General features: G+C 39.3%; 4 protein-coding genes across 8 annotated transcripts in view; 1 reads left to right on the top strand and 3 right to left on the bottom strand.

Annotated features, from left to right (window-relative positions):
* Positions 1–3,127: 3,127 nt before the first annotated feature.
* On the bottom strand, positions 3,128–26,204 carry PUM3 (pumilio RNA binding family member 3). 2 transcript variants are annotated; one of them, XM_027883508.1, is made up of 18 exons: positions 26,173–26,204; positions 25,828–25,934; positions 24,678–24,860; positions 22,660–22,795; positions 21,829–21,904; positions 20,957–21,050; positions 20,669–20,735; positions 19,936–20,110; positions 18,173–18,276; positions 17,575–17,653; positions 16,221–16,319; positions 15,082–15,135; positions 13,459–13,539; positions 11,440–11,582; positions 10,452–10,674; positions 9,309–9,396; positions 7,704–7,794; positions 3,128–3,370 (listed from the first exon to the last, which is right to left on the bottom strand). In XM_027883508.1, exons 2-18 carry the CDS (start codon positions 25,922–25,924, stop codon positions 3,241–3,243), a joined length of 1,920 nt encoding a protein of 639 aa, XP_027739309.1. In that variant the 5' UTR covers positions 25,925–25,934; positions 26,173–26,204; the 3' UTR covers positions 3,128–3,240. The 2 variants fall into 2 exon arrangements, with proteins under 2 accessions (XP_027739309.1, XP_027739310.1); XM_027883509.1 differs by lacking the exon at positions 26,173–26,204 and adding an exon at positions 26,023–26,040.
* Positions 26,205–32,633: 6,429 nt separating this feature from the next.
* LOC114057344 (acrosin-like) lies at positions 32,634–36,116 on the top strand. Of its 2 annotated transcripts, none has more exons than XM_027883510.1 (5): positions 32,634–32,840; positions 33,852–34,094; positions 34,434–34,699; positions 34,977–35,122; positions 35,589–36,116. In XM_027883510.1, exons 1-5 carry the CDS (start codon positions 32,728–32,730, stop codon positions 35,952–35,954), a joined length of 1,134 nt encoding a protein of 377 aa, XP_027739311.1. In that variant the 5' UTR covers positions 32,634–32,727; the 3' UTR covers positions 35,955–36,116. The 2 variants fall into 2 exon arrangements, with proteins under 2 accessions (XP_027739311.1, XP_027739312.1); XM_027883511.1 differs by lacking the exon at positions 32,634–32,840 and adding an exon at positions 33,406–33,543 and having other exon boundaries at positions 33,849–34,094.
* A 5,323-nt stretch (positions 36,117–41,439) lies between these two features.
* On the bottom strand, positions 41,440–42,845 carry LOC114057352 (heat shock factor protein 5-like). The gene is made up of 3 exons (XM_027883519.1): positions 42,202–42,845; positions 41,786–41,875; positions 41,440–41,629 (listed from the first exon to the last, which is right to left on the bottom strand). The coding sequence occupies exons 1-2, from the start codon at positions 42,789–42,791 to the stop codon at positions 41,812–41,814; spliced, it is 654 nt and encodes a 217-aa protein (XP_027739320.1). The 5' UTR covers positions 42,792–42,845; the 3' UTR covers positions 41,440–41,629; positions 41,786–41,811.
* Positions 42,846–63,914: 21,069 nt separating this feature from the next.
* Positions 63,915–71,411, bottom strand: part of RFX3 (regulatory factor X3) — a 97,808-nt gene continuing 90,311 nt past the window's right edge. For all 3 annotated transcript variants that reach the window (XM_027883502.1, XM_027883500.1, XM_027883501.1), the window contains 6 exons: positions 70,468–70,565; positions 70,021–70,170; positions 68,368–68,576; positions 67,224–67,377; positions 65,144–65,186; positions 63,915–64,222 (listed from right to left, as the gene is read on the bottom strand). In XM_027883502.1, the coding sequence (XP_027739303.1) occupies positions 63,984–64,222; positions 65,144–65,186; positions 67,224–67,377; positions 68,368–68,576; positions 70,021–70,170; positions 70,468–70,565 (893 nt within the window). In that variant the 3' untranslated portion in view covers positions 63,915–63,983. The remainder of the gene's footprint in view (positions 64,223–65,143; positions 65,187–67,223; positions 67,378–68,367; positions 68,577–70,020; positions 70,171–70,467; positions 70,566–71,411) is intronic.

The raw sequence follows: 71,411 nt of genomic DNA on the forward strand, positions 1-71,411 counted from the left end.
CTGAATGGCCACAGGGGACAGTCACTTCATCTCTAGACAACGGCCTTAAAACAAATGCCCCATAATTGCTGGCACAGCCTTTCTTCTGAGTGAGTAGCCAACACAAGAACTTACTTGCTGCATGTACACTTCTGTTGTCTTCCTGGCAATAAAACTACTACCTATATTACGATGTGGGCAATAATTTGAGCAGTTTGGATAATCTAAAGTAGGCAGAAGTCCTTGTCAAGTTACATTAAAAAAAAAAAAAAGGACATTTTAAAAAAAAATCAAACCATTTCTGTTTAATAATCTTTAAAGAATTTACTTCTCAACCTTCACACAGCCACAGAGTTAGACCAGGACAGAAATGGCACTGCATTCAACCAGCTTCTTCAGTGCAAAAAATCAGACACACCTTAAGCCACCTAATCTTTTGTACTCACATAATCTCTCCTTCTATTAAGGCCATTTCAGAATTTGGTTTCAACTGACATTAAAGACACAACTTAACAGAAAAATTTATTATTTTCCTGGTAGGAAAATAATGCTGTCTACAGCATAACCATCACTGATATCTACTGAAGTGAGAGTGGCATTTCTCAGTATCTGGTAAGGAAGATTAGCAGTCATCACTCCAAATTACTACAAAACTTAAATTACTTACTTACATAACTTAAAATAAACTATATATGCAGACTCAAAAATGCAAATTAACTGCCCAGTGCACATCCAGTTAAAGCAATCATAATTAAAGAACACAATCAAAGCATGACACCAAATCCATGTAAGCAGACATTTGCAAGGATTTTTGCTTTCAGTTTTTTAACACCTTCTCTAGCTACAACTTAATTTCACTGCTCCCTGTAATCTTTGATTGGAAGTATGTCTGTATCAGATTCTAAGCATTAGTTTATTCCTCTCAATATAACCCAAAAATTGAGAGGGGCTGTCCCAGATTTTTTTTTTTTGCTGTTTTAGTCTGCCACTAATTATTCAGTCACAAATCAGTTGCATATTTTTTCAGGATGGGTTTTTTGGCAGTAACTGAGACTTCTTAAGAAGCAGCTCACTACAGTTTAAATTCATTATCTGTTGCTAATTAAAACAATAGTTTATTGTCACCAAAAAAAAATCCTGTTACAGAAACTAATGAGCTGCAATCTTCAGTAACTGAGAGGATGTGTTTACAAGCAGGAACACTTAATGCCAGTGCCAATCAGGTCTAATTGGGATTAACCTTTCAGTACTTACAATTACTTGTAAGATTAGGTGGAATTAGAGGAGAGCACAGTCAGCAAAGTTTCAGTAAATCAAGATACAAACAATGTTAGAAACTCTTTTTCCTAATATAACACTTATATACTGGTCAAACTAACCAAAGTTAACAATTGGGTTTATGATTATTTCCACAAATCTGCTTATTTGAGTATCTTGTAAATTTTTTGTACTAAGAAATGCTGCCCCCAGACAAGACCAGAGTGGGTTATCTGGTGCAACCTCCCTGTCCAACCAGAGTCATCCTAGAGCACATGGCACAGATTGCACCCAGATGGTTCTTGGAGATCTCCAGTGAGGAAGACTCCACAACTTCTCTGGGCAATCTGTTCCAGTGCTCAGTCACCCACACAGTAATGAAGTTCCTCCTCATGTTGAGGCTGCATCAGTTTCTGCTCTTTTCTTCCCATGCATCAGTTTCTGCTCTTTGATGCTTCTCCTATGGCTTGGCATCACTGAGAAGAGCCTTGATCCATCCTCTTGACACCCTCCCTTCAGATACTGATAGACATTGGTGAGATCTCCTCTCAGGTGTTTCTTCTTGAGGCTGAACAGCCCTCAGCTTCTTCAGCCTTTCCTTTTAACATCAACTTTGTAGCTTTAATTAGTGGTAGAACTAAATAGCGAGCAGAAAAAATTATAAAGCTCTTTTCAATTTTTGGCTTATTGAGGGAAATAATCTAATCCTTAGAATATGGCACAGACATATTTCCAATCCAGAAGATTTCAGGGAGCAATGAAAATATCATAGTTATAGAGCATGCTAACAAACTGAATAGCAAAAAGCCATGTTAAGAATGTCTGCTTAAAATGATCTGATGTGATGCTTTGACTGTGTGCTTTAATGTCAGGGCCATACAGGTGTTCCCTAGGGAATGAGAGTATTTTACCTCATGCTAAGCATGCAAGTCTGAGTCTCAAACTGGGTAATCTGATTGTGACATGTGCTAAGCACTGCACTTCCCGAGGGACTGCACCAGTAGTGGTGGATCATCACGAACTCTGTTCATTAACACAGTAATTGAGGAGACTGATTTCAAGTATGGAACTTAAACCAGTTTACCTAAGTACTGGCAACCTTCAGGCAGTTGTATTGTACTTTATCTTGTGAAAGCTGTATAGTGGGAGAAGTAATGGCTAACTATCTGCTATTAAAAATGAAGCCACATCTTATCAAGCTCAGCAACAGTGAAGACTGCCTCCTGCTGTTGGAGATTTATTTAACTGGGCTCTCTGTGTGGATTAGTCTATCACCATGGCACTGTACACCAGCAGGGTGGGTATTCTATTAAAGCCCTAACGAGAAAGTTTTGGATTTTTTTCTGAAAGAAAATACAGGATATTTATTTGATGTCATGCAGAAGTAAATTCATCCCTCCCCCATCACAACGAAGAAACTTGGGTTTTTTAGGGCTTAAAAGTCTGTATTTCTTAGAAGATTTGAGTAAAACAAAACCAAACTGCAGTCCATTGAAATAGTCAGCTGCTCCTTCAAGACCTTCTCTGAAAAAGGTCAGACACTGTTTTCATTCTATTCTTGTAAGTTCTTAAGGATGATGGCCTCCATCACAGGGTAAGAATGGAACCTGAACTGTTTCCCTGTTTGGTTTTTTTGAGGAAACCAGGAGGGAAGGGGATTAAGAACAAGTGTATTTGCCTGTACACAATGTCTCCAGAACAGATGCTTGTGTTTCTATGGTAACATATGTGCAATTTTTAACAAGACTCAAAATATTTTTGAGCAAGTTATCAGAAAAGATTTAACTTCCTGAGTATGTGTTCGGAAGTTTTCACTAGCGCTTAAATCTTGAGATTTCAGTCTCTGAGAACAACCTTTTACTGTGCACAACAGAATGAAAACAATGACAAGTTGTTTTAGAAATTATTTAATATACACTGCTTCTTATAAAGACCACGGTGCAAAATCTTACCAAATCTCAGTGGATTGCATTGATGTAAATAATCTTTTTATCCCCATTTACATTAGGAAGTCAATTTCTCCAGTAATACTTCTATTCCTTTTACGTTTTTATTCTGCTTCAGCTTTGGGATGAGCTTTTTCAGTCCTTTTTTGACTGTATTTGCCACTTTTTCATCGGTGCTCCGGAGAAGGCTACAAGAAACAGGAAAAATTGCAGGATGTCAAACATCAGCATATAGGTCCTAGGAAAAGCAGCTATCCATGTAAGGAAACAATTACAATTTAGGAATAATATAGTTCAAGCCAGATTCTGTCACTTCCTCTTATAAAAAGACGTAAAATATTCCAGAAAGTATGAAACAACAAGTGAGAACAAAACCAACAAATGATAAATCAGTCTGCAGGGAACTGCTGATCACTATTCAAAGCATGTTCAAAGACTGTCAGACCAGGCTGTCCACAGCTTCATCCACTCTTGGCTTGAAACCTGCCAGGCTGCAGACAGCCCAAACCCCCTGGGCCCCAGTCCTACTACTGGACCATCCTCACCAGGAAAAGGTTTCTCCTTTATCTTCAGCCTGAGCCTCTTGTGTTTCAGCTTGTGCCACTGCCTCTTGACCTCTATGACTGCAAAGGGACCAGCTCTCCTCCATCCCCTCCCATGGGTGCCAGGGATGCTGCTGGATGCCCACAAGCTGCCCTTCTCCCAGATGAAACAGCCTTGGCCCCACAGCCATCTCCTATCAGGCCAAGGGATTCAGCCCATGACTGTGCTGGTCACCCTTCATTAAACTCAGTCCAGTTGTTGATACCTTTCCTGTAACAGGAGTTCCAGAACTGGATACAGTGCCATACATCTAATACACTCAAGTACCTTCACTATTATACTTCCATGGTGCATTTAGTGCAGGTCTACAGACCCTTACCAGTTCTGTTTTTCTTTCATATACTACTTTTAGAAAACAAACCAGATTTCCCAGATAACTTTCTTCCTCAGAAACAAGGAAATTCATCATAAGATGTAAAAGAAAGAAGAAAAGAAAAAGCTTCTCCACTATGCAGATCAACATAGGTTTGACTGTCCTTCTCCCCTCCTTTCGTTAACAGTGAAATGTTTTTGGACTGTAATACAAAATCAATAAAGGTAATGGCACACCTAATTTGCTACTTCAAAATGATGAGTGAACACTGCCTATAAAAAGTGTCTTCCACAACCAATATGTGCAAACCATGTGTGTGAATCAGAACTACAAGTTTGACATACAAATAAACTAAGACTGGAAAAAAACTTAACACCCATGTGCTGGTGTGAAGCAGGTTGTATGATACTACAAGTCCTTACAATCCCTAGCACTCTTCCAAGTGGCTCTCAAATTTGCAGCTACCTAAAAGCTGCCTACTTTTTAAAAAAGCATTGGATGTGGCACACTGAACTGAGTAAGACATAAAGAAATTAACATAGCTTAAGATAAGATTTAAATTTTGACTTCTCCAGAACTCCAAAGTTCGTGCCAGATGGCAACACTACAGGCAGTATAGCATGGGACATTCAACATGGGTGAGAGTGACACTTTCTCATCTTTTCTGTGAGTTATGTACCCCTGATAACACCAAGAAAGTCAAGAGCACTGACAAAGGATGCGCTGATCACATTGTTAATTAACACAGAGAAGTACACGTGGTTCACTCACTACAGGGGACAAAGAGCACACAAAATAGCAAGGCACTTTGGACTTCATCTGATGTATTTCTAAACATGAATTTCATCTGCTATATATGTACAGCTGCTTTCAAATTCCTAGTATCCACAGGTATTTTAAGACAGGTATTCTTAATATAGAATGTCTGCATGTCTGATAGACCAACAAAGTGAACATAGTGGGGAGTTTTAAAACCATTCTTCTGAAAGTTTTTATAAGATCTGGAAAGTTGGCACTTAGGTAAGATATAAAATGTAACTTCTACAGGTTACAGGAGTAACTCATGGAGGTCAATAAGACATTTGGTGAAGTAAGTTCTTGTCCCTTTTCTACTCTGATGTAATATATCATTTACATATTAAAAAATACCCAGAAGAGTCATATATAGGAATGTAAATAGACCTGCCTCCATGATATTCAAGTACTTACAAGACTATATATACTGGGTTGGACTGTAAGCTTGCAGAGGGTCCTCTCATTACCTTAGGACTCCTCAGGCTAGTATTAGGTCAGAATCAGGGCCCCGAATTTTTTTATAAAAATCAAATTAAAAGCAAGTAGGACAAGGAAATGTGAAGGTCTAGACTATAGCAGGTAACTAAGAAGTCAAGCACTGCAATGACTGCTTGGAACTGGCAAATAATAACTAGATAGCCAAAAACCTTCAAATGGACTTGCTGAGTAATTCTGAGCTTCTGATTTGCATGTATGTGACAGATGGCTTCTGAAAGCCAACAAAACAAAAATCAATCATGGCTTCAGGGAGAACTGGCATCGTCTGAAAATCACTTTTGTGTGAGGGATCTGAGCTCCCTTATGACAAAAGAAGTATCTGGGTTTTTTAAATGAGAAGGTTTTTAAAAACTCAACAGTTATTTCATGTAAAAAAATGCCTGCAGTTACTATCTATACCAGACTAAATTCAATTTATTACTGCTGTATGATTTAGATAATCTCTTGACTTCAGTGCATGCATTTAAACAAAAATGCAATTAATTACTATATGTTTTTGAGGTAACCAGGTGTCACATGAAATGGAAAAAAAAAAGCTGGTTCTGTGTTCTCAGCTGCCTAAACAAAAGGACTTCATGCCTAAAGCATCATCAAGAGAACTTTAATCTGCTAAAGATTCAGATATCAGCGAAATAAACAAAAAACTTAAGAATAAAATTCCAGCAAACAAAGAACCAATATACTTTTTTCTCTCTTTTCTCTAAGTTTCAATATTGGTGAAAATACTGCCAGTTTGGGAGATAAGCTCCCCTGCTTGGTAACAAAGGACATTTGTCCAAGTCCCATCCTGTAGTGACATGAGTAATAGCAGAGAGGGAGAAAGACTGCCATTCCTCACAGGCCTTTCCATAAAATACAACACTACTGTTTTTCTAATAAGTAATTAATAGTTTCCTGTTTTATCTGTAAGTCTTCAAAGCCTATTCAAAGACTATTGTCACAGTGATAGCCAGTTGCTGAAGTGCTAAATATGGAAAAAAAAATCTGTTAATTTACTTTGCAACTTTATTTGGATAATCTAAACAGCTTACTGCATGCTAAATGAATCTCTTCAGCCTTGAGTTAAAGCAAAAAAACTCCAAGAATTAATATAGTGTCAGTAAAATAAGCCTTTCTAAGAAAACTCCACTGAAGATCTGTGTGCAGGATCCGACATTAGATGCATTTATTGAATTCTAAAGGCCTGTTATGAGAGGCAAATAAAGAGTGTTATCATTTTGGCAGCTGAACAATCTTAACAGCCAGGTCCAGATGACTATTTAGATGTTGTGTAAACTGGCTTTGTATCTGGATTGCAACTACTCCTCAACTATCAATTCTTCTCACTAGTGATCTGAATGATAATACCTAAACAAAGTCAGAATTGAATTCAGATTAACTAACAGAAGCGAAAACAGCTTTTGATTTCACCTTGCAAAAGAGCAAGTGCATCAAAGTAGCAGAGAACTAAAGCAAACAGTGAGGGGAAGAAAAGCAGAGCAGCAAAAAGAGAGCAGAGGATTTATTTTTCAAAATTGCATTGTCTGTTTGAATCGCTTGCTGACTTTGGTTCAGTGAAAGTCTTTACAAGGAGCCAGAAGTGCAAGGCTGACAGAAAAGTTCCAGAACACAGACCACACACTTTGGGTTAAAGGCAAAAACCTCGGGTTTCTACGACCTGATACTGACAGGAAGATAAAAGCAAAAGCAGTGATGATTAACACAGCTGTTCACACTCGATAAAACAAAATGCTATTATTAATCTGATCCTGTGGAGTATTTTTGATCTCACTAGTTGCATGGTTCACTGCTTCAAACTCATGAGCCAGTTAGCTCATCCTAAGCCTTTGCATGGTCTCTTCCAAACATTCCTTTTCTTCAGTGTCAGAAATTTTTAGGCTTTGTAATTAAGGCATCAACACAAAGCATAATTTACCAAAACAAAACAATTTCCAGATTCTCGTATGCTGCCACCAGTCCCAGATATTTAATTAATTTCATTAATTATTTTTATGTAGGTATTTGTGGACTGATCTTTTGAAAATTTTGTGCTTGTGAAACAAGATATGGTAGGTACAACTTGAAAAATAAATTTGATTTTTAATCTTCAGATTTTCCAGTACTGAGCTACTTCCTAGTACTACAAAAGAGAGAGTTCAAGGAACAACCTACAGAATCTCTGGCTTGAATTCCTTTATTTCCCTGTTCCACTGAAGCTTTGCCAGTTGCATGAAATACAGTACATTTTGTTGGTAGAAATTTAAACTGATGTTCTCTTAGCTGCTGAAGAAATTAACACTGTAATCTAATAAGTGGCCAAGTGCTTTACATACCAACACAGAATAATGGCACCTCTATTTACTTCCGCCCAGGTCTTCAGATTCTCAATACCAACATGTTCCACCAGTGTTCTTCCAAAGCAAACTGTAAAATGTGGGAAAGAGGAAGGGAGAAGAAAAAAATCGACACATTATCTTTACTCAAAAATCCTGTTGAACGGTCTCTCTAGTTGCAATTTAATCAAATAGTTTTTAGTTACCAACTATGCACAAAGTTCTGTTCCCTCTAAATAACTGACTGTTCAATGCAATGTATAATCTTTATAGATGTTAGACTACTTCCAAGTACTGCTTGAAATCTGTTAGACAACAGCAGTACTAGTTTCGTATTACACTAATGACATATGCAAAACAAAGAACCTAGGCTGACCTCAGGTCAGCTGAATTTGAAGAACTGAACCCCATGAAAACTGCTCTTACAACTTGTATGCTAAGCAAATTTAGCAGTAAATAATGCCAAAAAACCCCAGCGAACTCCAACCTCCAAACAAACACTGAAGCTATTTTTCATATCACTTTAGATCCCAATTCCACCTGAAGACAGGTCAGTTTTTATACAACTTGTTCCCCATAAAATAATAATTGCTTGGTTTTTAATGCCAATTCAATAAACTCAGAGCAACAATTTTGCATGGCACTTTTTGGAGCAAACCAAAGGGAAAAACATGTGCTTAGACTGGGAATTGCACGATGCTAGCAGACATAAATGCAGATTACTATCGTCATCTCAGGCTAGTCTCTGAAAGACACTCATAAAACTTTCCCTTTGCACATTTTTAGTCATCTACTTGAGAAGCAGGAAAAGAGCCTCCTCTGAGAAACATTTAATAAAGCACAACTAACATATTTTACAGGAAATGGTCACTACTTGAATGTAGCTAGAAGAAAAGAAATAAAGAGTTTAACAAGGTCTGATAATTTTACATAGAAAGAAACCCAGTGCAAAAAGTTCCTTCAGATTATACTTTGCCACTCAGGCCCTTTCATTTTTTGAGGTTTTTGTACGAGAAAAAGAAATTACTATTAGGATAGGGTGAGTCACCCAACAAGATTTTAGTTATGTAATAAAGTAAGTTTAAAAGCTAAACTGAGAACATCTGTGCCCTTTATCTGCCTTATGGAACATAAACTAGCAAAGTTGTCCTATTTTTGTGCACGAATTATTGTAATAACAGTCACAAAGCATTAATCCACCAGCATTAACGAACACAGTCAAGATTACAGTTTCGCTCATGAGCACTAATGAAACAGGGGTTCCTGTTAGAAAGACTTCACTGTTTCTATTATTATACTTCAAACTGCCATGCAATTTAGCAAAGCTATCAACACATTTTAAGAACAGGAATGAACTCTGTCCCAAATACACAGTAAACCCCTGAGAAAAAATTCCAACCACTACTTGTGTTGCAGAAAAAGCAAACATATCCTTGGCATTCTGTTTGTATAGCAGCTCACAACAGCAAAAAGATAGAAGCATTAATGTTAATTTTTGCATCTACTAGTATACTCAAAGAAATAAATGCAATCATCTTATTTTTGGTCAGATAACCAATTAGTCTGAAGTCAATTTGATCAAATAAAGCTGAATTTCCAACATACCTTCTTTTCCACTCTCTCTCATTTTTTCATCTTGTTCTATTAACCATTTCAAAACTAGATGTCCTGCTGGATGTTCTGCAATGTGAAGCTTTAAGGGGAATAGAAAAATCAAAACCAAACAAATTATATAGTGGTGATGTTTCAAAATGCAGTTACATGTCTGGCCATAAATACTTCTGCTTGATTTATTCACTCTACCTTCAGACACTACATCACACTGATTCATTTAGTTATCACCTACACAAATATCAAGAAGTTTGATGCTAGTTTCTGAATACTCATTCAAACTGACCAGTTTAATTTTTACCATCTTTCCTGCAAAATTTAACTTTCAGTAATATAAACCATACTAACCAACATTTCAACCACTCCTCCTAATTAAGACTTAATTCTTACATAGCAGAATTTCTTGCTCTACCTGCTTCTGCAAGAACTTCCAGACCTTTCTCATTTTCATGGACTTGAAAGTTCACTATGCTATGGTTCACAGAAAAGTCACTGAAAACATGATTAGTTCATGTAAAATTCTGTACAATGTGTATCTTAAAGAAGGGGGAAGACAGAGCAAATCCAGCACAACTATGGATATCTGGAGGACATCTATCTTAAATATAGTGAACACTGTATTTTTTTGTTTTGTAGTCTATGGACACATATCTGACTGAGCTTAACTCAAAACAGGGGAGGGGCACAACTTTGAAGAGAAGGTCATACTGTAAAGACAGTCATTATCTAAGATCTTTCCTTACATGGAGATATGCATACTTGAAAGCTAAGAGACCCTGTCATTCTCAGTGTAAAACTTTGCTAAGTGCTTGATTGCACATTAAAAGAGAGACTGAGTAACATGCTTGTCAGCCACCTTCCCACAAAATGTTTAAAGCAGTTCTAAAGATTCAAGATCGTGAAGTAACTTGCTCTAAAACTCATATAAAGTACTGGCTCAAGCCATCATGATCCAGCCAGATGCAGTAACAAAAATAACAAAATATGAAATCCAAATGTCAGAAAACAGAATCAGTCTAATGTATGAATGCTACTAGGGCAGTACGCTGAGGTCTTCCATACAGGAACAAGAGAGGACTTCATTCTAGTAATATCAAAGACCTGCAAGATCTCAGCACCTTGTCCTCTGTACAATACCTGTCCATCACGGCCACCTGGAACCAGCTCTTCTGCTGCTAAATTAGCAATTGCATCTAGTGCAGGCTGGATGTCACCAAGAGCTGTTCGAAGGATGTCAGCAACCAAGACAAAGGTAGCTTTGTCTATCACTACTTCCTGGGTATGTTCTTGCAAATATTCAAGCAAAGGAGAGGAAACGGCTTCCAGGAGTTCACGGCGACGGAGCTCAGTATTCTTCTTACTGAGGAGAAGGACAGCAAAATAATGTAGAAGACTTGTTCTGTATGCACATTAAGCAACAAGAAATTCATAATATATATGCTATTTGAGACAGATAAAAATCACTGGAAGACTGAAATATAAGCATTACTGTTCCCTCTGTTTCACACACAATTAAACACTAGTTGCTCGCACATGCAGTGAGAAAGTGCTTAAAGCTGCCTTTAAACCTCGCAGTTTTTTGCTAATCATAATTCACCCTGTTTATTTTCTTTTCTTTTTGTTATCTCAACTACCAAGATGTATTTCTTACGCAGCTCACTAGTCATCTAAAACTGCTTCTTCTTCAAAGCTGATAAACACTAATGTCAATACAAGAGACTGGAATTAAACTACCAATTTTAATTTTTATTGCTAGATTCTGAGATATGCTTTTATCCAACTCAAAGCACCAGTAACACATATTATGAATTTTCTTCTATGTCAAATCTGATATATGAGTTTACATACAGAATATATCACAGTATTTGCCCTTTAGAAAAGGGGTAAACTACTGATCACCAATACCTTGCTGGTTACTAACCAGAGTATGCAAACTGTAAACAAAAAAAAGGAGGAAAAAGTGAAAAAAATGACAGAATAATGTATCTAATAATACTTATCAGTATGATTTCTATGTATTTACTTAGATATACTATGAAGAAAACTGAAATTAAATTATGACAGAAAGTTGTGTGATCTCTTCTGGACTCTAACAAAAATAACTTAACTTTCATATCTGAATTACCTATAGGCATTTCCATCTCCTTGTTGCAGAAGTGTGATGATTTCTGGAACAAAATGTGCAGGATCTCTAGGACTTAGCAAGTATAACAAGACCTTCTTTCCATATTTGTTGTTTATAAAATTGGGCAAAGAAGCATTTATTTCCTGTAAGAGTAAACAAACAACAAGGAAACATTAATGAAATAACAGTTCTTGGCCGCTTTCAGTATCAAAACTGTGAGAAAGTTTATCAGGAAAAACTCTAAATGACACAGACATGCTATCTCTCATTGGTGGTGTCTCCCTAGCTATGCATTTTTGGAGTCCTCATGAAAGAGAGGGACATGTTAAAATCTGCATGAATCCTTACACATACCAAGCTCACAATGTACAGTTCCAATCACATGTGAAACTTCAAAGCACTGCACATATTCTTTGGTCCTGAATTAAGATTCTGTGGAGCTGAGAGATGATGAGAAGAAAAGACCTTCAAAGGACTTAAAGAGCTTAAGAGCTTCCCTTACCTGCAAATTCCCAGCTGTGCTGCCAGTCCACAAAAATGATGAGTTTTGTAAAACTACCAAAAAAAAACCCCAAACAGCAAAATAACTCACAAAACAACAGAAAAACCCTTTCCTTTTTCTCCCCTTCAAATCTTACTAATTTCATTACCTTGCTAAACTAAATTTTATTATGGATAGAATGATAAACAGTATAAGGTATTTTAGAAAAAAACTGCTCTTTGAGACAATTTTAAGGCTTGGCTTCTTCTAAAGAATATGCTTCAATGCTTGATTTTAAGATGCCCCCACCTCACCATCAGCTATTAGTTTTCATTCACTATCAGAAGAGCTGGTTTTATTTTTTTTTTTTTTTAATTTTCCCTGCCATCCTTTCCCTATTCTTGACCTCATATAAACCCTGACAGGCCAATTCTGTATGTGTGAAGGCTACTTCTTGTTCTCTTTTACTCTTTTGTCCAGATTGATGTGGTAGGATGAATAAACAGTAAACATTCTATTATCCTTTATGATGGATTAATTACTGATCTCAGATGATTCAGTAATTAAATGACATCTTGGAAGCTTAGCTAAAGACAATCAAGAATATCTGAACTAATAAACTCTTCAGAAAGCAGAGTGCTTGTAACACAGCACAGGAACACCTCAATGATCTCACAACAAGACAGCTCTGGTAAGCCAGGACTTATTTGCTTGGACCTTCTCCAGAAGTTGTTACATTGCAGATTGCGATCTGGAAACAAAACCCAACTGCAATTACAGCTAAAATACTTGAGAAACAAAAGTCATCTCAATACTAAGATGCTTTCATCTCTCCAGATCCATCAAAAAGGCACAACCAAATCTCTAGCTAGGGTGCAAAATCCCAACTCCTCACTATACAAAGTTGCTTAAGGGAAGAACTGCTCCTATTTTTCAAAGCAAGCCTCATCAGAACCACTTTCTTCTCATATTCCTCCTCCAATGCAAAACACTTGCCTTATATCTTTATTTCCCTGCCACTGTCTCTAAACCTGTCAGTCCCTAAAGCTACAGCACGAGTACTACTATAAGCTGTTTTCAACATTTACATCAGTGTTAATTACTCTGGTTACAGGATGCATATATTTTTGCCTGTAAATTGGATAAGGTTACATCCTCATTCTAAAATCTTCCACAAATTTAATCTCTTGCAACTTGCAGAGTTCAAACCTCTATGACAAAAGACACAAACTTTAAAGAGACTCCAGTAACCCATTAGCCAGAATGAACATGTACAAAAAAGGCAAATTTAAGCAAGCACTGAATCTAGCTTTAAAACTATTTCAAATAAATAACTAAAAAACATGCGAAGAAAATGCTAAGGTCTGCTATGAAAAGAAAAAACTAATCATGATACACAAATATAATGAAACAGAAAAGATGGAAAGTATTTAAATAGTTTAAAAAAGCAGGTGGATTTCTACTCTTATCCTCCTATACACTGGCAAACACACTGACTCTATGTAATGTACTAATTTAAGAAAAATTCTATTACTTACCGATATAATTAATTGCTTCACAAGTTTTGTGTCATCAATGCAATCAAATGCTGCCAGCAAGACCAGATGAGAAAATTCACCCTGCAAAGATGAGATATCAGACACGCAGCTAAGTTTTATGAATATAATGACTTAGAATTGCTATTTCTGAGAGTTTGTCTCAGCCATAACACAACATGAACCACAAACAAATTCTGACTACTTTTGTTGAAGGAGAGAAGCCCAACATTTAGGCGCTCTCTAAAAGCAAGGCTTGTTAACAGAAATACGTTGTTGAAACAAAGGTAGATCTGCCATTTGAAGTGGATACACTGTTTTATTACATCCAAGCTATTAACCTATTCCTACTGTATAATCATCATTTGAAATCACAGGATTTTCCTGCAGGAACATAACATACAGACTTTATTTCTATGTTGGATTTGTTTAAAACTGAACTAATTCACACACTGTATTTTAGGAGAACGTGTCTGCAATGATATACAGTCTCCACTGCATTGCTGAAGTGCAAGTCCCAGCATACTCAAAAGGGCACAACCCAATTCAGTTGGATGTCAGTGAGACTGTACCTCACTGGACCATACCTCCAATGCTCCCAGTGTTGTGTTAGCTATTATTCACCCACTCTCTTATACTTTTATATAATATTTAATTTATAAAATATAACAACTCATTTATTCTCATTTATTCTGCTATTAGGAAATTATGGAGAGAAACATTAGCTAGACCAGTGGGCCCCAAAACAGGTTGCACAAGACAATCCATTGCGGTGCCATTAATAAATAAATAAAGATAACCTCTGGTTATCTTTATCTCGATTTAAATTTTCTATTTCTGTGCATGTTTTATAATGTATACTAGTACAGTAATACAGGTGCATAATTTATACACACATATTGAGGACACAAACTCATGATGTGATCAAAAAAGTTTGAAGGTCACTGATGGAGAACACATCAACTATTAGCAAACAGAAAAAACACAGCAACCAGGAAGGGAAGAAGTATAAAAAGCTCTTCACAGTCCCAGTTTTGCCCAACTCTATGAAAATCTGGTTGCAATTGTTACTCTACTGGTCCTGCAGTCTCCAAGCACACATGTTATTCAGAAAAAAATAAAACAGACTTCTTCTTCTTCCATTGTATGTCACTCTCGCATTAATTCATTTTGAAGCTTCCTGACTTGAAAAAAATATTGAGCATCTTATAAGAAATAAGCATGTTCAAACAGCCTTTCTAACGATGTCTCCAACACATCTTTATTTTTTTTCCTCTTCTTTATACATATTGTTTTATTCCCAACCAAGGAGAATTAACCAACAGGCCACATGAAGATAAAATGTAAATTTGGGTTCCAAAAAAGAAAAAGCAGAAAGAAAACTTAGGACTAATAATGAACTCAGATGCTTTAAAGAAGCATAGTACTATATGTAGTGCCCACAATGATATGTCTCTAAATATTCCATAAAGTTCAACTATTTCATATTATCTAACACATCACCACTGTTTTAAGACTAGATTGAGACCTCACGGTGGTTTCCAGTACCAAAGTACATTCAACTCAGCCTTTATCAAAGTACTTCTGTTTCAGAGACTATGAAATAAATGGTTAATGAACACTCACCGTTGCTATTTTTTCAATATATGTCTTCATAGTTTTCACAATGACTTTTCTGTCCTATTCAAAATGAAACAGGAAACTCAAATCAGCCTTGAATATCAGTGATCCTGAGTAATTAAACTGTTATTTACACCTTTCAAAACTATAACCTTCAATCAGCTTACTACAGCAAAGGCTATTTACTAAAGACTCACATTTGTATTATTAGTCTACACCCAGAATCAGTGTGGAAACTTAAACCTGAATTCTGACTCAATCCAAGAGAGGTGCTGTGGTATGTTTGTAAGTCCAGCCCATCAACAGTAGATGCCAAAAAAACTTGGAAAAAACCACAACCAACAAACAAACAAACAAAAAACCCAAACCACCACATTTGTTCACACATATTTTTTTATTACTTTAAGAAGAATAAATTTCATCTCTTTATTTGGAAAGAAATCTATTCAACAGAACATGAAACTTAAGCTTGTTGCAAAACCCTATTACTAGCAAGAAATTTTGTCAGAAAGTTCCCTCAGTGCTTGTTCTTTTGGCTCTTGCAATAACTGCTCAGTCTTTCTTAGATCCATTATCACCCCTAGATTCTAGGAACTTTATATTTTTTCTGTACTCTTTAACAAGGAGTTAATACTGCTTTTTTACTTTTTAATACAGAAAAACATAGGAGACATTACAGTATTTCCAAGAGGTGATGCCATACATTACACCTAATGTATTTCAGGATACTGTATCAGAAGATGAAACTGAAACACAGTTCCTATAACATTTTTTTAAGTCTTAGCATTCCAAAGGCGAACATGTTTTCACATTACGACTTTTTTACTATCCTCTTTCTCCTGTCGTTTCACTTGTACTAAGAAATCTGTGGGACAAATGAAAGGACAATAATCTTAAAATGGAAAAGCTTTATAGAAAAGCTTTAAAATCTCTGCTAAAAACAAAAGGAGATGCTTTCACTATAGAAGTTCTAATGAAAACATTTGATCCACAAAGAAAAAATTACTGCTTGTGCTTGTCAATAGATAAGGAGGGGCCAGTTTTAAACCTTGCTCTCAAATTCTTAACTGCAAGAAAATGTGCACTAGCAGAAGGCCCATTATGGGTAATCAAAGAGGACTAAGTAGAGGGAAACCAAACATTACCTTGGGAGTGCCATGCCATAAACAGTGCATCGCTACTCGGGCTCCATCATGAGTGTGTGCCAGGTAGATGACAGCCTCTCTGATAGCTTCTATCATTTCCTGGGCAAGAAAAAGGGATAAAGCAAAAAGGTGAAAGAGAAGGTGTGAGAAATCTCAAGGCAGGTGGATGAGAGCCTGAAAGGATCTTTTTGTCCGCCCACAACAATACAGAGAACATCACTGGCTCTACAGAAACACTTTCATTGCCAAATCAAACAATCCCCTCACGGCTTACTAGATACTACTTCAACTACTATGCAATGATTTCTTTTACATGAAGCTCCCACCTATCCCTAGCTCCTTCTTGCTGTCTAGCTGAAGGCTCCAAGCATCTGACCAATTATTTATAAACTGCTCAGTCACAACATGGTTGGTGTCACGAGCTGTATGTACAGGAAGGAAGAGATCTGCAGAAGGGGTTTCCAAACCCAAAGGGGATGTCCATATACTAGCGCATCTGCACAGAAGGCCAAGCAAGAAGTAGGAGATACGCCTTATTCCCGATTCACATAAGCTCATGAATTCAGAAGCATTCTGAGACAATGCATTACGTGAAACCATGCATAGGAATGTTTAACTAGGCAAGATCCAGACTCAGAATAGGTCACAAATAGGCCAGTCCACTACCCTCTAATTTGGGTTTATTAACAGTAACAAAGCAGAATTCAGGAGACCAGACTGGCAGAAGTAGGTAAGAGACAGAAAGTTTAGAAGGCTCTGCCTGGCTTGAGATGAGATTGTTCTGAACTGAAGAACCAGGACAAGGCTGGTGAAATCAAGCAGGATACCAGCCTAAAGGATGTCACTTCACACAATGGATTTAGGCCTTGTTTTTGCAAGAATGCCTGAGGTAATATTAAAACTGGAATGCCATACGGACATAGCAGATAAGGCTTTGGCTGCTGACAGAAGGGCCCAATCTCACTGTATTTTGATCAAGAGATTTTTGGGCAATTACTGTAAATGGCTAAGAAACTACACACTGGAAAGCTAAACTACTGGAAGATATGGCCCTGGCTTTAATTATTCCCCAGCTACCGAGAAGGACTATTTAGCATGAAGAAAGGAAACATCAAGTCATTTCACTAGATCTTTTTTTTTAAATTCAAATATTGCAAGCACTAATGTGGAAATTCACTGTGACTGTAAATACAACACTACTCCCTGGTCATCCATCTAGAACCACCAGATTTGTAAAACTCAATAAATGAAAGATACATATTTTTTTCTAGTTGACTTACTACACTTTCACAAGATAAAAAACATTCCACTGAAAAGGCAAAAGAAGACAAAAAACCAAAATAAACATACTTACAGATCTTTGTTTTGGAAGAGCATGAATGAAAAAGTCCAAAAATACTTTATGTACCAGTGAGTGCTTTATCACCGCCTCTCTGTATTTGGACAGATAAATATAAACAACAAGTTCCTCACAAATAATCATTTCAACATATGCTAGCAATACCCCATTTGTATTTAAAAAAGTTAGGCAGGGTGGTGTACAAAAAACACAGAGTCAGTCTGGATTAGATATTTAGCATTGAGAATATGTGAACGATTCTACCAAAACTTATAAGTTATAAAACCTATTTTCTCATAAAGACCATTGGAGAAGCTTATCTAGAAATGGATTATGGAAACACATTACAGTGTGGGATTTCTACCAGTGGTTTGGTTGGGGTAGGGGACAGTTTAGTTTATATAAGTGGAGTTCAATATTAAGATAAGTTATTCATTATAACACCTGGGACAAAAGCACAATTACTTACTATACAAGACAGCAACGTTACAGCTTAAAACAATCAGTATCACCGTCACATGAGCTTCTAAGAATATCCATGTCATTGTTTGTATGTCAGAAACAAATGGGTTTAGGCTAGATTGCCACACCTTAAATCAATTTTTTTCCTTACTTTTGTGCCATTGGTGTCAGAATCTGTTTCATTTCATCCAAGATGGCCTCTCTCTTTTCAGGTTGAGCTTCTAACACTTTATCCAGCGTTGGGACAACTGGTGTCTGAAATGAATGCACAATCAAAGAGGTTTAGTTGTTCCCAATGAGTATCAGAGTTTATAAAAATCAAAGTGTTTAGCCTCTTTTTAATAAAAAATCAGGAACAATATCAAAACCAAAATAATTTGCTGCAAAACTAACCATTTTTACAATTTTAAAAATAAAAAGCTACCTTTTTTAGTATGTCAGATGCTGTAAACTTAAGGTTTTACAAATCAAATATTCATCACCAGCAAACAAAAAACTACTTCCATGGTCTGAGCTGCTTTTTGCCAATCATGTTAGCTCTTCATGAGACTGTTGGATACAAGGTAAAATACACAAAACTGGCATTATTAACATAATGCTCCTCAGCCAAACAGAAATCCTGCATGACATGTACACATACATCAGAGGGCAACACGTCAGTGAACTGAGAAGATGACAAATGCCCAGGAAATTCCAGTTCAAGAACAGCAGAGAGGAGGAATATTTACTGTATACCTTCCATACAGAAGTAATTCCTAGTATCTCAGCTAAAGAATTACACTGGTACCTCTTGTATAATAATCTGTTACTGAAAGAATTGTCTGACTAGATAGAAAATTAGAGTATTTCTTTAACTGTCCCTCCTGGAGAGGTCTTTTTAAAGACTACATTGTCATTTTTATTAATCCTACATTGTGCTGAGTTTCAGGTTTGCACCAAAATGTATGGCTACTTAAAGCACTCATGCCAAGAATGCTGGAATGACAGAAGGTATCACTGCACTAAGATTTTTCGGGTTGTTTTACTTCCCAGCACAAATTGCAGCTCACAATCACAGCGCCCACACCTTTCTATTACAATGTTGCAAAATGCTTACCTAAAACTTATAATAACCTCTTATTAAGAAACAAACAGGAATACGGTTCAGAAATGAGTGGTTAATTTCTTACTCAGTTTTAACAGAAATCTTGGGTAAAAGTATGCTGTGTTGTACAAGAGGGTGCAAAAGTCACTCCTCCGTAGTTAATAACTGTGTAAAACCATTTTGTACTTTGTAGCAAAATTCCTGACTATAATGGAAACCAACTTTTCAAGTCAGCAAGACAGAAAGAAAAACAGAATTCTAAAGAAAGAAGGTTGTACTTTTTGAAAAGGTTCTTGCTGCATGGTGAGGATCTACATGTAAATGGTTTCAAGGGAGTTGGGACTCAAGTCCTGGAGTCTCCATAGGACAAGAAAACAAAAACAAAAATTAAGCCTAAGTGGCATACTCTATATGGATACAGGCCCATTCTGCCCACACTCTGTTCTCAGGAAACCTAAGGCAGTTCTGACACAAGAGTCATCTATAGCGTTAATGGGGAATTATACCTAGATCTTATCTCAGTAAGGATGACTGCAGGCTAGACACAATGACACTATGACAACTGAACTACATGGTAACAGACTGTCTTGGATGAGCATTGCAAGCTCACACATGAACATAAAATATTTTACATAGTTCAAACTGAGAAAAACCACAATAATTTCATCCAGACTAGAAATATGCAATAATTACATTAAACATGCTAAAGTGGACTACCTTTGGACAGCTGACAGAAAGAAGTTTGATCAAAATAAATAGTAGGTAAGGTATTACTAACACAATACCTTAGGTACTAAAACACCTTAAACTACGAAATATTGAGACACCACCTTGTAAACCTGGAAAGTGTTTCCATATAGTTCTTCTGTCAGCATATTCCTCTGCTCCAGGATGGCTTTGTCATTATATGCATATTCCACCACAGCAGATGCCTCGGCATGACGGAGCATTTTTTTCACATGGCCTTTAAAACTTTTGATTATTTCTGCAACTTGTAGTTTTGTTCTGTTTCATGGAGAAAGATAAATAGCAAGAGTTAAAACTTTCAGAGGTAAGCTTACCTGTCAATAATTTTATTTTTGGAAACACACTTAGGTCATAAGTTTTAGCACAGAAACCATGAAATATATGCATCTGGATCAGCCTCATGGCACTTAAAAAACCTGGCACTTAAAAAGCTGGTATTATGGAGAAATGATAAGGCATTTTGAAGGAAAGAAAAGAAACCAATGGACAAATTCTACAGAATAAAGGATACCATTCCGAATTACTATGCAGAGAGAATTTATAAAAGCCAGGGTCATTTTAAGGCAAAGATCAACTTTAAGCATACATCTGACCTTTTTTTGGCATGTTTTCCCTGATGGCTACAGCTTTAGCTTTACTTTTGGCAAAAAGAAAAATACTGTTAGCAATACCACACACTCCAGTCTCATTCCTATTATAAAGACATTTTCAGAGACTTATTTTTTATTCATGATCGATGCACTATAAATTAAGAGCAGCATTCACACTAGAAATGAAACATCCCAACACAGATGAGCAAATTCACTTCATACTCACCCATACATAAGAAACTTCTTCACAATATTTCTGGAATATTTTGACTTGCTCAACTCTACTAGGCTGTCTAGAAGAAGGGAGAAGCATTTAGATGGTTTATTTTTCACTACATTAACTTCATAAAACAAGATGTCATTACTCACATAAGGATGAACAGCTCACTAGAAATGATGCACTAGTTCAGAAGAAAAATCAAAAATATTAAAGAGAAAACAATATGGCTTGTTCAAATGCTTCCTAACAACAATACAGAAATAGACAGGTAAAATGTAAATGGGAAGAAAGTACCTTTCAATTCTTCAAATATCTCCTGCCTTTGCTTCTCATTGCCATACTGAATAAAGCACTGGATCACTCGAGTTGAATCATGTGCAAATGCCAGCTGAAGGACAGAGATATTTCATTACCCTGGGCCATTCAATAGCCATTAGGCACTATATTTATTTAATGCATATGCTCTCTGGTACAGTTTCATGCCATGTGTAGCATGTAATGCCAATTATAAAAGCAGTTACCTGTTTATAACAAATTAAGATTTCAGGTCTTTTCCCCCTTTACAAGTACTCTGTCAAACAAAATACAGACAATACTTGCAGCTGCTGACAATTGAAGACATGCATAAAGGTTTTTCATACTGAAATAAAATCATTAAATAGTATCTCATTTTTTTTCCACATCCTTCTTCATTTCAGAGTGAGGTCCACTTCAGCATGGACTATCAAGAACCACTTTAAGATCCAATATGTATTCTACTACAAATTTATACATTCCAAGAACAAAGCAGAGACTCTTTAGTATAGTTAAGCATCAGGACACTATCTTCTCTACAAAGCTGCAAAGCAATGTTTGTAATTGATCAAAACTTTGAGTTCCTGAACCTCAGTTAACATCAAATTTCACTACAGTAAAGCTGCTTGGCAAAACAGTCTTTGAATAGCTAGCTGACAGACAGAGCATCCCAGGACTACTGTCCTGAAATACAGATGCCAAATGTAGTCTTTCAGCTCTGTTTTTGTTCTTTTTACTCACAGTTTAATAAAATTCCCTGTAGCTTTAGGAAGAACAAGTACACTACTATACTATTAAAAGTTCTTATATAGTACACAATTCTTTAAAGAAGCTTTACTGAACTTGTGCACTACACCATCAGTTTTTCCTACATTTTTAATTTTCCCATGAAGAAGTTTCTGTAGTTCATTCATTAGCTTTTCTCGTTTCTCCTTATCGCATTTCTTCCTATAAGCAAAAAAAAAAAAAAAAAAAGGTAAAACAATTTTAATTGAGGAAGCAGCTTTTTTTTAGTCTGATTCAATTATATCTATAAATTAAGAAGCAAGATAGTACAAAATAAAACTAGCCTTGCTTCTACTAATCTAAATTTACATTGTCATTAATTAAGCCTCTAAATAAATGTAATTAAGCTGCTTCAGTTCCTGGAAACCAAACCAGATATCCACACTTTAATCTTACTCCTTTTTCGAGTAACAACATTATTTGAAACATAAACTCAAATTTGCAGTCAGAGTTGTTTACAGATCCAAAGATCTGTAACCATCTTACAGCCAAAATTGCAAAGCAAGGATACTTAGAGCAAGCAAAATTAACTTGGCTTGCTGATATGAGGCCAGAAGTCTAGAATTATATCCCCAGGGTAGACAAACCTTCACAAAAAATTCATGCAGTAATCCCACTGCAGGATCAGGGAGAATCACTACATGCTCTGTGTATCAGGATTCAAAAAGAAGACAACTCCTTAAGCCCCTCTTACTCACAAATTTTAGCCTAGAATACAAGTTCAATCCAGACATTTCTAGCACCATGGGTCACCATACTCTGAACAACCTACAAAACTGCACGCAACATTATCATTCACTCATGGAGTTTCAGTGTGAAAATGCAGTTTTATATAATTACAAGAGGAGAAAGAAAGTATTTGGGAAATTTCTGACTAGAAGTCAATGCAATGAAAGGAAAAAATAAATCCTTATTACCTTCTCACATTTTCCCATATTTGCTTTGACTTTACAATTATATCATAATTACTTTTATCATTAATTTGTCTGGTTTGCTTTAACTCCTTCCTTCTCTTTTTGAAGTCGCTCCATTTTGGCTTCTTAAAATCTGATCCTTAAGACAAAAAAAAATACATTTTCTACAGTCAAAAAAAGAGGAGCAAGGGAATTCTTTATCAGTATAAACTGTGGTAGACCTGTGACGAATTGCTACCAATTCAGGACCTTCGCCTGCAGTTGCCCAGCTAGCTAACAAGAAAGCATAAATAATGAGTAAGTATGCTAAGCTAGCAATTGCTACTTCCAGAATACTGGAAGAACAAGACAAACAATGAGTTTTCCTCAAAGCTGTCAGAGGATGCATCATTAATCTCTTACTACCTTGAAAATTGACAAAAGGTGTACCTAGCAGGCTATAGCAGGCTATAGCACCCCAAGTAGTGCTCCCTTTTTAGTTCACCCTACATACATATCTACACATATGTACACACATACCTTTTCCCTCTCCTAAAAGAAGACCCCTAACCCAAAAATACATATCTGAAAACTCAGAAAAAGAAAAAAAAACTACAGCATTTTTACAAGCTTAACCATTTTATTCAGTCAAATTCCTTAAGTGTGGGATTTTGCTACACAACAGCTGCACACCTCCACACAACAAACTCAGGTAAAGTAGCATTACAGAAGTGCCAAAATTTAATTATGGAAGAACTTCAAGAATTTGATTTTAGCTTTATTCATACCTTGATAAAACCCATTATCTTGTATTACATGGCTTCACAGAAGCAAGTCATGCTAACTATTAGCTCTAAAGAAACATTAAAGACACAGCTTTAAATTTTTAGACCTTAAGGCACCACTTACTGGTATGCAGCACCTTGCACTTAAATGTCTTTCCCATTCAAAAAAACATGCAGTCCTTTTACAATTGCATATTATTGATTTTTATATCACTCTCTTTTTCCTTACAAGCAAAACTTGTAAGGCTTTGAAAGCAGTGTCACTGTGCGAAACACAGCAGCTTTCAGTTACTCTTATAAACAACATTTTTCCCTGGGATTCAGGTGTTTTTAAAGCAGATTAATATGAACACTCTCTTGCTGTTAAGATTTCCACACATCCAACGCATATTTCACACAAAACCATTCTGCAAATCTGCAATTATATCAACAGTAAAATACCTAACATCATCTACTGTCCTACAAACAAGAAACATTTTTCTGCAGAACTTCAGATCCCCTCACATAAAATTCCACTTCTCATTTTACAATTCTGTTTAATTGTCCCAGCAGAGCTTTGACTCACAGCAAGAAAAGGGATAATACGAAGATCTCATGCGGAAGAAACAAATTTAAATAACGAATTTAATTAAACAGTGATAAAACGAGAAAATTATTTAGTTTTTCTACATAAACAAACAAAAAAAAGCTGTAAAATATAAAAGCAGTGGTAGCACCCACGATAACCTTTTTCTTTTTTTTTTGAGGAGGTGATCAGATAGTTTGGACCACAGAAATTAAATATGTGAAGGATAATCAACTTTGTGTCATGAATTTCTATTCCAAAATTTATAGCAAGTACTTTAAGAACAGTCGATTACATTTCAAAAATGGTCTATGAAAAGCTCTGTATTTTCCAAACACGTCAAAATTGCAAGTTACAAGCCAACCACTTAGCACTGACATTAAAATAAACAGAGCTTTAGGATGGCATGCCAGTTATTTAAATTTCCTACTGCATCTTTAATTTTAATTTCCAAGAAAATCCGTAACTTGATTCTCACAACTTCAACCTCAAGCTTAGTCAAAGGAAGTAATTTTTCCCACAGCAAAGATCAAACAGGAAGTAAATCTGGAGTTATTCAGCCAATTTGGAAAGGAGATAACAAGGCGGGCGAAAAAGGAAGATCTAAACGAACAAGGCAGAGGGAAAAACAAAGATCTAAATGAAGTCAAAACCTGGCTTCCACTGATATCCAGGCTTAAAAATCTGCTCACCTCCCTGTTCACCATCCTGTAGTTTCCTCTTCTTTGCAAACTTTTCTGGTTGCTGTTTATTCTTGAATTGTTTAACAGCAGCTCTTCCAGGTGTTAACTGTCCTTTAACAAATTTCTTGGAAATGGATTTAGGCTTTCCCTCTTCATCTCCTTTGTTAAAGAGCTTCTTTGGTGGACCTGCATCTACTAATCAACAAATCAGAAATTAAAATGCTAGAGCTAATGTTGCTTAAAAATAAAAAATTACTGTAACAAGAATTAAACTTGTCTGTAATAACAGTTCTATATTTAACGGTAATTCTTACATGCTTCTCAAAGCCAGTGTTTTCATTGCAGTCCCCAGGTGTGGCAGTTTTCTCTGGGGAAGTTTAGCCCAGGCATTATTTTCTGGGCAGCAGGCATAAAAACGATTATTCTACATCAAGAATTTCACTATCTCTGACATCAAAGTCATCAATCCCCAAATCATCTTTTCACAATTTATGCTCAGAGTTGTTCTCAGATCATCTGTTCTAAACAGAAGAGAGCAAATGTTCCTGAAAGGCATCTTCCCAATCCTAACCCACTTCCACACAACCTAGCTTCACCTCTCAAATATTCTTCTTAATGTGGGACAACAAATCTAGAATCAAGAGGTTATCAACTCCAAATATTTGATTGAGAGTATCTTAGATGAATCAGAGACAAAGGGCTTTCAATGCAACCTGTTTAAAGCATTTCAGCTTTACTTTTCCAACTTAGTTGCCCATACAGTTGGTGTAATCTTGAATGCAAGACATCCACGAGGCTGCTGAACAGAACCGGACCTCGTGCTGACTCCTGGGGATCCCTGCAAACAAATGGCCTCCCACCAGAGTATCCCACGCTCTGGACCTAGCCCTTCAGACAGATTTCAGTCTACCTCACCAGCTGCTCGTCCAGCCTGTAATTCACCAGGACCTCTTGGAGGATATTACAGGAGGGCAAACACTGCCAAAGCCTCACTGAAGTTCCGGAAGACAAGACCCCCTTCTCTTCGCTCATCGCCCAAACCAGTCGTTTCGTGCGTCATTCACCAAGGGGAAAAAAACCCAAAAGACCTCCAAGCATGCCAGTGCGCAACCACAATCCCTGGGCCAGGGCTCCTGTGAGCGAGGCTTTGACTTCTTACCATTATCCTTCTTAAACTTCCTCTTCCCGCGTGGCACTTTCCCACGCGGTGCTTTTCCACTCTTCCCCGCGAACTTCTTTTTACCCTTGTTCTCCATGGCGGCCACGCTGCACACAGAGCGGGGGATGGGATCACTGGGCCGCCGGGGCTCCCTCGTGACGAAGGGACAGCCCGCGCCTCGCGGTGAACGCGCACGGCGGAGCCAGACCCTGCCCAGCGGACAGTGCGGGGTCAGCTCCGGGCGGCACAGCGGCTCGTTCCCGGTGCCCAGGGGCGCCCAGCCCGGCCGGCTGTCCCGAGAGCCGCAGGGATTTGGGCCCTCCGTGCGGGCCCCGCCGCCCTCACCAACACGTGCGGCCCCGTCTGCGCCCGGCGGCTCCCGCACTGCCCGCCGCAGCGCGACAGTGCCGCGCGCGGTGCCGTACGGCGCGGGGCTCCGCGGGTGTGTGTGGGGCGGCACACGTGACACCCGCGGCAAAACGAGAAGTAAATACGGAAAAGAGTTAAAATCTGGCAGTAAAACTGAAAACAGGGTTCCCCTTCCGCCACTGGAGAGGTGCTGGCCAGCGAAGGAGTGCCAGACTGAAGACTGCGTGGGGATTTCCCCACTAATGCTTCACGGGTGTTCGTTGCAGACCAAATGAGAGGCAGTGGCTTGAAGTGAACACTGAGCGCTGGCTTTTGCTGAGGCCATTAGGTGTAGGATTTGTTATCACACGTTCTAGTGCTGTTGAACAGTGCTTTGTGCACAGTAGTTTGGAATCGTTATCCATTGCATATCTGGCTACAGACTGAACCAGTTAGGTGAGGGACATCTAAAACCACGTGGAAAATAAGCCTGAAGTCCCGGCAAAATCAGGCTGAAGTCTCAGTTCAGTGTTACAAGATGACATGCTTGAGAAATGGCCAATCTGGGGAGGGACAACCACTTCCAAGAAGGACATTTTTATAATTCCCACTCCTTTTCCCTTGGTTTTCTTGACTTTTGTTTCTTTTTCTTGCGTTTTTATGTGCATCTGAGTGTCACTGAAGTCATCATGGGTCAAACCTGGTGAGCTGAACCTCAACAGTTAATGTCAGGTATTTTGATACTTGTTGGATGCTTCCAACAAGAAAGTAATTTTCCTGCCTGGTGTCTCTGATGGAACTGCTGTCCTCCAGCCTGCTGACTCTCCATCTGCATCCTGACATTGCATCTTTCCTCAGTTTTAGCTCTCAGTGCCCACTTGTAACTACGTGTGTTTGCTAATCATGGTGAAAAGCTCTATACCACATGCCAGACATAGGAGGAATAAAGTGCACACTGTCTGGAGACTTATATCTCCAACTTCTAAATACCTTTTTTTTTTCCCCTCCTTTTTTTTCCCCTTTTTTCTTTTTTTTTTTTTTTTTTTAATTTTTGGGGGGGGGGGAAAGCAAATCATGTAGAAATTTATTTAAGAACATTAATACCAATTTTATTTTTTCAGATGCAGATTCGTTGATTCAGGTTCATCTCAGATCCAGATGCATCAACGTTGGTTTTGAATATTATAGCTGTCATAAGTATTACAAAAAATTCTGTGGGTCTAGTGCAAAGAATATGCAGTAAATCACTATTTCTCTTATCAACCACTACAGTCGTAGTAACCACATTGATTTCCTATACTATTTCTAAGGACAGAATATTCTAAAACCAGTTCGGATGGGAGACCCTATATAGATAGACATTCAAAATTAAAGTAATTGCTACTGAAAATGCAATTTATGGTGAATTGCTAGGTATATCTCTGCTTACAAAAATCTAAATGTGTCTCTCTGGAGTGAAGGTAAAAAAATCCGACCATATGCAACTGTTGTTTATAAACCTTTAAAAGCATTTCTTACTACTGTAATTTTTTGAAGATGAACTTTCTAAAGAACTGTGGATCCAACAAATCATGGAAATTTATAGCTCCTTTATATGATATTCAGTGTCTTTTCTATTGTGTTTTTCAAGTCTATGGGATGCAAGACAGTCTCTCATTTTTCAACAGGATTAACTATATTAACCATTTAATTACATATGAGGAAATACTGTATTTCATAATGTGGTCAAATCTGTTCAAGACTCTTACATTGTAAAACCACACCATCACAGTTGTCTCCATTGTCCCCACAGTTCTTTGTACATGTTAGTGTGTAAGGAAACGATCTTTTCTATACATATTGGAGGTGCAGTTGTTAGATACATAGACCTTTTGCTCTGGAATTAAATAAAGAGACACAATCTGACACTGCTTCTGCTGCCGTTGTTTTCCTAACCTTTCTTTGCTTTCTTCCTTAAAAAAGATTGAAATTGTCACATGAAATTGACAAGTGAGGTTTTTTTCCCCTAGAGAAAAGAGAAGTGTACAGATATAATATATAATTATATTGTATATATAATTTTCTGACAGTAACTTCAATGGTTTTATGACCTAACTTATGAAGTTCCAGCCAAGTTTCTTTTACAAGTTTCATGATTTTAGGGCCTACTTTCCATAATTTCATAAACTATCTTTAAATATCTGCAAGTGGATGTTGACTTGGAGAAAACCTCTGATACTGCAGGTGTTTCTTAGATATTTTGAGCAGGAATCCTTTGCTGGCCTTTTGATCAGCTTCACAGAGGAGGGTCCATTTTCCTGGGGCTTGTCATTCAAACCAGCCTTCCAACAGTGTGTGGAAGGGTAAAGTTGATTATATCATGCTAGAGGTATCACTGCAGTTATGTTTTTGGTAGTAAAATGATACCTACATTTCTGATTTGACTCCAGCTCATTAATTCAGCCTGAGGCAAATACTTTGAATGACAGAAACAAACTCTATAAAGTCACAATGTGCTTGTTATGGATGACATTTCATGGAGAGAAATCTCATTAAAATCTCTCCTATAACTCTGTAGTCTTCTTCATTTGCTAGGTACACAAACAAAAAATACATCTTTATGCAGCACTATCAATATCTCTCACAAAGCTACAGAAAAGGTGAAGGTCATGCATATCCTATCATATGGTTTTATATCATGCTACACTGGCAGTAATTTACAAATGTATTCCATTAGACTTCTGTAGGCATTGAGAAATTTCAGACCATGTGCAAAGTGTATGCAAGGTGACTTTAGGTCTCAAAATGAACGAAATTAATGAGAGAAAACTGAAGTATTTAACAGACTGGGGTGGTGAGCTAGATGATCATCTTCACACATGGAAATATGTGGAAATAAGTGCTGAATGTTTGAAGCATGGATGCTACATACTGCTCAAAGATCTTTTGATTTGTTACATGCATAAACATGAGGTAGGTTTTGTTCAGTAGCCTAGAAGACTGGCAAGGATATTAAAAAAAGAAAGACCAGTGAACCAATGTAAGTTTACTGTAAAACAATAAACAAATACTCTGTACCAAATGAACTTTCTGGAATAAAATTGAGCCTGCTGCAGTTCAAGTCTAAATGCAAGTGCAGACTAAACGTCAATTAAAAAAAAAAAAAAAGAGGTGGAAGGACAGTATTCCCTTCTCATGTGACTTGCATACAGTTATGTGCAGTTACAAATTGATTTTACACACTGCCAGTAGGTTCTAGGAACTTTTGTTTTCAGATGCTATATTACAATGTATTCTAGACATACCTGAAGATGGATGAAAGAATAAAAAACTTCTAATAAAAATATACAATTCTACAGCTTACAACACTGGCTGAACTAAGCAAACTTAGTAAATTCCAAAATAGCTTTTATTTTACTCTGTAAAATAGTAGAAATTATTGACAGCTTTTTGGTATTAAATAAAGAGTTTTATGAAAGTGTAAGCATAACATTCAGCCAGTGTATGTCAGAAAAATATTACTGGAATAAAGCCAGGAAATCAGTCTCCTGTGATACGACTGGATTTATTAAATGCAGCATGATTTCAAATTTTAATTGAAAGTCTTTTTATTTAGATTTGCAACTGTGCAAGCAAATGTAAAATGCTGCCAAATACACTGTCATTTTTTTTCAAAGGCAGTGGCTTTCTTCTGCTCTTAGGTATAGCATGTCAGGCCATTGCCCTCACAGAAGTGAAAGGCTTCCCAGTACAGACTTTTATTTTTACCTTATGCTACAGACTTAGTATGGAGTTGTTTTAAATGAGCAAAACTGTCCAAAATTGTCCCTTCCCTGCTATTCATCACTGTGGTACAGAGATAAATATTTGCACCTGGGACATTTGAAGCAGTGACATAGAAGAGAGCCAGGCTGTCTGTGCTGGCATAATGTCCCACCCTGCAAGGGAATTAGCGTGTCTACTTTGAAACCTGGATCATATTTTAATTTTTAAAAACCTTACTTTGAAATTTATCTCATATTTATAAACAAACACTCTTTTCTTTTGGGAAGTGTTCTTTGCCTTTGCTTTTTCAACTCATTCAGAATTCTGGTAAGTGCTATGGGAGAGAAAGGGCAGGATAGAGAAGAAGAAGCAATTAGGAAAAAAAACTAATTAAGCGTCATGGGAAGCCTGTGAAATACACTTAGTGTGGTGCACCTGGATTTCACAATCAAGCACTCAAGCATTAATGTATATAAGAACAGCAGTCCACATTATTGAACCCAATATGGTTAATTGTCTAGCAGCCATGTAAACATACAGTGACCTTTTACATTCGATTTTCAAATTAGAATACCACTTCAGACAACTTAAGGCACTTGTATATGTAACACACAGCTTGAACATTTTCCACCCTGCTTTCTTCCAAATGAGTGACAGCACTCTGAAAGTGATTTTTATATTTTTATATAACTTCAAAACTTAACGAAAGCTGCTTTTGCTTTTAAATGAGTAGTCTTGTACCATCTTTGAAGTCACTCATGCAGTGGATACTGAGAATAAGTACAGAGATTTTAGAAGACCAGTAAACTTACTCATAATTATGCTCACAAAAAGCTTTTTAGATTTGAAAGTAGTATTAGTCAAACCTGAAATGTAAGCAAGCTAGACACTGCTCATGTCACAGGTCAAATCGAAGGAAATTATAATTTTCCAGAGCATAATTTTATTTATAATTATTGCAAGTCTTCCATGAACAATCTTTATTATCAAGGTAGTTTTACAAATTTAGTCAAAAGGCCCCCACTCTAAAGCCAAAAAAACTGATATGCTACACTTTTGATATTCCTCCTGTTTGTTTTGATCTGTAATTAAGGCCTTTTCTCCAAAATGTGCTGCTGTAGCAACACACTGAAGGTCCCTACCATTCTGTAACTGAAAGCCAGAGAGACAGAATGACCATGCTACATAAAGATAACCATAAAGATATGGTTGGAATTTCTGAAGAAAAATTAGAGTTTTTTCTTATACATTTCAAGTATCAAAAGCAGTTGAGTGCAAAAGGTCACATCAGTAGTCTAATGGTCTTGCCAGATTTCCAGACAGGTTGTAGGGTCTCCATGCTACAGCAGCTACACAGATATTGCTAATTAAGCTACTCAGCCTAAAGCTAGCTAGTATTTGGGTTTTTTCCCCAAGAGGTGAGAAGGATTTCTCCCACATTCTTTCCAACTAGTTGACTTAGACTATTACTAAAAGGAAAGAAGAAAAATGGTGGGTGCTAAATCCAAGTTACCAAAAAAACAAGGACATTTACGTGTTAAAAAAAGGTTATTTCATTATATAGAAACCTGCTTTTTTGGCTGCTTTCAGTTTTCCTTTCATTTGTGGATCAGAGATGGAAAGGGGAAAATCAAGGTCAAGTCACTTGTTAAGAGACTGGAAAGAGCGAGGGAAGCTAGTTGCATATTAGGAGGACAGTTGCTCATGTTTCAAAACATTCTGTTCAAGTATTTTTCCTCAAAAACCTTCCCAAGCAGATGTTGGAGAACCTTGTGGTGTTTTGAACAAAGAACCTGATTATGGAAGCAAGCTTGATAAGGATTTACAGAAGGTGGGTTTGGGCTGCTTTGCAGCCATGTGATGCCTCAACAGAATTTGCGTCTCAGATAGGAATCAAAAGGGCCTCATGTTGAGTATGGAACTGCCCTGGTTAAACTTCCTGAAATAGATAGGTCATCTGGAGGGCTATGAAACATAAAATCACCTGCTTTGGAATAACCTCCTGGAGCAGGCTTGTGCTGTCCAAAACCCATTAAGACCACTTGGGAAATGTTACTGACCTTCTTCTTGCTGGTAAACCAGGAGAAAAAGGATTCACCTGAGAAAGGGCAGTGCTCAACAGCTTTTAAATTTATTTGTCCCTGATTCACTTTTGCAAGCTGCCTTACCAGTAGTTTCACCTCCTGGTAAAAAACCAAAACAACAAAACCCCATCTTACCTTCTATTTCAGCTTACCTAATATCAGCTGGAGTCTATGAAATATTACTTGCCATGTTGGCATCTCCTTTTGTGCCGAGTTCCTGATCTTTTACTTTCTCTCTGAGAAGCTAATCAGATTCAGTCTCTTCTCTAGGCCCCTTTTTTACCATCTCTCTATGGTTCTCTTGGCTCTTCTCTTCAACCAAACATTGGGTTTAAGTACCAAAGTCTTTTAAGGGGGACAGGGCGGAATGGCAGGGGTGGCTTCTGCGAGAAGACACCAGAAAAGAGCCACTGGCCTCTCTCCTCCAGGGACCTAGCACTGCTCAGGAAATGCAGAGCATGTGGCTGGCTCCTCCTTTTCTCTCATGACTACCCTGTAGCCCAGCAGGTGAGCAAGGCTCCACAACAGAGCTATAGCAGGCTGTCTGACGTGGCTGGTACTGGATTTACCAAAGGCATGGGGATTGGCATGTGGTGCTGAGAGCAGGAGCATGCTTCTCTGTCTACAGTTTCTAATTGCATGTCCTTGGCTAAGCATCCCAGGTGCCACAACTGTCCTTGTCAGTGTGGGCCCAGAACAGCAATAGAACTCAGAGGGGGCAAGGATGTGGAGCCTGCCAGAGGGTGCTGCTGTGACTGATGTGGCCAGCATAGGCAGTGCTGCTCCTGTGTTTCACTATGCTTTGTGCAGGAAGGTTGACACTGCTTGGCTTATTGGGTATGCTTGCTTGCACTTCATTGCTTGCCCAGCACAGCCACAACAAGATTGGCTCCTCAGCACCCAAACACACAGATACTGCCTGTAGTAGTAACGTTCTCTGGTGTATGTTTTCTGGGAAGGACTTGATGGCACAATGCCACAGGGGGTGTTTTCCTGCGATCTGCGATAGCATGCGGTGCTACCTGCCATGGGGCTGCATACCCACATCCTGCCAGCAGAGCATTCAGTGGGAATCTGTCAGGAATGTCCAATCCTACCTTCTGCTTCTCTTCTGCATGGAAGTCCCATGGGTGGTGAGGCACTGGCACAGGTTGTCCAGAGAAGCTGCCCCAACCCTGAAAGTGTTCAAGGCCAGGTTGGATGGCCTTGGATGGCATCCTGCTCTAGTGGAAGATATTCCTGCCTGTGGCAAGGAGGTTTGAACTAGACAATGTTTACAGTCCCTCCCAACCCAAACCAGTCTATTATTCTGTGACTCTGCCCCCTGCCCAGTCCGCCAAAGCCTCTGTGCCTAGAACACCAAATCAGCCACTCTGTGACATCAGCCCTGGGGCCCGCAGACACTGTGCTGGTGGCTGCACTGGAGGCAATGAGCCCTCGCTCCTTGCAGCTGAGATGTGCCACTGGCAGTGATGAATTTGCTGTGCCTCCTTGTCCTGCTGGCTGTGTGCAAGGCCGTGCTCGGCTCATGGGACACCTGTGGGTAAGCGGCCTCAGGCTCTGGAAGGGAGCTTGGGCAATCCTTAGTGGGTTTTTCCTGTCCCCTGTGGCCATATCACAGCTTCCTGAACCCCATGTGGTAGCTTCAGTTCCTTGACAGTGCCCAGGTTGCTGGCACAGGTTGTCTGTGGGACTCAAACAGAAATCGGCAGACAGACACATGCCCTATGAGATTCCTGGGTTCTGCTGACCATGCAAACAATGCCATGTGGGCAGGAAAGTCAGACAACCTTCAGCCTGAGCAACAGCAAGGCATTGAGCAGAACAGCAATGACTTTCTTCTTACAGAGGTACCTGTGGGCTGTGGCCCATGGATGCTTCCAACGGCCCCACAACTTATGACTATGGCCCCACGGCTTCTGATGACAGCACATTGAGTGTCGTGGGAGGCACAGGTGTCCAGCCAGGGGCCTGGCCTGGGATTGTCAGCATCCAGGATACCCAGAAACCAGGCACAGGGCATATCTGTGGAGGGTCCCTCATCAGCACACAGTGGGTCCTCACAGCTGCCCACTGCTTCAATAACACCAGGTAAGGAGGACCAGGGAAGGGGGATATCCCCACAACACTAGCAGGTGCCCAGCTGGCAGCACTACATGCTACTCCCATCCCATTTCTTTGCAGTATACCCAGTGCCTGGGCACTGCAGAGCCCAGCTGAGACACTGCTCAGGGAGAAGGCTGCACTCCTGCAACTGCTTCCTAGCAGCCTTCAGGCCAACAGTACTGCAGCCTAAGGCATGCTAGGACAGTCATACCCTCTCTAGCACTGCTTTTCTCTCTGCCTTGGGAAGCAGAAGACAGGGAATTGCTGGGCTGCTGCAGTACATAGCTCTGCTCCCTCTCACTCCTTTCTCCATCTGCCTCCCAGGAACATCAGCATGTGGCGTGTGGTGATCGGGGCCACCCAGTTGACTCAGCTGGGCCCTGAGGTGCAATTGCGCCAGATAAAGCAGCTACATGTTCATGAACAATATACTCCTGGTGAGAAGAAGAATGACATTGCCTTGCTGGAATTGGACCAGCCAGTCCCATGCAGCCACTACATACAGCTGGGCTGTGTGCCTGATGGCATACTGAGAGTGTCAGAGCTGAAAACTTGCTATATTGCTGGCTGGGGTTCCACCACTGCAAGAGGTGGGTTCCCAAAAATGACATGTGGCCTGAAGGCAAGCTTGGCACACCAGGGAGATGGGTTGGGGTTCCCAACTGCAGGGGCCAAAGCCAGAGTCAGGCTGTAGGATGTGTGCCTCTGGAGAGATGCCCCTGGCCCACTCCCCAAAGCCAGACAGAAGGGGGACAGCATGGCAACATAGTGTCCCCCCTAGGGAACCCTAGGGAAGGGCTTCACCCTCAGATAAGGAAGTGAAGGGCACAGGAGTTGCTCAGTGCTCATTCCCTTCTGTGCTTACAGATCAAAGATCAAGTGATGTCCTGCAGGAGTCCAAGGTCCACCTCATCGATGTCCAGCTCTGTAACAGCAGCTGGTGGTACATGGGGGCCATCCACACCCACAATTTGTGTGCTGGTTACCCGGAAGGCACCATGGACACCTGCCGGGTAGGAGCCACTCAGCCCCCAGCAGCACGGACAGCCCCATCACCACAGCTCGGGCACAGCCCAGCATCTGTTTTGCCTGGCCAGTTACTGCCCCAGCCCCAGGTCCACACTGCTGATAGGGCTTCCCTCCCCTTCCCCGTCTGCAGGTCCTTGCTCAGTGCCCCAAGGCTGGAACTCTGCCCAGAAAGCCCATCTAATGCTCTTGGCAGCCCAGACATCCAGATGCTGACCTTGGAGCATCCATCCTCTGCAAATCCAGGATCCCTGTACAGAAATGAGAGAGAGACCAACCTTACAAGCCCCCAGCCCACTCCCAGCCAAAGTTCTATATGCTCCAGCACCTGAGCAGAGCCTTTCTCTGCCATGAATACAGCTCCTCTGGCAGGGGCTAGGAGAGAGAAGGAGACAGTCCTAGTGCTGGCAGCAACCACCTGCCACCAACTTAACTGTCTCTGCTTCACTGCAGGGTGACAGCGGTGGTCCCCTGGTGTGCAAAGATGACCATGCTGCCTACTTCTGGCTCGTTGGCTTGGCCAGTTGGGGAAAAGGCTGTGCAAGAGCAAACCAGCCCGGAGTCTACACCTCTACTCAGTATTTCTACGACTGGATCATGGTCCAGATAGACCCTCAAACAGATAAAAGGTCATGGAGTCATTTTATGACTGCCTCAACTGCCTCTCAGAAGCCAACACCAATACCAATGCCAATACCAACACCATCGGGCTGGTTTCGCTCCTTCCCACTTCCACTGCAGCAGTTGGTGGAATTTTTTGCTCAAGTGCACGAATTCCTAGAGGCTCTAAGGAGAAAACTGGATAGAGAAGCAGGATGAACAGGATCCAGTGGAGGCTGCAGTGGACCATGACCATTTCCTTCTGGGGCAGTGCCTGCTGACCCAAAAGCAGCCTCAGTGCCAAAGGCCTGCTCTGTCCTGCCCATGCTCCTCCTCTGCATGCATGCAAGTCCTGAAGTTAACTTAGTTATGGAAATAAAGTTTCCTGGTTTCACAGTTAACCATATTTTCAGTCCTACTCAGTCTCCCATGCAAGGCAAGGATTTTCACAGAGGGTACCTGCAAAATGAGACTGTGAGCAGACACATCAGGCACAATGGGAAGGAGTCACTCCAAAGGACTGAAACTGTGCTTGGTCAGAGAGGAGGGCAAGGGTGCAGTGGAAGAAGGGAACACAGCTCACAGAGCAGTGGGGAGCTTACAGATCTTGGGAACAGCAGCTGGAAGTGTGAAGCATTTTAGGCTGCCTACCATACCTAGTGGGATGCCTCTGTACAGTGCAGCAGGGAACTTGAAACGGGACTCTCTCATGACCCAGAAAACATTGTTCTAGAAAGACCCAAGCCTTGCACCAAGGACTGGGTTAGGAACTTGATATCCAGCCACAAATAGAATAGGGATGTATTTCAATTAATTTCTATATTGTTATTTAAGGAATTCATAAACATGCTGGGTGCTAGTAAATTGTTGATGTCAACCTGGTTTGTAGTAACTGTGTAAATCTGTGTATGTGTGTTGGTGTGTGTTGGTTCCTTGGAATGCACATGTGCACGACACACAGAGATGGCAATAGAAGCAGTCACATCCATCAGGCGGGATGAGTGTGAGAGTTCACCTGATTCAGCTGTAGCAGATCCAAGTGCAGAAATCTCCTGTATCCAGAAGTCTACTGGATCTGGCTGATCTGCAAGAGAATGGGGAAGGCAGTCCAAAAAGACTCAGCAGCAGAGGTCCTGGCGGAGACAGGGAGGCAGCACTGGCTAGGCTGTGAAAGCACTGGGGAGGGTAGTTTGATGCCTCCTCCTCCAGCTTCAAACTGCACATCTTTGGACTTATGTGCAGAGCAAACTTGATACAAAATTTTTGATGCACCTCATAGACTTTGCTCATCAAGTTTACTCTGTATATAAGTAAAAATATTGGGGATATTTGGTTTGGTTTAGGCAGTTCATTTTAAAGTTGTATTAATTTTTTTTTTCCTCTTTTTATCTGGTACATCAATTCTCTCCCTCTTAGAAAAAAACAATGCAAACAACTCCATTGCTTACTCATGGTCTTTTCATGTCTTTTTAGTTCTTTCTTTTTAAACCCTTTTCTAATTGTGCTCAGAGACAGAACAGGAAACCCCATTCAGCACTGGGGAAACATGGGCTAGAATGAAATAGCTCTCATTCATTCACGATGATGCACTGGTTTTGGCTGAGGTAGAGTTAATTCTCTCCACAGTGGCTGGTAGGGGGCTGTGTTTTGGATTTGTGCTGAACACAGGTAATATAGATATGTTTCTGTTATTGCTGAGAAGTGCTTACACAGAGCCAAGGCCTTTTCTGCTTTTCATACCACCACAGTGGCTGAGGGTGCATGGGAGGGTGGGAGACACAGTTGGAACAGGTGACCCAAACTGACTAAAGGAATATTCCAGACCATATGGCATCATGCTCAGTGTATAAAGGGCAGGGGGGAGGGGGGGAGAAGGACAAAGGAGGTGTGTGCATTCAGAGTGATGGCTATTTAGCTACCAGTCTTAGAACTCTCAGCTGTGAACCTATGGCACTGCAGAGCAAAGTGAGAGAGTTGGAAAAGGAAGTCAGGACTTTTAAGGATGGAGAGTTGATGGAACAAGAAATAATTACCATTCAAGCAGAGGGGTGCTATGAGCAGCAATGCACTGTAGAATGGCTGGAGGCATGTATAGCTAACAAATGAAGGCATAAATATGGGAAAAGAAAGGTTCCTGCTCTCACTATGAAATCTTCATAGGATCACAAGGAATGGGATGGAAAAATCTGGAGTGAGTCCAGGGACTCTGAGACAGATTTGACAGATTTGGAGGTGGTAAAAGTGCAGCCCCTCATATAAGTGGAGAGGCAGTGGAACATGTCAGATGGAGGGGTACAGATCACATGCACTTATACCCCGAAGAAGTTAAGGGAATATGATTTAGCATTTTCAAGCTACCGTAATGAATGGGAATCAAAATTCTGCTTTGTTTTAAAAGACTGACAATGCCGCAACAATGGGCCATGCTTTCACTTTCTGCTGAAAAAGAGGATGGATTTCAATTAATAACTTAATGATTCGGTAGCTTGATGTCATTGTCATGAAGACATTACCGTTTCTTAATTAAACTGGTAGAAACAAAATTGGGGATTCACAAACTGACATTTTATTTCAGACACATTTCCTACATTTGTACAATATATCACATAATTCTTAATTTTCTTCAGAATCTAATACATATTTTATAGCTTTTTCCTATAAGCTATTATAAGCTCACATGTTACTCCTTCCTGAAATCCTCTCCTTGAAGCTTATAATAAAATAAGCATTAAAATTAAATATTTGTTGCTTTAAAGAGGAAAGAAACAGTTACAAGAAAACACAAAAATATACCTGTTACAACCCATGATGAAGAAATACACATTTAAACCAGCTGAATGCAATCTTCATACATTTAGGTTTACTACGGTTTGTTAGTAATTTTTTCTTTTTTCATCATGTATTTTATCAAAATTTAAAAAACCCCTGTTTTACAGAAAAATGGCAAAGTACTGTAGTCTCATTCCTATTAATGTATTCTTAAAACACACAGTAATGTATTTAAGCCTAATTCAAATCTGTAAACATTAATCATTGTTTTGGTGGCTTTTTTAAATTACTCCTCATATTTGGTTATCAGTATTGATAGAAAAGTGTATCTCTCAAGACCTATTAAGTACAAAGTGCTTTCTCTGAAAATACCACACCTACTGCTGTAGGTAGTGTTCTAGTGTGCCTGCTTCTAAGAGCAGATTTAAAGCTAATGAACATTTGGAATTCCAAGTGTGGAATTCCAAGTGTGTTCTGGAGAAACAAAACTGCTGTTGTGATTTTCACAATTCAGAAAAAAACAAAGACAACAATGTCATTGTGCTTTATTTATTCTGGAGTGGGACAATCAGATCTTGGGGAAAGGTTACATTCCTTTTGTCAGCAGTAACACTATAACATAGTTATATATTCCTTCCATTAGCTGGATTCCATGGTGCTTTTATTAATGCCATGCATACATGGCAGTGAAAGCACTAAAGGCAGAACATCAATTTAAAAAGTTGTATTCTATAAATGGTTCATAGTTTGTAGGTTTACAGGTTGAAGGTGAGAATTAACCTTTTTGAGGCTTGTAGCATGTTGGCCACTGACTTCAAGCAGAGCCAAAATGTCACTGAGACACTGCTCTCTGCTCTAAGTCTGACCATGATGCATGGACCTGCAGCAGACAGCTGGCCAGGTCAGGGGCAGACTGTTCCTTAAGTCAGGGTATACAACCAACTTCTTTGCTAGCACTTAAGGATGTTCCTCTCAGCCCTGCTGGCATCTTTGTCTGAATTAAGCAGCCTTGCCTGTTACAGACATCCAGGTGTGAGTTTTGCTTCTGCTTCTTCATAGTGTGGTGTGTAGGTATGTCCCTGATTCTTCCTTGGTAAGCCTGACAAGGTCCTCCCAACCTCCCTTGTCTTTCTGTCCTGTTCATCCAACTTCCACTTCTTTTCCAGAGAGGAAATATGACCACACATCATCTTGGCCACTGGAAATTTCCGGCACAGAGATTATCAAAGGGTCAAGTCCTTTATCCACATGCATTTGCCACCTACAATTCCATTCTTGGTCCTGGGAAGTGGAAAACTTGAAAGAGTGTAGACTGTACATTAGCTATTTGGGGATTATAAACGTCTTAATTCAAATACAGAATACAAATTAAATGAAGATTAGTTTCCAGGGCAAGACTGTGACTGCTCCATCCATAAGCAAAACCTGAGATTATCTCAGTTGGTTACAGCATGGTGTTAGTAATGCCAAGGTTGTGGGTTTGATCCCTGTATGGCCATTCATATAAGAGCTGGACTCAATGGTCCTTGTAGGTCCCTTCCAACTCAGAATATGCTGTGAAAAAAATTAACTGAAGTTTTTATGTTCTCAGATATTTGGGCCTTCTAAACTTGGAAAGGCTGGCAACAGTTTTCTGGCTATATCAACTGTGCATGGTATGCCCCTGTGTACATACAGACATGCAATTTTCACAGTTGTTGTTGTGCTTGGGTTGTTGTTTTGGTGTGCTTTTTAAAAGCTTGGCTGACACCGACGCCCCCCAATTCCTTCCCTCCCTCTTTGCCTTAGAATATATGTCTACAGCAAGTACAATTAAGGTATGAGTGCCTCCCACAAAAGAGAAACATGTGTTTAAGGTATTTAAAATGCCTTACCATGTCAGATGCACGTAACTATGGTTCCTGATAATTTCATTCATCTTCCTCACACAGGGGGTTGCCATGGACACACCAGGCAGAACGTAGAACGACAGTGTTGGCTAAAAGTTTTTCATTTATGTCCACTATGAGAATATCCAGAGGGAAAGAAAAAAACAGGTCAGTGACTTACAACTGACGAACTCTGTTGCAATAAGACTTCTAAAGCTATATTTAAAGAAACTCATCCGTGTAGTTTTTGGCTCTAATTCACAGGAGCCAAGCCTAGAAATCAGCATTATGATCATCTAGTCTGAACCCCAGAATCACAGAAGCCATAGAATCTTCTCTAACAGTATCTGCCATGAATATATTAATTTTATATAATTCACCCCAGCTTTTCTTTCTGAGTATGGCACAACAACTGTGAGATCTGGAGGACCCACAGCACGCTTAGATAACATCAGGAGTCAGTGATTTGCAATGGTAAACTCATGGAAGGACATCTCATCTGTGAATTAAGTGCCTGTTTGGCTATTGTACTTAAGCCTCTAATAATAAAGTCTTACAGGTTTGAGGGGCTTACTTAGTTTCATTTGCTCCTCATTATCATGGTATGATCTTAGCAGAGAGAGATGACAACATGAATGGAGGTCTTTGGGTAGGAACTGTCTACCTGTGTGGAGCAGAGCGCAGTGAGGCGATGCTGGCTGTGGCCAGTCTATACATATTTCAGAGGAACAGCTCCCTTGATGATGTGAATCAGACACAGCCTTTTGCACAAGCTTTACAAAAACTCTTTTGGCTCTCTGAGCTCATTCCCATTCCAAGATCAGGAAAATCTTGTGGACTGCCTCATCTGTTTACCCCTGTTGTGCCAGTGCAGGGCACAAATGTCACATCAGTCTCTGCCCATCCTCAGCCATCCCAGTGCTGAGTCAGGTAATTGTGTTACCATGTGTCACATCCTGGGCTGGGGAACTTTTCGTTGGATGAAAGCTGAAAATAGTCTTTCAGATATTTAAGGCAGGCCACATGTTAGCCTTGTTCTTAACAATTTAAATTTTAGAAAACCAGTATGTGTTGAATAATAGCTCTTAGCATATTGCATTACGCAACATTTTTATTGAGATAACTCATGACTTTTCTTTAAACTTTTTTCCTGAATTTGTTTTGAGTTCGTTGAAAATTAGTGTCTTCCTAAAGTAGATCTCAAAGTCTTCTTTTCTCCTTTCCATTCTTCTCTATGTTGTATACAGTTTCCCACAGCTGAAAATACAAGATGCAAAAAGCAGAACTGTTGCAGAATTTTCTTTTGACTGGCCTCTTCTTTTCTTTTTCAAAGCACAATGAACTTGTGCTGCTTTGGGCAACTTTTTTTGAAACAAACAAACAAAAAAAAAAAAATTAAGATTTTAAACATACCGAAGGATGCATGTTGCACCTTTTATCTAGCGACAATGTGGCACGTATATTAATTTTAGGTCCCTGCTGGTGCTGTAGTCTATGGGCACACTGAAACACACATAAGCCATGTCATTTATTGCAGATAATACAAACAGAACCTGTGAAATATACATCTATAGTTATACGGATATTCAGATACATATATTGATATTTGTGTGTGTATATATATATAGGCAGCACATTCGTAGGAATCTATAATTACATTCCCTTTTGCTTACTGGCAGCAGCTCAGCCTCCCGTGAGAACGACATTTTTCCCACACCAGGTGAATTAAGCAGCCAGCAGCAAGGGCCTTTTCCCCCAGGGGAGGGCCGATTTCCTAAGCCCATGCCACCCTCCCACCTACCGCGCCCCGATGACCCGCCCGGTCTCACCGCTCCCGTTGGCCTCGCCGAGGGTCGAGGGCGACAGGAACAAGCCCCTTCCCAACAATGTGCTGCAAGTCGTCGAGCAGGCGACTGGGCACTTTAAGGCCAGCGTCCAGCTTCTCCTTATTGGCCTTCGTGAGTCTCTTGATCCTCACCAGGAGGTCGGGGCGATTGTGGCGAAAGTGGGGGTTCCAGAAGTGGTGCCGGGGCCCATCGGGGCTGTTGGGACTGTCCCCCGCCGCGGCCGGCCCCAGCCTGTGTCCCAGCGCGGGGCTAGCCGGCCCCATCGTCAGCTTGTGGAACCCGTACAGGTTGAGCTGGCGGATGATGCTGCCGAAGTTCTTGGTTTTGAAGACCTCCGCCTCTCCGGGGTCCCCGCCGGGCCCCCCGCCCAGCAGCTCCCGCTCGAAGAGCGCCTGGTAGATAAGCAGCCCCTCGCCGCGGGCGTCCCAGCGCACGGAGCGGACGCGGGGGTTGTTCACCAGGAGCCACAGCTTGGCGGGAAAGGTACAAGGCCGGGAGGCGGCGGGGAACAGGCAGGGCCAGAGGGCGGTGGGGCCGGGGCGGAAACCAGCGGGCAGCAGCGGCTCCGCCATCGCGCCTGTCGGCAACTGAAGCGACACGCGAGGGCGCGCGCCCAACGCCCCGGCAACAACGGCCCCCGCCGCGCCCCGGCACGCTCCCCGAGCGCAACGCGCTGCGCGTGCCGGCCCCGGCCCGGCCCTGCCGGGCCCCTCGGCCCCGCAGGCCCCAGTGCCCTCAGTGCCCCTGGTCCCCTCAGCCCACAACCCAGTGCCCTCAGTGTCGCCAAATGTCGGGAAGAATAAAACTCTCTAACACTGTAATTTCAGTATTAGAAGGCAGGCATTACTTTTTTTCAACACTGGCAGTATGGGGGAAATCACTCCCAACACATGCATGTGATGTTTCAAAGCTGTCATTTATCTAGGCAAACCATATATACATATTCATTCTAAATTCTCCTTTCAGGAATTATTTACAAAGATAAAGCTGTTCACCTTAATAGCTGGGCATGTTCATACAGTTTGGGGAATGGTCTCAAGAGGGTCTCTCGTGGTCATTTGGGGAATAGCCCCCACCTCACTTTATCCTTTCATGGTCACAAGTCGCCTGAGAACATGACTCTAGAGCTGGTTCATGTCCTGCTGGCTTGGTTGAACAATTTGTCTCCTGGGTCAGGAAACTTTTTGGTCTAGGCCTTCCTGGTGACCAGTTTGTAACCAAGGAAGTGGCCAAGTACCCAGTATTCCATATGATTTTTACGTAAACCAGAGTATAAATAAGTTAGAGATTAGAGACCTCGCTCTCTTCTCTTCCGGCGAGGTTCAGGAGCAGCAGGTCCTTGTGTTGGTCTCACTTATCTAAGGCTGAGGCCTGCAGTGTCCACTGTCCTGCCACGTGGAGGTTTCGGGGAGTGCTGGCCATGTCTGCCATCCTGCTTTTCTAAGGGACGTGGTGAGATCTGTTTTGCTAGTTATTACTATAATTCTTGATTTTGATAGCGTATACCTGTTCGGTGTCCCTTTTTGTCCCCTTTTGTCCCTTTTTTCCCTTTCCCTATCCCTTCAGGGGGTGGATTCCCTTTTACTGTGTACATAGCATCTTAACTGTATATAACTGTAATATACGTAAATATATATATTTTTATATAAGCAGCTTGACTTTGGGTTCTTTAATTTTTATAGTTTTTTTTTTCTCTGCCCTAAGGGAAGAAGGGAGGGGGAAGGGGGCTGCTGCCTTTTGGGCATTTGGCAGGGAGCCAGGTTGAAACTATCACAACTGTAGTTCACAGCCTTTCAACAGTTCTTTCTTCTCACTTCTTTGTAATTTCACAAGCAAAACAAGAGTCACTAGTCTAATGGCAGAAGGTTCCGAAAATCAACCTTCTTGTCACAAGTAGTAAGCCATAGCTGTGTCATCCCTCAGTTTCTTCTATAAAATGGAGATCATTGCATTTTCTTATTTATTAAGGCCGTTAAGATGAATACAGGAAGGGGTGGAAACACTCAAGTGTTATCATGAGATTGCACAAGACAACTATATTTTCTTGCTGCTGTACCAGTCTACATTTCAGAAGTCTGAAAATATCTGAAAACCCCCCACTTCCACAAAGAGCTTCCACTCTGAAAGACTTTGTGGCTATCCACATCTGTTGTACATGAGATAAAACCTCATAAAGATATGGTATCAATAAACTTTAAGGGATGAGATCTAGATAAGGCATTGATCTGTCTAACTTGCATGGATTGCAAGATGTGGTTACTCACAAGCCTTGCAACGAGGTAATCCTTGGCATGGTCAGCCCAAGCCACACTCAGAGCATGCATGAGAGCTACATGTCTGTCCTGCTGCTCTGCCTGTGCTGCTCCCACACCTCTTCTGACAACCCCTGCTCAGCCTCATCACTCACAGTTCCACATTTCCCCAGAACACTGCCTTCTGGAGAGTGACAGACAGCCTCATCTGTACTTGAAATGTCACTATAAAATCAGTAGGGAAAGTAAGAATGGAGCCCCTTATCTCTCCTCTACCTTTGCCATTCTCCAGCGGACACTGCAGGCTGTTTCAAGCCAGGTCAGTGCCTGTAGTAAGGCCATCAAAGCACAGTGACAAAGCCGATGTGTTGCGGTGCAATGCTCCCCAGCACCTCTGCTGGACTTGCAAGTGTCTGCCAGGCAACACAAACTTTGGACACCTAACGACAAGTAACAGGCAGCGAGATCCCACTGGGCAGCTGTAGCTGAAGCTCCGGCTGAAATTCCTCAAACCAAAGACAGAGACCATGACCTGTTGGCCTTTGTTGGAACGAAACCATGGGAGCGGTAGACAGAGACCAGACAGGAGGATGAGAAACTGCGATACCGAAGGACACAAGGAACTGAGTTGCAAGCCAACAGTGGCTTGCAAACCTATAGCAGTTGCCAATGTACTAAAACAGTGACTATATATAGAAAAGTACCGAGAAGGGTATAAAAGAGGAGCTTGCTGTATCAGTAAAGGTCTTCTTTTGCTCACTGCATGAGAAGTCCACATCATAACTCGCCACAGGCAGCTGTGTCGGTCGTGGTGGGTGCAGAGCTCAGGGAGGCAGTGTCTCACACAGATCTAAACTGCACAAGTGGTCACTCGCATTCACCTCAGTCACCATGGCAGAACCTACATGCCTAAAGGACATTCAACTGCATCACTCCACACCCCTCTGCTGAGGGTCCTTTTCCAGGACCTAAAAGACAACTAGGAGCAGAGCAAGCATCCTAAGCAGTGACACTGCCGCTCTACTCTGTTTTGCCCTTCTCTACCCTTGCACAGACTCAAGAGGGCCAGTCCTACCAGTCTGAACATTTCATAACAGAGGTGCAATTCCCCTCAGGAGCAGACTGCTGCCAGTTTGGCTCTGATATGGGATGCCCAGGGGAGTTGGAACTAGATGATCTTTAAGGTGCCCTCCAACCCAAACCATCCTATTACTCTGACTGTATCAGTGCCTTTTTTTTTTTTTCTCCCTGTACTGAAGACCCCAAATAGGATGTATATTCAACTTGGAGATGGCTTTAGGGGGAACCTAACACCTGTGTGGAGGTCTTTGAGAAGATGGAGCCAGGTTCTTTACTGAGGTGGTCAACAGAAGAATGTGAGATTGTGGTGTCGCTAAAACAGAGGGCCAATTACCCCCATCAAAGTTGCACTAAACTGATATGGACTTCTTTTGAACTCAGACAAAAAGCACATGGATCCACCAGAGCTGTATAAGTGTGTTTGGATATAACCTGCAAAAAACCAGTATTGCCACTGGTATTAACTGTCTACAGGTGTTAATGCAGATTATGCAAGGCTATATATATGTATATCTATATCTCCGTTTATGTATATATATATAGAGAGATACATATACTCACAGCCCTCAGAATTATTTTAAAATATTTGACATTTTGCATGAAGAATGAGGATAAATGCCTGCCTCCCTCCATGTGTAAGGTCTAAATGCATAGATTGTTATTCCAAAAACTGTGCAGAAAAAAAGTGTTGGAATTAGTGCTGGATCAAAGCCAAGTTCAAATTGCACCTAAAAAATCACCACTTCATTGTAAATTAAAAACCAAAAACTTACTCTGTATCTATTTCAGTTTACTTTAAGCTTAGTTGCTTTACTGTTTGTGAGTCTCTATATTCAGGATGCTTAACTTTCTCAAAGAGACTCCTGCATAAAGTCTCAAACCCATTTGCCTGCAGTTATGTAGCAAGAGTCCTGTACAAAGTGAGAGCTCTTTTCTCACCCATAAAACCCTTTTGGAAAACCAATACACTTACGGTGAGTTATTTTAAAAAGTACAACTAAGAAATAAACTTATTACCCTCAAAAAAAGTTCCAGTTTCCTCAGAATCTAATATTGGAAATACAACAGATGCGGTGGCTGTTCATATGGCATAACTGATTAGGAAAACATCTTTTGAATGAATATTTACTCTGAAGAGTAAATATAATATTCACAGAATGATTTGGGTTGGAAGGGACCTTTGAAGCTCATTTAGCTCCAACTCCCCTGTCAAGGGCAGAGACACCTTCCACCAGACCAGGCTGATGAAAGCACCATCCAACCTGAACTTGAAAAGTTACTGGCTTTATATCAGAAAAAAACCCCAACATTATGGATCTTTTTTTTCTTAGACTACTGCTATCTCAGTGGCAAATATCCTTCAACAATCAGAAGCATGCCTGTTTAAATGAAATTACAATAGCTGAAATAATGTTCCATACAAATTATAACAAATTTCTTAAATTTATGAAACGTAATGACTAAATGCAATAAAGGTTCAAGAATAAGAGGATATTAAATTAGGAAGAAATAAAAAGAACAATTCATATGATAATTTTACATACTCACTTGAAACTAATTCTTCTCTCCATAACTTTTCCTGATATTAGATGATTGCTATTTAGTTAAAACATTTAATCACCAGAAAAAGGCATTTGCCTCACAGAGTAACTTATTTCTAAGTAAAAGCTATCTTTCTTAACAGCTGCTGGTGTTTTCCTGCCAGTTTTCCTCATCCTCTCCACCAAGGCATAATACTTCTTCTCTGAGGTTTTCCTGGCCTTTGTGGTTAGGAAGAAGATGCTTAAATTAATGTTTACTAGTTACTACTAAACAGTTTTAGAACAAAGGTAACCTGGCACAGTTACCTACTCCTACATGTCTTTAAGTTTTTGTTCCCTATAACTATATCACATTTTAAAAACCGATCAGCACCTACTGCATGCTCATGCCAAAAACAAATTTCCAAGCAATTCACATCCTTCAACATCATCTTGTCTTTTGCCATTAATGAAAATACAAAATGAAAGAAATACCAATAATGGGCTTCAAATATGCCTGCTTACCTACTACTTACACCACATCACCTGTTCCTTCAGCTAATTTGTGACACCCCTTCAAACACCAGACACAACAAAGAATGCTCACCCCATACGACTAACTGCAACGTAAACATCCCTCAGTAACAATTAACCAAGGCTGGTACATTAATAAGGAAAAACACATTTGCCAAAGACACTGACTCAAGCCTGGAAGTTATCTACAGGCAACACGTCTTGGGTTAGTGAGTCATCTGATCTTTGAAGGCACAGCTGCTTCTTTCCATGCACCTGTCAGGTCTGTCAATCTCAAAAGAGAGCTCTACTTTTATTTGCAGCCATGCAGCTTAACAAATAAAACATGTAAACACAAGCAGATCCAGAGTCATGGACTGTGAGCACTGTAGAAAGAATACTGCAGTGTAGAAAGGTGGCTGGAGGTCCTGTGGAAAGATGATGGGGGTAAAATCAGAGAAAACTGAGAAGCTATTTCACATCCTAATGGAGGTTATAATGGTACAGAAACTACAGAATAAAACAGAGCTGCTACTCTCTGGATGGAATGTGGTTGGCAGCCCCAGGGTGATTCCTCATGAAACAATAAGCATTTGCTATGGGGGATGGAATGGAGGGTGGAGTACAGTGGAGACACCATGGTCAGGCTCTAGAAATCCTTGCAGGGAGAGGAACTAGATAATACTTTGTAGCTGATAAACCACATAGCACGTGTCAGCCAAGGGAGACAGGAGAAGATTGGCTGCTGAGCCATCAACTCGCAAAATCTCTCTCCTTGGATGAACTTGGATCATTAAAGCCTAACTGTACTATTAACACACCTCTATTCCAAAGTTACCCACTTCCAAGGTACGACCACCCCACACTGGGTACTTGCCCTTTACTTTTTTGACTGTATCTTTAAAAGTGAAGTGAGAGAATTTTATACCAAGCAGTCATAAAGGTATGCATCACCAACGTCACTCAGGTTCCACCTAAAGAAATAGTATGAAAGTAAGTTGAGAATGCGGGAAAAGTTCGGCAATACTCCTTCATAACTGCTGGGATCAGCTGACAGGCTGAACCTATCCTCCCTCCACAGGAACATCTACCCATACTCTGTGCACCCTGAATACATTTATTGGGGATTACATCTTGTCTGTGTATTGCTCTGAATACATTTTTACAGTCAGATACTATCACTGGTAACCCTTGAACCTTAACCTGTCACAATTTTGTATTGATAGTGTTATCCCATAACCCATTAATGTGAGTCCTCCACAGGTGCTGGCAGTTGCCAGCAGCGGGTAACATGCTCAAATAAAGTGGGAAGACCCACTCAGGGGTCTCCCTTATATTGTTAGTGTATTTCCTGAATAAGGCAGCTGAACCACTGATCCAGTGGGACTGTTCGATGAAGGGTCCCACTGAATGGGAGACTCACAGAGTGGTTGGGCACAAGGGTCTCGGCTTGTGCGCTGACAGACAAATAAAACAATAAGGGTTGAGGAAAACTTCCCACACTAACGGTCAAGGAAATCTCCCCTTTTCACATGACGTGGTTTAGAACAAATTGTGACAATTTTAAAAGATTATTGCTATATATTCAGTCAGCCTCAAGATTGTGTCACGCTGCAATAACAAGCGACTAGAACAAATTTCTTCCTGTAATAACTGGTGTAACAAACAGACACATCCAAGTTTCAAAAGCATAACTTCCTTTGTAAAATGGCTTGAAACAGAAGGACAAGTTTGTATTTTGAATTATGGGATCTAATATTTTCTGATACACAAGCCACCTCACCCAAACAACCACCTCTGCCTGCGAGGTGGTCTGACACTCCACTCTGTACCTTCTCCGACGGAGCAGCTTCCGACAGCTGAGCGGCGCTTCTCCACCGGGCTCGCCCGTGTTCGGGACAGCCGTGCCGGGACAGTGCTTGGCAGGGACTCCCCGTCCAACTCTCCTCTGCAGCCCCCGAGCGCTCCTCGACACCGCTGGAGCACCGTCACATCCTCAGGCCGCCCCGCGGAGCCCGGAGCGCCCGAGGAAAGCCCCTCGACAGCCCCCGTTCCAAAGGCCGCACTGACCCCGAGAGGCCGCGGCTGCCGCTCCGAGCCCGGCGCTCCCCGGGACAGCCGAGCCCTAGGACCGCGCATACTGGGGAGACGCGGCCCATTCCCCCCAGCCCCGCTCACGGCCGGGCAGCACTTGGGGAAGGCGAGGGAAGGCGGCGGGAACCTCTGGCACCGCGCCGGGGCTGCGAGCGACGCCCCTTCCCCGCCGAGCCGTCAGCGCGGAGAAGTGCCGGGTGCCCTCCGGGACCAGCTGCTTCCCGGCGGGAAGAGCCGGCTGCAGTGCTTACCCGCGTGCCGCAATCACGCCCTGCTCTCTCCTCTGCAGCTGCTCGGCGCTCTGGCCGGGGCTGGAGACCTGCGGCCCCGTCGGCAGCCCCTCCTTGGCGAGGGGCATCCTCACCCTTCAACACTGCGCCGTCCTCTGTCCCCCCTGCCCGTGTCGCTCCGCCTTGCGAAGGCAGCAGGGCTTGTGTGGCGGGGAAGCGGTGACGCCGTAACACCCTCCCTTCGTCCCTCCGTCCCTCCCCGCTGAGCGCCCGCGGCCGGGGGGGAAGGGCCGTGTACGGGCTTAAGGGCATCCCTATATTGGCAGGGGAACGCGAGGTTGGTGGCAGCGACGTGGAAAGAGGAGAAGGAGGTTCGCGAACCCCTGGAGTTTGGCTTCTCCCTCCGTGGCGTTTCCCCTTCCGCTTTATTTTCGAAGAGCGTAAGGGTGTAACTGTGATACCCAGCAGTGGGTGTCGCTATTTTGCTACAAAAGTTTTCCCTGATTTATTTGCTTTTTGTTGGGGTTAGGTCGTGCTCTCATTTTTGTTGGGGTTAGCTCGTGCTCCTCCCCTCCTGGTAAAAGTTAAAAGAACACCCAAAATTAAACCAAACGCTGTCGGTTACTTTTGGTGTGTATGCCTCTGTGTTAAAAAGACACTGAGAAGGTTAATTAATCCGTATTTGAGAAGTGCTGTTGAGTTTAAAGGTACCATGTGACGTTTTAAGTCGCTTCAGCTCATTCTGTTTCCAGACTTTTTTGTAGGATGTATGCCAGCACTCTCTGGACCCAAATGGTGACTTGGGCTATCCTGTCTAGCTTTCTGGAAAGGAAGCAGATGTATCCACCTTGACTGTGTTCAAAGGACTGTATGGTTGTTCAAAGAGAGGATTTCCCGACTACACTGAGCCAGCTAAATGAATTAGTGATTACAAAAAAACCAGCTTAGGATATAAGAAGTGCTGTAACAAAGAACTAGGTTTCAATTTCACAGTCTTTTTCAGTTGGGCTGCTTTTAAAGCAGTTACAGTCCTGCTTAATGTGTTTAAAGGTGTCAGATCTGGTGGTGTTAAATAAGTTCTTTGCCCAGCAGATATCACAACAAGATTTGTCTATAATGGATTAACTACTTGATCAGTTTTTTATTTTTTTAAAGAAGAAAAGTCCACCCAATATCTAAGGCATTTAAAATCAATAAATACTATTTAATAGGAAAAAGAAAAGCTTAGTTATGGCACATTATTCAGCATAGATATTGTTAGACATTCTGGCAAGTTTTTCAGCAGAACCATCCCAAACCAAGACATTTTCTTGTCTACCTCTAATGCAACTGGTGTAGTAGAAGCATGGATTTGGATTTGCCAGAAAGCAGATGGAGTAAAGTGTACAAGTAGAATTATGCTTCCCACACAAAATGGATCATCTGCCAGAGGTTCACAGGAAGAGAATGGTATCATTTATATGGTGATGATTAGGGCTGTTCCTTTTTTAACATGCTTCTCTCTTACACATTTGCTATGTTTATTGCACCTTTTGATTTTGGCTGTTTGGCTTTCTTGGGTGAAACTGGAGGAAGGAGGGGAGTCTAAATTTTTCTTCGGCATCAGAAACTGCTGAAGACCAGCAAAATAAATGGATAAAGTGATTGCTACCACTCTGAGGAACAGTCACCTTGTCGCTCACATGGCGCAGTAAATTCAATGCCTGTGTTGCAATTACACAATTTGTGACTCTGACTTCAGTGTGTTGTTATAGCAACTTCTTCAGCTGTATCTGGCATCTTTCAATATTGGTGGAAGACGATACTACCGAAAATTATAGATTCTGCAAAGGACTGCTTAGCAAACCCTTCTTCTGAAGTACCTACTAAAGGGTATTCACAATACTACTACTACTACTACTACTACTACCACCAATAGCTCTCCTAAATTGTGCTTTAACTCAAATATTGTCAGTATGTTTCTGCCAGTAATACTTCATGAAAGAAGATAAAAATCCAAGCACTCTTGTGCTTTCAGCAGGCTAACAGGGCTTGCTAACCAACAAGTGTTTCCAGCAGCAGAAACAGTAATACAGACCACTTTTAGCAGCAGTTTGGGCTATAAACTAGAACTGTGGCAGGACTCCATCTATTGCGGAGAAAAGTAATATCCAGTTGCAGAGAAAAAACAGCTTGAAACAGCAATTGTTTTATACTGCTTCCATCTAGATGTCTGAAAGTATGTCTGTGTTATTAACAACTAGTTTACTGACCTACTATGTTTGCTCTCAACTCTGATAATGAAAGCAGCAGCAGGCCTTGTGCACAGTTTGCCTGTGGAAAATGCCTGTACACAGTTATTAGAACAGTTCTGTTTATAAAATGTTTAGAATAAACTCTCTGTAGTAGCACATTTTAGTTAAGGAGGAGTTGTTCTGTTTTTTGAACAGAGAAGTCCTACATGTTGTCTTAATTCATGTATTGGAGAAGTACATGTACAATGAAATTTAGCAAATTTTTGAAAGAGATCAGCAGAATCAAGTAAGAATAAAAACTCTCTTAGCTTACTGTTAACAGAGCTAAAAATGAATCAAGGTTTCTTCCTTGTCTTGGTTAGATGATTTTGTGGAAAAATAACTGGCTTATATTTCATGTAGCTTTGAGCATAGACCTTGATATGGAATTAAACAACTGATACACGCTGGATTACTGTAGGCTGTATGCAATTTTACATAATAGAAGTCAATGCTTTGAGTAAGTCAAATTAAATACAATTAAAATAATGCAATGTAGAATGTATCTTACTTATTTGCTATCATTGTGCAGAAAATTACCTTACAGAAGTAATAAAAGTAAACTTCATTATCCCTCTCACACTAATCCCACTGTTTTCTTACAGTACCCAGTATTTTAAAATTTCTCCTACATTTTAGCTATATTTCATTCTTTGAGGTCTAGTACTGTGGGATGCTGAACTGAACTTTCACTGGTTAATTAATTAAACCGGTGCGATTAATATCAACAGCAACAGAGGTAGAATTCTGCAGGGTCTTCCTGGTAACACAGTCAGTAGAAAAGAGATGAGCAATGTAGGCTGTTGGCTGTATCTAGAGTTGGCTGGTGTGAGATCCCACTGCAGATTGTTTTCCTGTGCATGTATGCTAGAAGAAGACCTATGTAGTCTCAGCAAGGCACCCATTGGAAAAGGAAGACTCAGTCTCAATTAGCAAACCAATCAGGATTATTCTGTAAACATAGAATAGGATGGGAGAGCACTGTTAGGCAGTGATTTGATTGTGTTGAATTTGATGATCATGAAGATGATAAGGTTGGGAGCCTATGGGCAAAGACTGGGGGAAGGTCAGCAGGGTGGATGTCATGTTGGGTGTCTATTACAAACCACCCAACTATAAACAGACAGGTGAGGCAATCTACAAGCAGCTGGGAGAAGTCTCACATTCACCAGCCCTTGTACTTTTGGGTGACTTCAACTTGCCAGATGTCTGCTGGAAATACAACACAGCAGAGAGGAAGAAGTTCAGGAGGTTCCAGGAGTGCGTGGAACTCAACTCACTAACACAGCTGGTGAAAGAGGCCACCAGGGGAGGTGCCCTGCCAGACCTGCTGTTTGTGAATGGTCTGGTTTTGGCTGTAGTAGAGTGAACTTCCTTCACAATGGCTGTGTGGACTGTGTTTTGGATTTGTGTTGATCACAGGGTTGATAATATGGAGATGTTTTTGTTGTTGCTGAGCAACGCCTGGACAGGGCCAAAGCCTGTTCTGCTTTCCATACTGTCACACTGGTGAGGAAGTTGGGGATTCAGGGAAAGCTGTGAGGAGACACAGCCAGGACAGGTGACCCAAACTGACTAAAGGGATATTCCAGACCATGTGGCATCATACTCACTATATAAAGTGGGGGAAAAGGGAGGAGTGATGGTGTTTGTCTTCCCAGGTCACCATTATGTGTGAGGGGGCCCTGTCTCCTGGAGATGAATGAACATTTGCCTGCCCATGGGAAGCAGGGAATGGATTCCTTGCATTGCTTTGCTTGTTTGTGCAGCTTTTACTTTCCCTATTAAAATGTCTTTATCTCAGCCCATGAGTTAAGATAAAGTTTTCAGCTCTGAGATGAGTTGAGATGAGTTTTCTGGCTTTTACCCTTCTGATCCTCTTCCCGATCCTTCTGGTGGGGGAGTGAGTGAGTGAGTGGCTCCGTGGGGGTTGGTGGCTGGCTGGGGTTAAACCATGACAGTGAACAAAGAAGGACTAGCAGGTGATGTGGTGGTCAGTGGCCGTCTTGGGCAGAGTGGCCACAAAAGGTTAGTTTTCAATATTGGGTAAAGTTAAGGAGGGGCACCAGCACCCAGTTCCAGTGGGCAGACTTTGGCTGTTTAGGACACTGATTGATAGAGTCCCTTGGGAGTCAGTCGTGAAGGGCAAAGGAGTCCAGGAAGGCTCAATGTGCTTTAAAAAGGAATGGATAAATTTTCAGAAGCAGGCTGTCCCTGCGTGTAGAAAGGCAAGTCATCATGGAAAAAGACAGGCCTGGTTAAACAGAGAACTCAAGCTGGAACTTAGGGCAAAAAAGAGAATACACAGGCTCTGGAAGGAGGGCCAGGTAATTTGGGAGGATTATGAGAATGCTGCAAGATCACGCAGGGAGAACATTAGGAGGGCCAAAGGCAAACTAGACCTTGATTTGGCCGCTGCAGTTAAAGACAAGAAAAGTTTGTATACATACACTGGCAGCAAAAGAGTGTCTCCATCATTTGTTGAATGCAGAAGATAGTGTAGTGACAGGGGATGAGGAAAAGATGAGGTACTTAATGCATTCTTTGCCTTGGTCTTTAATATTAATACCACTTGTCCTCAGGGTATCCAGCTTGAGAAATTCCCAGAGCTGGAAATTGGTGATGGGAACATGAGCAAAGCCCCCATAATCCAGGAGATGGTTAGTGACCTGCTATGCCAATTAGACACAAGTCTATGGGCCACAGGGGGTGATCCAGCCTAATCCTTCCCTCATCCCTAATAAGGGAGCTTGCAAAAGAACTTGCCAAACCACACTCAATCACCTATTAGCAGTCCTGGTTAACCAGAGAAGTTCCAGCTGATTGCAACAGCAAATGTGACGCCCATTTACAAGCAGGGTTGAAAGGATGATCCAGAGAACAAGAGGCCTGTCAGCCTTACCTCAGTTCCAGGCAAGGTTGTGGAAAAAAATCCATAACCCATAATCCATTACACATGCAGGACAACCATGGGATCAAGCCCATCCAATATGGATTTATGAAAGGAAGGTCCTGCTTGACTAACCTGATCTCCTTCTATAAAAAAGTGACCCACTTAGTAGATGAGGGGAAGGCTCTGGAAGTTTCTACTGGACTGCAGTAAAACCTTTGATACCATTTCCCACAGCCTCCTCCTAGAAAATATGTCTGCTTGCAGCTTGGATGGGTGGACTCTTTGATGAGAAAAAAAAATTGGCTGTACAGCTGGGCCTAGAGAGGGGTGGTGAATGGAAATAAATCCAATTGGTGGCTGGTCCCCAGTGGTGTTCTCCAGGGCTCAGTATTGGGCCTGGTCCTGTTTAACATCTTTACTAATGATCTGGACAAGGGAATTGAGTGCACCCTCAGTAAATTTGCTGATGACACCAAGTTGGGTGGCAGTGTAAATCTGCTGGAGGGTAGAAAGGCTCTGCAGAAGGATTTGGACAGACTCGATCAATGGGCTGAAGGCAATGGTAAAGGTTCAACAAGGCCAAGTATCAGGTCCTGTACTTGGGTCACAGCAACCCCAGGCAGTGCTACAGGCTGGGAGAAGAGTGGCTTGAGAGCTGTTCATCAGAAAGGGACTCGGGGGTTCTGGTTGAACAGCAGCTGAACATGAGCCAGCAGTGCCCAGGTGGCCAAGAAGGCCAGTGTCATCCTGGCTTGTATTAGAAATTAGTGTGACCACCAGGGCTAGGGTAGTGGTCATTCCCCTGTATGCAGCATTGATGAGGCTGCACCTTGAGCTCTGTATTCAGTTTTGGGCCCTTCACTTTAAAAAAGACATTGAGGTGCTGGAGCGTGTCCAGGGAATGGCAACAAAGCTTGTGAATGATTTAGATAACATGTCTTATGAGAAACAGCTGAGAGAGCTGGGTTTGTTTAGTCTTGAGGAGGCTCAGAGGGGACCTCATCGCTGAAAGGTTGTAGTGAGGTGGGGGCTGCTCTTTTCTACAGTGCCTGCAGTGAGAGGACAAGAAGAAATGGCCTTAGCTGAGACAGGGGAGATTCAGATTAGATATTACAAACATTTTTTCACCATTAGGGTGGTCAGGCATTGGAATAGGTTGCCCAGGGAGGTGGTGGAGTCACCATTCCTGGTGGTGTTTAAGAGGTGTCTGGATCTGGCACTGGGTGATAGTTTAGTGTTCAGGGATTTCAGTGTTAGTGCTGGGTGGATGCTTGGATTGGATGATCTCAAAGATTTCTTCCAGCCTCGATGATTCAATGATACTATAGGTGTGACTATGGGTCACTGCTGAAGTTATAGTCTTCTTTGGTAGGATGCATTGCAATGACCAGTATTGTACTTTACTAAGCTTTTGGTCTTTATTTGAAATTAAAGAAAAAACAGTAACTGGACCATAACTTACAGCTGAACTTCCTGAGAAAAGTGAGCTTTAGAATGCAATTTTTCTACTTTTACCACACTTCCATGTGAAATGCCTGTTTTAAGCTTGGTACCCAATAGTCATTTTGACGTTCTAGCATCTACTACTCGGTGGGTCCTCCCCAGTTAAAATTCTGCATTTCTTTATATGAAACTGTACCTGCAACTAGAACCCCGTAAGATACATGACCCAGTAAGATTAGGCCTTCATCTATGTTTTGTGAAACTGTCAAAGCATCTAACACAATAGCATATTGCAGAATATGTAGTGCAAAAACTGCAGAATATTTCGAGCAAAAATTGCAGAAGTAGGTTCCAATGGTAAAAAACTGACACCACTAATTCCCAGAGGCCAAAGTCTCTGTGCCTCTCACTGATAGCTGTTAACAAGCTAAATCTGTAATGGGAAATTACTGCTAATATTGAAATTAATAAAATATTACAGTCTCTATTTACTGTGAACGTGACAGCTACTTAATTGCACTGACACTTCTGAGGTGACCCTGTCTTGGCAGGTGGGCTGGAGTAGATGATCTCCAGAGGTCCCTTCCAACCCTAACAATTCTTTGATTCAAAATACTTGTTTCTTTTGCCATCTGAGACATACTTGTTACTTAGTTCTGTTGCTGCCAAATAAAAAAACATGGTCGTATTTAGAAGGCATACATTGAAATTATTTTTCTCTCAAAATCAGTAGTACAACAATCCAAAATATTTGGCTGTATAAAAACTGAAGCAATTCAGATATGTTTGTAACAAGAAAACAAATTTATTGATTTTAAAAGACAAGACACAATTTTGTTTTGAAAAACACAAGAAAGCTAGCCTGAGTTCAAGTCTGAAATATTCAGAAAAATCCTACTGTCTTTAGTATGTTCCAGTCATTTTTTTAAACAACACACTAAAAGTTAATATATATTTTTATAATTATAAAAGGTCCCCAGTTATTGTACAGTACACAATACAAATTGCCCACAAACTATTATTTAGCTCCTGCCAGTTTTGAGAGGACATTATATACTAAAAGATTTAGCATTTGTCACAAAAATCACATCAGGAAATACGTATTTACAAAATCAAATACATTATACAAAAAAACCCCATCACGTTATTCTGTAAAGATGTCTTCTTTAAATAATTAAAAAGTATATTCAACTGTAGCCCAAAAACTGGAAAAGAACATTACATTATCTCACACATACAATCTACAAAAAGTTGCTTACCTCATTTACATAATATATTCAGTCAACTGGAAAATAAGTTTGAATATGTCCTAGTGTTATGATGTTTCTGTGCTGTGGGACTGGGTAATGTAATCTGCCACTTACTAAGTGAAATTTAAATGATGGCACTTAAAAAAATACAGTATAAAATAAATGCAACAAAGGAAGTTTCCTAGAAGGTAAGAAAGCCCTGAGTGATGATAAAATTACTGATTGGTAGCTCTAGAATTAACCTAATTAAAGTTTATCACCTCAGGCACAATTTTCCAAGTTTTTGAAAGGCACTCAAAATTTCTTTAACAGCCTCATTGGTTATTAACTGTAAATCCAAATTTTCAGTGGGGATGAGTGGAGATGGGCAACTTGCTTTGGTACAAAGTGGTATTTTCCTAACTTATTTTAAATTGCTTAACTGGGTTACTCTAAGATGGATATTTAATGTTTAAATACAAGGCAATCACTTTAATATTGTATGGAAGGAAACTTTAATTGGGGAACCCCTTAAGTATTCTTTGTGTAAAAAGATTTTGCTGGTATCAGTCAGTCAAAAAAACCTTGAACTGAGTTCCTGGTATTCCTTTTACAAAGACATTTATTATTTCAGAGTAAAATTAATCCAGAACTAAAACTCCTGTTAGATGTTTGCACCATAATCAAGAAAGTGCTTAAGAACAGCCAAAGAACATTTTCCTGAATTAGTATTAAGTGAGGCTCATTTGATGCCCATAGGCTCGTTCCGGGCCTTGTTTTCTACAGTGAATTTCAGCCTTAATGAGCAATCTCCAAGAACAATTCTTACCAAATATTTAACTACTCAGGGCTTCCAATCCCAAAATGCCAATTTATTTTTTCAATAGGAAAAGGAAAAAAAATCAGAATAAAACAACAGTTAAAATGAACATTTTCAAACTAAGGCATATTTTACTTCAAACAAACACTAGGCAGTCACTTTGTAAGTGGCTTTTACTATTTCTTCTTAGTTAAACTGGTAAATTAAACTCAGGTCTACTGGCACATAAAATCACTAGCAGCAATGATCAAGGCATGCAAACTCAGAAGCATTTACAGTAAATTATGAATAAAAAAAGTTGTTAAATTAAAACCCTTTGAGTATTGCATTTCTGTTATTTAATTATGCATTAATTTGCATTAACTGACTAAAAAATGTTACAACTTACTTGCACTATCCTACTGATGTAATTCCCTTAAATAATTTAAAATGATACCCTTTCTCCTTGCCCTCAGCTAGACTTAAATAAGTATAGCTGCTTTAGTGTTTGCTGACTGATTGATATTGCAGGAAACCAGTAGAAAATGTATTCTCACTTAGTAAGATGGCATCAGTATCTCTAAGTTAAAAGAATCTTTACTTGCTGCTATGCTTGTTCCCTTGCTCTTGTAAGCAGTAATTGTAAGAACATAGGGGCTTTCTAGAATATTTGCTCATGCAATTTCTAGGTTGCTCTTAAAATTCTGACATTCAGTAAGGGCCATCCAAACTGTACCCTTGCATATGAAATTTAATAAAATACCTTCACCTTTTAGCTAGTTATTATTGCAGTGACTGAGTTTTAAAAGGATTATCAATATAATTGTGCACTTTTTGTTCCTGTTTCTCAAAAACACTGCCAAGAATTTCAATGCAAACACATCAAATATTCTGCAAAATTTATTATTACTAAGCCTTCTTTTAATCCTAAAGATTCTCTTTTACAGTACATACTAACCTACCTCAGGAGATTTTCAAAATAGCTGAATATATTTTCTAAACCTTTATCTTCTAAAGGCATCTTAAAGTAGACAACTTTTTATTTGTAGAATCGTATGTTTGATTTTCTTTATAAATATTTGCAACTATGAAAACCAGGGAGCTGAAGTACTGTTTTCTATTAGACAGTACACATCAATGGCAGTGAATTTTGCCTACATCTATTCAGCCTCCCAGTAATAAAAAACATCCCCATATAGTATGCAAGTATTTACTTAGACATAATTAAAAAAAGTTTACAACACTATTAGCTATTTCAAAGTATATGCTCAACGGACTAATTAAATTATCTAAAAATCTTTGTTCCCATCATGTTACTTACAATGCTCAAAGGGTTAATGCAAGGCATTTTATCAAATTAATTTTCTAATACTAGACCTAAGCACTGTGTGTTTATGCTTCTATTCCAGTTTTTATTGGAATTTATATCTGTTAATTCACCAAACCAATTAGCAGAGGTACTAGAATTCCATGTATTCCATTGTTTTAAACCATATGCAAAGACCATGTCCTGTTAGTGTGACAAGGGCCCAATTTTCAGAAATTCACACTGCTCTCTGAAATTAATATTTTAAACTCTGAAATTATTGTTGCATACTTATATTACTAATAGATCTTTTTTGTCAGCATGTTTATGGCTCTCAGTAGTTAGTTTTGTTTTGTAAAAGCATTCTGAATTAAACTGGACTGCAGTGCATCTCTAATATAAAGCTTTCTCTAAACAGTGCAGATGTCAATTGGTGGGAATGACAATGATATCAGATCATTTCTCCTAGAAAAAACAGGGTGAAAAAAGTGTTTCAGAAATTTAAAAATACCTGGCTTTAAATTAAATTTGTATATAGACCTATGCATTTCTGAATGACAGAACACTATCTATTTTCTTTTTTTGACCTAAAAGCATTAATGCTGTAAATCATCATTTTATAGGCAAATAATTTAATATTTATTTTCCAAATGTTTATGGAACTTTTTAAAATGAAGGTGCTTAGAGCATGCTACAGTACAAGAGAAAAAAAAAAAAAAACAGAAAAAAAAAGAGGCTGTAAAACTAATTTACCATGAGAAAGATGGAAATGTACCAACAAATTTTAATAAATGTAAAACTTTTGAAAATTGGGCCCTATGTTTTGAAAAGGTAGTTCAACAAGACCTCTTCCCCCACACTGTTCACTGTGCTATTTGTGCTAATGGGGGAAACGCCTCTAAAATAATTATTCTGGATTCCATTTCAAGAGTGGACGAAACACATAAATCATGTCAGCTCTCATAATGTCTACCCTGTGGACACATGCTACACCTCTCCACAGCACTGACAACAGACTCCAGAGCTGGTGTGGCAGTGCAACCACATGCTACACATTATAGAAGATGGACTGAGGTATTGGTATCTCTGTAGTTCAGTGAGTACTAAAACCCAACTATTAAATAGCAAGAGTGTGCAAAATGTTTTATCTGTTTGATTAAAATTTCAGTAAAAATAAAACAGGAGACTCCCAAATCTGTAAGTATACAATGCAGTTTACAGTAAGACAGTTGCTCTAAAAAAAATCTGGTAAAATCCTTTAGAATTTAAGCATAAGAATACAGACTCCAGTCAGTTCTCCAGACCTGGGATAGTTCCAATTTGTTTCGATAACACATTGTTTTTAGAAGCTATGAAATACATTCCCTTTTTTATATTCAGATTTTTGTTCAGTTTTGTTTTTCACTTTGTGACAGTGAACAACTGAGTGGAGTGGGGAGCTAAATAATGAAGATATTCAAGTCCCACCATATTTAGCAATCTAGATTTACCTTTTACAATCGTACTCTTTCCTCAGCAACAACAAATTCAACATTAAACCAAGAAAGGTTAATAATAAGAAAACACAAACCATCACAAAAATTTAAACAAGTACTATAGTATTAAAAAAAAAGCTGAAAATGAAAAAAAGCGTTGAATTATTTCACTTTATTTTACTTGTAAACATCTTATAATGCACAATGAAGGGGAGCAAATATTTATCACAGCTTAGTTTTAGTATTTTTGGTGATAAGGTACAGATGTGCTGACTTCTAAGGAAAAATCAGGGCACACTGAGTGATATATGTGGCAACAAAATCTATAATGAGGTTCAGTGCATTTATGAGTTTAGAAATAATGAATATAAACCTCACTTTTACTTTTTACTGAGGCAAAAGCCATCTACTGACATTAGTAGGAATTATGCCTACACAGAATGAGCTGTATGGGTTCACAATTCTGCAAAGGAATTAAAATTTATTTTTGTGCACCAATAAAGTTAGGACATTTCCATTTATGTGCAGCTGTATTTGGAGCACATGTAAACTCTAGCAACAAAGTTGTTTGCTATAAATACACTGTTCCATTTTACATGCTTTTCTCCCATTTGGTATATATGATTTTAAAGTCATTGTCAGACACAGTAGTTAACCAGAATAAAAGAATCCTAATTTTCTTACATAGTCTTTTCTGTAAAGTTGATATTTTTGTGTTCTCCTTTACTTTTTGGCTTTTTTTCTTGTTTAATTCCACTATTTTAGTGTAGCAAATTCATGTGTCTGCTTAATGAAATGTTTATGAAGAAAAACTTGAGTTCTTTAATGTCAATTAATATGGTCTCTATAAACTGTTATTATTTAATCATTAAAATGTAATATCTGGCTGATAACCCACAAAATATAGAAATTGAAAACATGCGCTGCATTATGTACCTGCTCATTTATTTCTTTTTAGTTTTTAAAATTAAAAGTAGGCAAGGGTTTAGAAAATATATAATCATGCTTGGGACTATGGTCAATCTATTTTGACATTTGAAGTTGGTATTAAAGCTAGTTTTGCTTTCCAAATTCCCAAGCAAATTTTATTTGTATTAAAGTGAAATCCAGCTAGAAACAAGAAAAAATAGGTTTATTGTAATTCTAAGCAGGATATTAAAATCATTTAATAATAAAAAAATCCTTTTATTCTTTTGAAGGCTATGTAACCTGTCCTTACTTCTTAGGGAATTTGAAAATGACAGGCACACCTTGTTGAATTAATTTAAGATTAAGAATAACAGAAAGTACTAAGTCTTAGCTTCAGTTCTGTTTAAGGCACCATGTAATAGCCGAGGTACAATGATCCCTGATGTACATTCTTAAATGGCAATGGTCCATCTAGCCACCTATTCAAATTCTACACAATTGGGAATAAGTACAAGTGAGGTGTGCCAGTTACACTGCCTTGTCTAATTTTTGAAAAATTTAAATCCACTTTAACAACAAGGAAAAGTTTTTGAAAGGAAAATGATGCAGGTTGCTACATTCCTTGCATTCTATAAATCATCTTTTCTAAGAGCAGCAGACTGAACCACTAGTAGGAAAAGACCTGGAATAGAAGAAAGTCATCCAAATGGAATGTTTTCCTGTATGTCCAGTTCAGTATAAGTAGCACATACACTTAAAATTAATAATAATCAAGTCACTTCTTTTTTAGCTTCAGTTTCTAACAACTACAGTACCACTGAACAGCCAAAAGCATCTGTTTAGTGGCCTCACATATAGAATCAGTAGTCTTCAAAAGAGAGGAACTGGTATGCAAATAATATGTGGAACTGTTGATTTTAAAGAAAGCTTGCATTGTTTACATCATGGTCAGATAATTAGGTACGTTTATGCCGTACAGATTACCACATTCTTTACATTTCTGTCATTTAAACACGCTTCTTTCTCACAGAAAGAAACGTGATCTTCTCAACCCTCCAGCATTATTACAAAAAAATCCCCCTGAAACTCACAATTTTATCAAAATAGTGTCTTCTCGTAGTACGATGAAAAGCACCTTTTATAACAAATTTGATACATCTGCTGTCAAATAAGTATGCCTCCAGTGTAAATCAAAGAAAATAGTTCTTTTGATATTTCACAGAAGTGCATCTAATTAAAAACCTATCTATATGAAATCAGCATCATAACTAATAATTAACATTAAAATATTTTTTTAAAAACTATGAAAAAAATTAAATTATTATAAGAGGACAAAACATTAACATTAAGCTTTGCAAAAATTCTGCATTTGATAAGAAGAAAACCCTCGCTACTGAGTGGCCAATGTAAAATGAATCTGTTTACAAAAAAAATTTATCTTTTTTTTCTGACAAACATACACCCATTCCATTTAACACTCCAACAAAATAATGATCAGAACAGCTAAATTTGACAACAGTCAACCTTCAGACTTATTATCTTTTTTCTTTTTTTTAGTTTTTTTTTTAGGTTTTTTTTTTTTTTTTTTTTTTTTTTTTTTTTTTTTTTTTTTTTTTTTTTTTTTTTTTTTTTTTTTTTTTTTTTTTTTTTTTTTTTTTAGTTTTTTAGGTGTTTTTTTTAGTTTTTTCATATTAAACCTAAAGGACTAATGCAATGGGGCGTGTGTCAGAGGCGAGGGAAGTTTCACATTAGACTGCAGTATATGTATTTCCAGTAGCACTGCATTGTCTGATAGTCTGAGTAGTTGTAACAATGTGCTCATTATGCATTGGGTTCAGGAGGTTCTGCTGTACTCCACTCTCGAGCACTGGCTGCATGCAGCCCACCTGGAACGCCTGGTTTAGCTCAGTTTTCTCTCTCTTGGCTTGTGGCTCTCCACTTTCATCCAGCTCTTCATCTATTTCACTTTCAACTTCACTGCCCTCATCTGCACAAACAAACCACCATGTAACTAGCACAAAGGGAAAAATTCTAATACAAGCATCTTTATTTTGCAAATAATAGTTGAAATACAAAAATACAAGGAAGACTAGCAATCTGATAATGCAGAAATTGAAAATTTTAAATTTTAATGGAAAAGGTCAACTATCATCCCAAATAGGTAAATGGGCTCTCAGCTTTGATCATGTGAGTTACACACTATTGATATAGTACGTGGAAAAAACAACTGCAATCTCAAAGAAAAGCTCCAACAAATTCATATTAAATTCATATTGCAAAATACCTCATTTCTAACACAGGATGACCAAAAGAGTTGTTACTGTTAGTTACAGATTGGGAAACAGAGGTAAGGAGATTTGTGGTGACTTGATCCCAAATTTTGACATACATTCTTATACTCACTAGTTGAGTGTTCTGAGGTTAAGTCACCCCAAATCACTCAAGTAGTCAGGGTAAGAATGTTGGTCAAAAAATGGCATGAAGAGGTTATAAGGAACTCATTCCTTTCTAAATATTTGGATACAATTCTGCCCTCTTTGCTTAGCAAAACATTCACTACAGTTAAATACACAAAAGCATACTCTTGTCTTTCTTCCCGCAGCTGTTACTCTCCTCTGTTCTACCAGGTACAAGAAAATTTTGCCCAAGACTTTAAAAGACATCTTTAAAATAAGGTTCTTATTTTGAAAAGAAACCTATAATATCTAGTCATCGTTACATGTGACATATTACATTGACAGCTATCGTATCCATATAATAACATATCTATATAACACATACATGCACTTTAGAGGATGATAAAGCTCTAAACTCGGTTTTACTGTGTTTTTAAGACATAAGGACTTCTTTTGCTCAGAGACACACCACCTCTACAAAGAATTATAACTGGAGATATTAAAATGCTTACCTTTATCCATATTTCCAGGGGACACAGCATTTAAATCACCAAACTGTGAAATAAACAATAAAAAAACTGGACAGTCTTAAGCAAATGTGAACTTAGGATATCTATGATGTAGCAAATCTGTGCTCCATTGGTTTCACACTAGCATTCAAACACATGATCTTAGCTGCAACCACATCCATAGCAGACCAATTTTGCTCCCATTCCATCTCAGTCTTGCGCTTATTAAGACAATTATCACTAAGTAAACCCTCAAAAATTAAAACAGAGAAGTACAAACAGTTTAAAAGATTGCTTCTTAAGGGCCTTTGTTGCTTGAAGCGAGCTATTTCTGTGCTTTATAAAGCCAGAAATTATGATTGATATACATTCTGAACTGCCAATATTTTAACAAAAACCTTTTTTTAAAATTTCCCAGAGACAACTTTAATTATGCTGGAACAAAAATGAAGGTATGTCACAGGTGCTAATCTACCTGTAAGGTAGATGAAAGGCACTGCTGAGAAAGGGTTTTTAACCTGACAGCTGATTTACACCAAAATCCAGATCTCTTTAAACTAGTTGCTCATAAGCTAGGAACCTAGCAAAATGCTACCAATGAATCTCAAATGAAAGGAGACACTATTTAGATAAACACATTTCTAACCAAAAATAATGATACCAGTCTTCTTCAGAAGAATTTTGCCAATATCTGTGTCCAAAGGTGGGAGAAGAGGAAGGGAGAAATATGAGAATGCTTTTCTCAGCTGCAACACTATATTGTCTTACAGTGTTTATTGGGACTCTAGTCTTCCTCTTTTGTTTCAGCCATACAGCCACTGAATTCACAGAAATATACAGTAATGCATTTAATGCATTACTTCTATTTTGCTCATCACCTCACCTCCAAAAGTTTTGCAATACTTCCTTACTGTATTTCCATCTTCAGTCTCATGAACTTTTTAGAAGACCTTATGCTACATTTATGTCTAGCACATACAAGTCTGTTAAGGCAACAAGAATATAGTAACTATATACTTGTGTAGCACTTACTGCAAAGTAAAAGTAGGCAAGAAATGTAAGAGCATGTATACTGATGGTGGTCACTAAGCAGAAATGTTGTTATTTAGTTTTTCTGAAACATGACACATAATATAAAATCATTTGACAAATAAAGTTGAGGCATTTTCCAATTTCTCTTGAAAGTATATAGTCTATTTATAGTACTTAATGAAGCTATCAATTTATCCCAAGGGAAGAATAACTGTTGCCAAATCAGCTAGTAAAATGACTTGCAATTTATCAGTAACATAGAATAGGATAGTGACTCCCAAGTGTAAAAATGTAACAAATCCATCCTATTAACTACCATATTTTTAAATATATCCATTTTCCAGTACTTTTGAACCATAATTCTTTGGTAACAATTAATGTATTTCTCACTAGCCCACTAGCCACTCAAAATATAAGGTTAGATGGACTACTGGAAAGAAGAAGGATAAAATACACTTTGCCTTGCAGATGTCATAGATAATAAAAAAAAAATTATGAATTGAGACTCTAGTTCTGTTTTTTAAACCAGTAATCTTTGAAACACATGTATGAAAATCAGATGTGTTGTAAACCCCTATGTGCGTCTGTGCTGGTTTTATTATATGTATGTGAACAGTACTGTACAGGCCAAAATTCTGCATAAGTTTTGTGTGGGAATTCAAAACATGTGTAAATGCTTTTAAACAGATCCACAGAAGTAAAATTTTCCTATTATTCTGCTCTTTATTTCCACATAAAATATTCAGTTCTGAAAACTGGAAAAGGCTGTACATTGATCAACATTTTTCAAACTGTTCACATGAATCTGTGTGCAGATTTGAAAAAGAGCAAATTCATTTAGAAATAATTGTTTTTCAGAATTCAATATGGTTTTAGTACTCTGTTAATGAACTGGTGAAACAAGTTTGAAACTATTGTATAATTTGTAACCCAAGCTATTGTTAAACTGCAGAACATCCTACCACTCCACAAAAATGTTTAAAAATTTGCAAAGATACTTCCCAAATTCATCACTAAATCTATCAGTCTAGTCTCTTACATATTATCTTACCTCTCCCATAACTGCAATAGGTGTCTCTCCTGTTGCCTGAGCAACACGATGTTCTACTAAGTAAAACATGTATTCATCGTAAAGCAAGCGGATCAGATGAAAAGAGCCAAAGCTAGCAGCACTGCGCAAGGTTAAATCTCGAATCACCATTGAGCTATTCAAAAATAAAAAATATATATATTTATGTATTATATTTCACAGCCATTTTAACATTTATCCATGTACACATTTCACCTCAAAACCAGTATTCTCAAAAGTAACATTATCCACAAATGTTTCATTTATGGTATCTTTGGAAAGAGGTGACCAGGAAAGTCAATAATTTTTCTCTTTCTCTGAAGGTACTGTCAGACACCAAACTACAAAAGAGATAACCAGACTGGTTTGTCTTCTTTGCATAACTACCAATACCTGAGTAAGTGTAAATCTTAACTTGAAAGAAACTTTGTTGTAAACATAAACAACTAAAATGGTAAGAAAAATATTTGACTTTAAAACCAAATTATTGCTGAACTAGTGTCTGTTGTGTCCACCTTCTCAGGATAAAGGTTTTAATTGCCACAATTAGTTTGAAACTTAAAACTTTGAAAACTTTGAAACTTAAAACTACAAGAAATAGACTTGCATCCTAATATTATACAGACAAATTCAGATATCTTCAGCAAGCAGTTGCTACAGTTATGTTCAAAGAACAAGGTTTACTCTGATAACTGTTTCAATAAGCAGCTAACATGGAATGCTTGTCTTAATGTTCTTTTCATATATTAAAAGCAGGTTTTGTCTTCCTTACCTAATTAACATAGATGTCACAATGTTTTAATAAATAACACTAAAACCAGTGGCTTAATAATTGTGTAGTTATTCAATCAAAAATTTTCATATTATGTTTCTAACTCCAGACAAAATTCCACCTGCACTCCTTTGGGGATGGCCTTTAAAACAATAAACAACGGTTGTTTAAGTCCCTGCTCATATGCAGATCGCTGAGTTCAAGTTTAACAACAACAATACTCTGAAAAAAGCCCCATGTTTTTCACAATGTACTAAGCCACTGTTTAGTATTACGTTTGCCAACCTTACTACAGTGCACAATTAAGCAAATAATAAAACAATCAGAATCTTTCAGAAGTCTATTAAATACTACCTGTAGAAAGACCATTTTAACAGAAATTGCCGTGCTGCTTTAGGAAAGCTGGGTCTTCCTTCATATGGTTTCAACGCTTGCATCATTACATTATCAAGCCAGGCAGCCCACTGCTCCAGAGTGCTCTGCTGTTGAAGAGTCATCTTGAAATCTGTTTCTAGTCTCTGAACCATGTTGTCATCACACTGGCACACCCAGGAAGCCTGCTCCTGTTACAGCACATGGCAACTCTTGAATTGACAATACATAAGCCAGAGCACACAATGTAATTATATCCCAAAGATTAAGCTATTCAATGGGTGAAAAGGACAAAATCCACTTACTAGAAAAAGAAGTAGTTTTTATTTTTATGTTCTGTTGTAACTTTGTTGAAAGCAAATGGGTAGGAAAAGCATAGCATGTAAGGGCAGACAACAAATACAGAAATTAGAAAAAACAATGGAAGAACACAAGTTTGTGGTAGTTTTCCACATTCATTTGCAAGAAAGGCTTCTACTTTCCTCATTTTTCTACTGATATATTCTTGATTTGTCTTTTTTTTTCTGGGACTTCAGGTAGGGGGGGCTAAAGTAATACAAGTAGTAGCAAGAAATCAAGCGCAAGGTTCCTTTTGTTCTGAAGAAGGTAAGCTTAAGGGCAAATTCTGTATTATAAAAGTAACTTCATATGAAAACATGAATTGTTCTGTTGGTTGACTTTTGGCAGTAATAGATCACACATTACTTGGATTACAGCATAAACTGCACACAAATGGAGAAACACACTATGCATCCAATAATCAACAATTTAGTCAGTGTTACCAAACTTAAATAAAGTTAGCTGATCAAGAAACTGAGACAAAAATGAGGGCTCAGTAATTACAAGCCACCTCCTTAGGCTCTAGCTGTCACGTGCCAAGTTATCGCCTCATTCACAGGCTCTGCATCCATGTCCATCCATACTTAATATACTTTGTCTTTGGTCAAGAACTCTTGACTGACTTCTGTTAAGACTATTAACAAATACCAAAGCACTCCTTCACAAAGAAAAGAGAGAAACAGAGCACTACCAGGAATATGAAACCTTTCACTCTGCTGGCTGAAAGGATGAAAATATTTTTTCTCAGAGGAGCAGAAACCTGTACAGAAATCAAGCTTAGTAAAAATATAAACTTCTGTTCTATAGATTCTCATCTGTACTAACCTAATCCATTATTCAGGAGATCTTGTAATTTTAAGCATAGGTACTTAAATAAAATATACTAATGGTATGGGTTTTTAAATAATGGAGGCAGTCACTACTGAAAATGTTGTACATGTAATAGGTTTAAGAGATGTGCAGAAGATATACTGAGATCTTACCCTAAAATATATGTTTTGCTATTATTATGACATCATTCATGGTACCCATTCTAAGAATGTATTTGCTTAACATTTCTAGAGAAGTTGGAAGAATATGTGTGTTTCAAGACAGTAAATGGAAACACAAAATGATTTTGAGCTCTTACTTTCCTAAAGTGTAAGTCATCACACTTGGACTGAATCACTACATATATGAATGAGCAAAATGTTTCCACTTTATTTTCTTGAACGAATGACAGCTAAAAATAAAGTCCAAAATCACAGGAGAAATAACACACAAAAAAGGCACCTGTTATTTAAAACTACATTTTACCTGAACATTGGCAAAATCAACACGGTTAAGATCATTGAGCATCTGGTTGATTTGAGAAGTATTTTGAAGCACAGCACGAGCTGCTTGAGCCAGGTGATTAAGAGATGTGTATCTTCGCAGAGTCTGGGCAAAGGCACTTACAGCGGCAACCTATGAAGAAATTTATTTGTTTTTAAATATCATACTCTGTATCTGTAGATTAATTCTACAGATTGAACCTTTACTTGCATTTCAATAGTCCTTATTAATGAGTCCTCATATTTGAATTATGTAGCAAATAAATCCATGTAGCAAATCAAATAATCTTATTTCCTCTCCCATTATTTGATGCATGATGCTAAACATGAAATTTAGCATTAAAGTTAAAATGCTACTGCTTTTAAGTTAAGATGCTACTGCCTACTTGGTTTGCCATTGCAAGAATAATATGGCAACAGTTTTGTCTACCTTGGTTTGTATCATCCTCTGTGGAATATTGTTCATGGCATTTGAAAGCCAACCTTCAAGGCTTTTTGCAAAATTGCGAATGGCTTGGGTCAAGGCACCTGTGCATTAGAGAATAAAAACAGAATGAAAAGAAAGCAGTGCACCTGTACTGGAATGTTTTGCATCCTCAGAACTCCCATATTCAACATTCAGGTCCACTGCTTTTAGTTTCTAAAAGACAAATCTAGTTCAGGTTCAAAATGCCTCATTGAGATAAAGATCATGCAATAATGATTTTAATTTTGGTTTAATAAGCATTTCTAACATCTCCACCAACAATCTTTTAAGAAGTTTGTGACCAGCCATTATTGTTTTGGGCACTCCTAGAGAAGAACAACAGTAACTGCAGCAGATGTGATGGAAATTTCCATCACTAACTTACAGCTTTCCATTTCATCTAAGCACCTCTTTTAAAAAGTAAAACTCTTCGGGAGGAAGTTTTCTTCGGGAAAACTTTGGGGAAAAATCCAGATGATGGAATACTGCAGTTTCCTCAAAAAAGTATAAAGTAACCTTAAGCCATGTGATAGCGCTGCTTATTTCAGTTTTAAAGAACAAATTCCAACATGCAGTGCTTAATGATATCATCAATAAGCAAGATATAGGAGAGTGCTTCACTGACAGAAAGTGAGGTTATTCAGATGACTATGTAATCTGTCTGCATTTTTGTTTCTTTTCTATAGCACCCACAGAAATGCTGCGAGGCTGACAGAGATTCAGAGACAAATTGAACAAGCCCCTACAGCAATCTGCACTACTAAAAACAGAAGTTTTGTCTTTTTTGAAGGAGAAGGACAGAAAATATTGTCCCAAGGAGCTGTGCCTGCAAAAAAGAAAATCATATTGTCTTAGTCGTAGAAACTCTGCTTTCCCACACCTCACACATTGACATAATAGCATCCACT

Source organism: Empidonax traillii, unplaced genomic scaffold, assembly GCF_003031625.1.
Source record: "Empidonax traillii isolate 1590-97213 ecotype Southwest subspecies unplaced genomic scaffold, ASM303162v1 scaffold127:size982661, whole genome shotgun sequence".
In the NCBI taxonomy this organism is placed as follows: Eukaryota; Metazoa; Chordata; class Aves; order Passeriformes; family Tyrannidae; genus Empidonax; species Empidonax traillii.

What these genes read in the sequence shown, in the direction of transcription:
- LOC114057344 (XM_027883510.1), top strand. Translation starts at nt 32,728, where the DNA reads ATGTGGAGCCTGCCAGAGGGTGCTGCTGTGACTGATGTGGCCAGCATA. An exon ending in GGGTTCCACCACTGCAAGAG is followed by an intron (nt 34,700 to 34,976) that starts GTGGGTTCCCAA and finishes CTGTGCTTACAG; the next exon opens with ATCAAAGATCAAGTGATGTC. An exon ending in GCACCATGGACACCTGCCGG is followed by an intron (nt 35,123 to 35,588) that starts GTAGGAGCCACT and finishes GCTTCACTGCAG; the next exon opens with GGTGACAGCGGTGGTCCCCT.
- PUM3 (XM_027883508.1), bottom strand. Translation starts at nt 25,924, where the DNA reads ATGGAGAACAAGGGTAAAAAGAAGTTCGCGGGGAAGAGTGGAAAAGCA. An exon ending in TATGGCATGGCACTCCCAAG is followed by an intron (nt 15,136 to 16,220) that starts GTAATGTTTGGT and finishes CATTTTGAATAG; the next exon opens with GACAGAAAAGTCATTGTGAA. An exon ending in GAGAGAGAGTGGAAAAGAAG is followed by an intron (nt 7,795 to 9,308) that starts GTATGTTGGAAA and finishes CACATTTTACAG; the next exon opens with TTTGCTTTGGAAGAACACTG.
- LOC114057352 (XM_027883519.1), bottom strand. Translation starts at nt 42,791, where the DNA reads ATGGCGGAGCCGCTGCTGCCCGCTGGTTTCCGCCCCGGCCCCACCGCC. An exon ending in CGGCGAGGCCAACGGGAGCG is followed by an intron (nt 41,876 to 42,201) that starts GTGAGACCGGGC and finishes TGTGTGTTTCAG; the next exon opens with TGTGCCCATAGACTACAGCA.